Genomic DNA, 72,089 nt, shown 5'->3' with positions numbered 1-72,089 from the left:
TGTGTTGGGTGAAATGAGTGGATGTAGTGGTAGGTGAATGTGTTGGGTGGTTGTAATGAGTGGATGTGTTGAGTGAAATGAGTGGATGTAGTGGTAGGTGAATGTGTTGGGTGGTTGTAATTAGTGGATGTGTTGGGTGAAATGAGTGGATGTGTTGGGTGAAATGAGTGGATGTGGTAGGTGAATGGATGTGTTGGGTGAAATGAGTGGATGTAGTGGTAGGTGAATGTGTTGGGTGGTTGTAATGAGTGGATGTGTTGGGTGAAATGAGTGTGCTAAAATGGTTATTTATAGGGAGAGGATGATGCACAAACTTCAAATTTCGTCCATTCCTTTTGCTCCAAGCATATGCTATCCATTCCATGCCAAAAAATGCTCCAAAATGCACTTCTTTGCCACATTAACCCTTTGGACCTACAAACACACGAAAATAGATTAAAATACTAAAATAACTACTAACTAACAACATAAATGCCAAGAAACAAGCTAACTAAGTCGCATAAATATGCTCCTATCACGGTGCCTCTTCAATTTTTGAGAAAGCAATCCTGGTGAGAGTCTGGCTCTCGAGATTCAAGGTGTGGTGCCTTTTTGATTTTTGAGAAAGTAATCATATTGGGAGTGTTTTCTTGATGTGAGTATAGGTTGGGCATTTTTGCCAGTATACCTTGCCACGGAGCACGGAGGTTGACACACATAGAGACTTTCCAGTTATCAAGCAGTAGTGCTATTCATTTACCCTTGTGGGTAATAGTAGGGTAGCTGGACCTTCAAAATTTATGTGTCTAAACTTTGTTAGAGATCTTTGGCAAAGTTATCCGTGGTACCCGAGGAGGTGATGTTGCGTGTTGGGATTGTCGACATATTTTACTCAGGAAAATCTGCTTCTCGAAATCCGAAGAGTGGTGCCTCTTCGATTTTTGAACCAACAGCCCTGTTGCCCTTTCTTTTATAGGGGCACCAATTATGTGTAAGAAGTACGTTTAGAGAGTTATTGCTTGTAGGAATTTTCCCTTTATTTTTGTACTTCAGAGATTTATTGCACCTTATTTCTCCTTCATCATTTCTGAGAATGTCTGGCCCATCCGACCGTCGTTTTGACTTGAACTTTGGTGAAGAGGCAGCCATGCCTTCTCAAGACAACATATGGTGCCCATCCTTCTTATCCCCTACTGGTCATCTTACCGTTAGAGACTCTATGACAAAGAATGATATGACCGCTGCGATGGTGGCCATGAACCTTCTCACTCCTAAAGATAACAGACTACTTTCCAAACGGTCTGATGAGTTGGCTGTTAAGGATTCTCTGGCTCTCAGTGTTCAGTGTGCAGGTTCTGTGTCTAATATGGCCTAACGCCTATTTTCTCGAACCCGCCAAGTTGAATCATTGGCGGCTGAAGTGATAAGTCTCAAACATGAGATCAGAGGGCTCAAGCATGAGAATAAACTGTTGCACAGACTCGCACATGACTATGCTACAAACATGAAGAAGAAGCTCGACCAGCTGCAGGAATCTGATGGTCAGATTTTACTTGATTATCAGAGGTTTGTGGGGTTGTTCCAAAGGCATTTATTGCCTTTGTCTTCTAGGGCTGTACCGCGTAATGAAGCTCCAAATGATCAACCTTCGGTGCCTCTTCCTTCTGGGGTTCTGCCTAGTACTGAGGCTCCGAATAATCACCATTCGGTGCCTCCTCTTTCTGGGGCTCTGTCGACTGCTGAGACTTCTCCTGAGCAACCTTTGTGAAGGCTCCCTTTTGTTTGTTTATTTTGATTCATATATATGTACATATTTGTAACTTATCGAAGATATCAATAAACAAGCTTTGCTTCATTTCAACGTATTGTGTTAAATACACCAAGGCCTTCTTCATTAAGTTCTTTGAATATTTTCTTTTGTTGAAGCTTGTATGTTGAAGCTTTGTGAGTGAAGCATGTATGTTGAGGTAGTGCTCCCTTAATTTTCCGAGTGAGGAAAACTTCTCGGTTGAAGACTTGAAAAATCCAAGTCACTGAATAGTCGTGAGACTTCCGAGTATCAAGGTGCAGTAGCATATGGTAGGAGTCCCCCAAGTCTCCGGTCTAGGGAGTTGACGAATGAGGCATTTCCTTTCTAAGTGGTAGCCCAAAACTCCTCATTAATATATATATATATATATTATGAAAGTTGTTAGGCCCAAAGAAGAGGAGGCCTAGGCAATTTTTTTTTTCGATTTTTTTTTTTCTTTTTGAATTTTTGAATTTTTGAATTTTCAAATATATATATATATATATATATATATATATATTTAAGCTCTGTAGGTGAAACTTTGATGTTGAAGCTTTATAGGTTAAGCTTTGAGGTTGAAGCTTTGTTGGGTACCATGAATTGGATTTGCTTCACACTATATTGATCAAGATAGTGTGAAGCTTTTGTAGGTGAAGCTTTTGTGTTGAAGCTTTGTAGGTGAAGCTTTTGTAGGTGAAGCTTTTGTGGGTGAAGCTTTTGTGGTGGGTAAAGCTTTTGTTGGTGAAGCTTTTGTGGGTGAAGCTTTTGTGGGTGAAGCTTTTGTTGGTGAAGCTTTTATGGGTAAAGCTTTTGTAGGTGAAGCTTTTGTGGTGGGTGAAGCTTTTGTGGGTGAAGCTTTTGTTGTTGAAGCTTTTATGGGTGAAGCTTTTGTAGGTGAAGCTATTGTGGGTGAAACTTTTGTGTTGAAGCTTTGTAGGTGAAGCTATTGTGGGTGAAGCTTTTGTGTTGAAGCTTTGTAGTTGAAGCTTTGAAGTTGAAGCTTTGTAGGTGAAGCTTTTGTGTTGAAGCTTTGTAGGTGAAGCTTTGGAGTTGAAGCTTTGTAGGTGAAGCGTTGGAGTTGAAGCTTTTGTTGGGTACCATGAATTGATTTTGCTTCACACTATCTTGATCAAGATAGTGTGAAGCTTTTGAGAATTTGTAGTTGTCCTCCATTGATGAATCTTTTGTGGTGAAGCTTTGTTGGATACCATGAATTGATTTTGCTTCACACTATCTTGATCAAGATAGTGTGAAACTTTTGAGAATTTGTAGTTGTCCTCCATTGATGAAGCTTTGTTGAATTTCTTTTTTTTTTATTTTTTTTATTTTTAGGAAACTAGAAATTTGAAAATGTGGGAGAAACAATATATACAAATTTTGCTTCCACATTGTTGAGCAAGAGATTGTGATGCAAGCTACACCTTGTAGTAGTCGAAGGTTTGGATGAACCATATAAATTGAATTTCCTTCGAACAGTCTTGATTAAAAGTGTGTGAAGCTTTCTATGAGTTGTAGTTGCCCTTCATTGATGAAGCTTTTGTTGGCACCATAAATTAGTTTTGCTTCACACTGTCTTGATTAAGAGTGTGTGAAGCTTTTGAGAATTATGGTTGCCCTCCATTGATGAAGCTCTTGTTGGCACCATAAATTGGTTTTGCTTCACATTATCTTGGTCAAGAGTGTGTGAAGCTTTTGAGAATTTTGGTTGAACTCCTTTGATGAAGCTCTTGTTGGCACCATAAATTGGTTTTGCTTCACACTGTCTTGATCAAGAGTGTGTGAAGCTTTCTACGAGTTGTAGTGTTTGCATTGTTACAGAGGATAAATGTCTGAAGCAGATGCAAAAGGGCTGAATAGCTTGATCTTTGTATACCATGCACTGAAGTTGTTGTTGGCTTGCAATAAGACTTTGTTGGTGACTATAACTCTTGTTGGGCATAAGTGCTCCCCTAGTTGAGTTGTCAAGCTTGAGGGTTTTTGATTATTTGTGAATGTTAGGAGTTCACGCTTTTGAGTTTTTCAACTTCTGCCTTCATTGCTTCGTATCGTTCAATGTCATAAGATCTTCGCTTCTGTCTCACCGGCTTGGTCTTGGGGTCAATACTCAAGCGATGACATATGATATCGGGAGAGATGCTTGACATGTCCTCGTATGACCAGGCGAAGACCTCAATGTTCTCTTGCAAAAAAGAGATTAATGCCAACCGAATGGGTGGTGACAAGGTGGTGCCAATCTTCACCATGCGATATGGATAATCTTTTGATATAGAAACCTTCTCCAGCTCTTCAGTGGGTTGTACTTGCTGGGTGAAAGAGTCATCTCGAGGATCATCGGGTTGACTGTTGCCACCGTGAAGATCCAAGTTGGCTTCGTCAGGGCTAGTCTTTATGACTTGGTCATGTATAGAAAAGGTTTCCTTGGGCACAAACATGTGTTGTTGCTTGACCGAAGTGTTGTAACATGACCGTGCACTAAGTTGATCTCCTCTGATGTAACCATTGCCATAGGGGGTTGGAAATTTCATCAACAACATATGTGTAGATACCATGGCCTTGAGATCATTGATGCCTGTGCGTCCAAAGATGACATTATATGCCGTTAGGGAATCAACTACCAGGAAGTTAGTGGTAATGGTAGCTATTTAAGGGCCTGTACCAATGGTGAAAGGTAAGTGTATGCTTCCTATAGGTTGCACGATATCACCGGAGAAGCTTATCAGAGGAGAAATCGAGCGATCGAGCAAGTGTTCAGCTACATTAAGTGCCCTGAAAGCTTCAGCAAACATGATATTGACTGAATCCCCTGTGTTTACCAGGATTCGTCTTACTTCAAAGTTGGCTATGTGAGCCTCCATGATCAGTGGGTCGTTGTGAGGGTAGATGATACATCTTTCTTCCTCATGGTAGAAACATATTGGATCCCAGTTAGGCTTTTGATACTTGCCCCCCCTGATGTCTTCCACGTGAAACACTTGGTGGCCAGGCCTTAAAGCTCGTTCACTATTTTTCATGGCCATATTGGAAGATTCAGATATGGGTGTGCCGCCGCTTATGGAATATATCACATTCACTTGGTGTTGGTTACGGTTATCCCTTGAAGGGTGAATGAGGAATCGATCAATTTTTCGTTCAAGCGCCAAAGCTTCAATATGATCATGAAGGGTGATACACTTCTCGCTGTCATGGTCGTTATGTTCGTGATAGCAGCAAAACTTGCCCGTGTTCTTCGTGGGCTTATAACCCGACCGCCTCGGCATTGGCTTCGGTATCAGGTATGCTATGCTGGGGTAAATGGCCACGCATGTGGCGTTCAAAGGCGTGTATGTCTCATACATCGGGGTAGGGCCTGTCCTGACACGTGTTTGGCCCACTGTGTTGACTGTTTGGGGGCGGGCATTATCGTGGCGATACCCTTGGTTATCGCGATAGTGTCCCTTACTCCTTTTACTAAAATGGGACTGGTGAGGATGGAAATCTTTCCTTTTGCCCTGAGATTGATATGTCTGTTGACTTGACGAATTATTAAGTAAGGCGGGAGGAGGCATCGCAGCCGTTTAGAAGGTCGATGTCTTCTCATTTGGTTGGTTTTGTCTTCCACTCTCTACTTGCTGATAAGGGGTGGCTGTGGGGAGTTTCCCTTGATATGTCCTTGCCTCAGCGGAGGCATGGTTGTAAGCTTGTGCCATCACCTCAGAGTAAGTCTTCCAAGTGTTGGCATTGATCATGTACTTGAAGAAACAGTCACGTAGGCCTGCCGTGAAGGCTTTGAGAGCAGTCTTGTCGTCTGCCTTGGCACAACGGGAATACTCATGGCTGAAGCGGCTAACATACATACGTAATGACTCGTCTGGCTTCTGGCGAATAGTGTACAAGTCATCCGCAGAGTGTAAGCGATCGGTCTGGAAAATGTGTTGAGAAACAAACAGTTTCCTTAATTCCTCAAATGAGTCTACCGTCTCAAGTGGAAGACAACAATACAAGTTTAGAGCTCCGCCAGAGAGGGTGGAGGGGAAGAGAAGACATCGCTCTTTGTCGGTGTGCATTCGCTATGCCATGGTGGACTCAAAGAGGTTAAGGTGTTCAATCAGGTCATCTTTTCCAGTATAGAGTTGCAAGCCAAGCTTCTGTTTTGTCTTTGCTTGGAGAGGGGTGTCGAGGATCTTCCTTGTAAGAGGGCCAGACCTAGGTTGGTTCCAATCAGGTATCTCAGCTTGTCGTTCGACCTTCAACTACTTGTTTACTTCCTTAAAGAGCTGTAGGACAAGAGGGTCCTGAGTGGAGTCATATACCACTGGAGTTTTCTTTCGTAAATCTTCATCTCCTCTTGGAAGTAGGAAGGTTTGATCAAGAGCATGTGATTTTTCCCTGGACTCGCCGCACTGACTTCCAAGGTATGTCTGTCGGAAGATCTCTGAGTCCCCTATACCTTCGTGTTTCTCTAGGACTTGTTGCCCCTTCCCTAAATTAGTAGCCGGTCTGGGACATGGGAGGGGACCGAGTCTTTCAGAGACCCTTGGGTCATTGATCTTCGAGCTTACATGGATGAGATTGTCTCGACGTTGCTTTAGGAAGTCTCGACAGTCACGAAAGACGGCTTTCGATCCTTCCACTCCTTCTGTAAGGAGGTGCCTTCCTCCACTCCTCATGCTTCGGGTTGAAGCAGTTGGATTGAGAGAAGTCTTATATTGGTCGCCATTTCGATGAGTAGCTCGCTCCTCAACAGGAATACCTAGGTCGAGGGCAAATGACCTTCCGTGTTGGGGGCACCCAATTGATGGTTGACTTCCACATGGGTGATGAGCTCGTGTGCTTTAGTATATCTAGCCTCATGGAGCATCTCGAAGACCTTCTCATACTGCTCTTGGAGGATCTCATTCTTCATCGCTATCTTGTTGTTCTGAGCCTCCAGCTCATCGATTTTAACCTGAAGAGCAAACTTCTTTTGTTCCTTTTTTCGTTGCTTCGTACCAGGTGCAAAAGGGGTGTTATTCTGTGTGCTGTGGCTTCATTCGCTCCCCATGTTGGAGAGGGATGTCTGGTCAAAAGAGAGTGTACGAATGGTGGAAACCAGCTTAACAAAGCTGAAGAGAGTGGGAATAAGTGTTGTTCCCACAGACGGCGCCAAATGTTGATGCACAAAATCAGTGGGGACTTTGGTACAACAGAAAATGTTAAGTTTGTGACCTTCACTAGATTGCTCCGGTCACTAGTGTGGATAAGTATGTAAATGGATAGAGACAGAGAAGCAAACACAAGATGTACGTGATTCACCCAGATTGGCTACGTCAACGGAGTAGAGGAGTTCTCATTAATTGTGAAGGGTTTACACAAGTACATAGGTTCAAACTCTCCTTTAATGAGTACAAGTGAATGATTTAGTACAAATGACATTCGGAAATATTGTGGGAGAATGATCTCCTTTTATAGAAGAGAGTTTCTAGCTTTGTTTTGACATTGACACTTGTCGTGTTATGATTGACTTTTGATGTTGACATGTGTCGTGTTATGATTGGCTTCTGATGTCGACACGTGTCGCGCTGTGATTGGCCTCCTGGTTGGAGGGAAACTCTTCTAAGTCCTTGACGGTATAACGTTGACCGGTGTTCAGTAGTTTCGGGATTGGTCAAGTATGGTACAAACAAACAATATATCCCCCCGTGCCCTATCTTCCTCCCGATGTTTAGTACAAGGCAATCAGTTTGCCACGGTTAGTCATGTAACGGTCCTTTGGCAGTTAACAATTAATATAAAATACAAATCAATCAATTATTAAAAATCTGTTTACCATTTATTCAGTTGGATGCCTGTTATGTTTTTCATCTCTTAAATGGAAGTGTTCGTAGTATAATTGAAAAAATAGAACAATATATCAAACTGTTTATGGTTAGTTCGGTCACTTGGGTACGTATATGAAGCCGTTGTACTGAATAAGACTAACAAATACCTCGTTACACATAATTAATGAAAAAAAAAGAGAAATAAAACCGTATAGAAGAGAGGAGCGAGGATGACCAATGATGTTCAAAAAACGACCCAATAAAAACAACTATACTAGAAATGACTACGTAAATAGCCCAACAATTTTACAGCGTGCATTACGTACACCATAAACCACTTTATCAACCTTTAGTTTTCTTTGGGAGCCTTCCCTTTCCTCCATCCCTAGCCATTGCGACTTGCAAGAAAGTTTGTATTGTATATATATCACGGTTTCTCTCTGAGATGGGGACCTTAATTTCTCTTTAGGTAAAGGGCACAGGGATTAGAGAAGTAAATACTAAATGGCTTTTAAGTTGAATGGGACAATTGGTGGGGAAGATTTTGTAATAACCAGTAACACAAAAAATTTAATTGAGGTATGCTTCAATAAAACGATATCCCCAACAGGACTATGGCGAGCACACAACCCTTTCATGTCAGCTCTTTCAGTTCTTGTTATAAAACTGAGCATCGCGGTCTTCAGCACTCGTATTTTTATGCTTGTCTTCAAACCCTTGCACCAACCACGGATTATTGCTGAGATTCTTGTAAGTAGTACATCCTTCCTGATTCCTCTCTTGTTATTTTTTCCTTCACCTCGGTTGTTATTATTAAATTAAAACTTGCAAGTAGTGCATCCTTTTTACACATTTCTTTTTTTTTTCTTTTTTTTTTTGGAAAAGGGACTTTGACATATAAGCCCTTCATAAAATTTAACTCTCAAAACTTGTAGTCAACTTATACTTGCAAAATCCCAAAAAAAAAATGATGTATCAAAATAGTTTTAATATTAGGACTTGGTCAATCAACATTATATGAATTTAAGGATGAATCAAGGGAAATATTAGCAAGTGGTATTGATGTTGGTTGGAGAGCAAAATTGTTTTTATTAACTTAGTTGAAGAGGATAATTGTTGTTACTGATTCTTGTAATAATATAGTTGGTTAGAAACTTAAAAAAAAAATATTCAACCAATTATATTATGATACTTAGTGTACGGAGCAATTGTTCGTGGCTCCACACAGTGAGATGTGTATCAAAGAGTGGTCGATTTGTGTTATAAGGTTTAGAAATAAAATTCATTTTGCACGTCAAGAAGTGCCATTTCTCGCCTATATATGTTTTTATTTGGAGGCTTGCATGATGACTTTATCTTGGAGATCCAATAATACATGGGCTTCTTCTTTTTTATTGCAAAATAATTGTTATTAGCATTGTGCATTACAAATCGAAATTTTCAGGGTGGAATGTCGACGAGTACGAGTAATTGGGGTAAAGTTGTACCAGCCGTATTTCCTTATAGTACCGTGAAGATTATCGAGACCATGGGAAACTTGGCCCTCGTTTACCACATGTTCCTGGTGGGTTTAGAGCTTGATTTAAAACCAATATTACGAGCTGGGAAGAAGGCTATTAGCATTGCGCTCGCCGGCATTATCTTTTCCGTCCTTGTTGGCTGGGCCTTATGTCGATATGTACTCCTCAAAGATTTTGCCGAACAAACAAAAGGCAATGGAGGAAAACTTCCTACTAAGGATGGCCCGTGGTTTTGGGGCGTTGCTCTTGCCACCACTAACTTCCCAGACCTTGCCCGAATCCTCGCAGACCTCAAACTTCTCTACTCTGATGTCGGAGGACTTGCGTTATCTGCCTCTGTTATCTCCGACTTATGCTCCTGGTTTCTTCTTCTGCTCGTAATGGCCATAGTCAACAGCTTCCAGACAGTTGCGGTGGGACTTACCTTGCTTTTTATAGGACTATGCGTTTTTGTAGTACATCCTCTTCTGTCATGGATTGTTAACCGAGTTCGCGAAAGAGCACAAGAGGATGGCGACTACAGTCAATTTGAATGCTTTGTTCTAGCTGGGGTTGTGCTTTGTGGGTACATTACCGATGCATGTGGATCCCATTCCATCGTAGGGTCTTTTATGTTTGGAGCTATCATGCCTAGAGGAGAGGTTTCAAACAATCTTAAAAAGAAGGTGGGAAGTTTTGTGCCTGGGATTCTAATGCCTCTCTACTTCTGTATCAATGGGGGAAGACTCAACTACGTGGATATTCTCAGTTCCATTTATCCATCGGAGAAAAAAACTGGGACGGATATATATCGCGTAGGGGGGGTTGTCATATTAGCTTTTGCAGCTAAGACTGTGAGCACTTTGGTTGCCGGCTTACTCAACAAAATGTCATTTCGGGATAGTTTGGCTCTTGGAGTGCTCATGAACACCAAGGGCTTATTTACACTTATCATACTCAACACTGGTCGGGACGTAAAGGTAATATATATATGATTTTGGGTAATGCTAGGAAGACTAAATTTGTAGACAAAGTTTTGAAAACTAAAGGACATGGAAGTTGATGATTAGTTTATTACTTAAACGTTAATAAACGTCCTTATTTCTATTGGTGATACATCATTTAGTTTGCAATTTTTTTCTTCAAATTTAGTCTCTTAAGCATTACCTCATGTATGCATGTGTGGCTAGCTACGTTATGCAGATAAAACTATTGATTCATCTGTCCACTTTATCTTTTTATTTTTAATTTTATTTTTAAAAATTAACTATTAAATTTTAATTTTTTTTTTAAATTAAGAAGTGAAGTAGCGCTAAATAAAACATAAATTGCTGCATGTGAAATGTTAATAAGAAAAATTATTTTGGAGATGTAACTTAGGTATTGCCTACTTCAAATTATTCCCTAAATTATTCATACATGACATTGATTTTTAGTACAACACGCACGTACGTATTGTTTTTGAATAATTTATGAACGAATGACTATTTAATATGTGGTATTTGTATATATATGTACACGTCCAGGCGTTGAACAAACAAACCTTCGGAGTAATGGTGTGGGCAATTTTGGTAATGACATTTGCAGTTGGCCCGCTTTTAGTCTTTCTATACAAGTCCAATGCCAGGCCTTTTGTGCGATACAAACAGAGAAACGTAGCAAGCGTAGGATCAAACGACGAGCTTCGAATCCTTGCATGTGCTCACAACTCACGCAATGTGTCAGGCATTATCAATCTCCTTGAGGCTTCTAATCCAACCAAAAACTCCCCTCTTCATGTTCTTGCTGTCCACATTGTGGAACTAACCGGGCATGCTTCGGCGATGTTGGTAGTGCACGGTGCTTGTAAGACCAATGATGTACACTTTCCCTACAACTCGTCGTCCCCCTCAAGTGCCTTTGAAACATATGCCAAACATAGAGAAAATGTCACTGTGCAAACACTCACGGCAGTGTCTCAATACTCCACGATGCACCGGGACATATGCAACCTGGCCGAGGAGAACCGTGTTGCCATAATCATCATCCCGTTCCACAAGAAATCCACCATATTGGTTGGAGGAGTGACACCAGATCCAAACAACTCACATCTAAGGAGGCTCAACAACAACTTGATCGCAAATGCGCAGTGCTCTGTGGGTGTTCTTGTGGATCGAGGCCTTGGTGCATTCAACTACTCTTACCCTCAAGGCCGCTATTCCATGCTCTTCTTTGGAGGGGTAGATGACCGCGAGGCATTAGCGTATGTCGGTCGGATGGCTGGACATCCCAAGGTTAACCTAACAGTCATATCGTTTAATATTATGAGTGAAAATGAAGCAAAAGCGTGCTCTAATGATAATGATGATCGTACTGATGGGTTTCTGAAGGCACTGGCAAGCATTGGGAGGGAAAAAAAACTGGACGAGTTGTTCTTGGATGAGTTTAGGCTGAGGTCAATGAATGATGCCTCCATAAAATTTGTAGAGAATTGGGTGACGAGTTGGGAACAAATTCTCTCGCTAATACAATCCACGGAAGGTGAATATGATATGTTCATAGTGGGTAGAAGACATGGAGAAATGCAAGAGGCCATCAGCACAACGTTACTGGATGACGATGACTCTAATGACATTGGAGTTCTTGGAGATGCATTGGTATCTTCAACCTTCACAGCTAGTACATCCATTCTAATTGTGCAACAAGGTAGCCATTTGGATTATAAATGAGGGAGAAAATGGAATATCTTGGAATAGTTTGTGTTGGAGAATTAGGAAATAAAAAGGGGTACTTTGATCCAGATAAAAAAAAATTCTACTTTTCAACTTTAATTAAATTTCTTAATTTATCAATTTTTACTCAAATTTTTAATTTGAATATTTAAATGAAAAATTATAACCACTTTCATGGAAAATAGTTAAAAGGCACTTTTATGGAAAATAGTTAAAAGGAAATTTATATGTCATCATATATGATACATATACCATAGATTGATAAAATACATTTAACTTGTGATAAAGGTATCTACAAAATAAAAAGAAATTAATCTACCTATCATCCATGAAAATAGATCCAAGAAATTTCATCTTCCATACAATTATAATCAATATTAGTATATATGCTCATATATAGTACGTACAACAAACATTAGTTACCGCAGTTAACATGTGATGGAGGTGGACGAAAAATTGAGATACAAACTAGGAGTAGGAAAAAGGGGAACGATATTTAATCTTAAAATTGAGTAAAAGATGAACTATAAATAAGAGATGACATTTATCACAATGTAATAAAAAGATAAACAACAGTCACTCGGTACTAAGATTTAGTGGTATCTCTCCTCACTTATAAGTGAGAGGTTTTAGGTTCGATTCTCGTGAAAGATAAATTTAAACCACATTATTGCTAGCCGGTTTTGATGCTTAGCCCACTCCTCACCCCTTGAAGTAAAAAATAAGGATTGGTGTAGAAAAAAAGGGGGCAGCCGCGGTTGAACTCTAATTCTAGAAAAAAGTCGTGCCCCTTTTCCAAGTGATAATATTGTTTGTTAAAAAAAATTAATTTAAAAAGATGACAACAAAAAAGCTAACATGGATAATCAGTGAATGGACCTAACCCAACAAAGTGGACTAAACTCAATAATGACTCACAAAATTAGACTTATATTAAGTTTATTCAAATAAAAAAGTATTTGACATTGGTAAATTTGGGATCTTGTTTAAGAAATTAGGTTTACTTATCTAATTATACTTGTATTTTGTTATGCATAGCTTCCACTTCTGTTGTACCTTGAGAACAATTAATTGTAAAATAAAGTAATTAAATGTTTGATAAATTGTATTTTACAATTTACATGTATTGTCATACATGAACACACACACACACACACTTAGACCCTAAAATTTATGTTTAACATGCGAAATGTCATAAAAGATTTCATTTCCTTCTTCCTCGCATCATAGACTCATCGTTATTACCATCGAAGTACGGTCTATGAGGAATTGAGCCCACAATACAATTCATCTTAGTTGTCCCACATATCTCACTAATTACGTACTGTGACCTGGTGCCAATTGGAAGTTTTAGGATGAATATTAATTAATCTAAAGATGAGTGAATAGGCTATAACTTAAATGAATAAGCCAAATTAAAATTAACAATTAATTAAACATGGTTAAAATCCAACACATCACTAACAAACAGCAAATAAAAAAGTTCACACCAGATGTAGATTTGACGAGACAAAACGTCATCACTGAAGTAATCCTCGGACTACCAAATCAGAATATAAATTAAGAGAAATGAATACAAAATGAACTTACAAAACTTATCTTACTAAACTCACAACTAGGAGGCAGTTTAGAAGACCTGGATGGTAATATGAAGGAATTTCGAACCGTAGCCACAAAAGTCTTGAAGCGAAACACATCTGATTTTCATTTTATTGGGTATATTCATGAATAGCAGGAAAAATTATTGGTAAATAAAACATAATAGTGAAATCGCTAACGAAAGTAACAGGTGACATCCACATAGTATAATGAATTAGAGAAAATAGCAGAATATGAGTTCAGAAGTGGGACGACCATCGATCGTATGTTGGCGGTTGTCACCGTAGCTTTTGCAACTAAGATTGTTTTACTTTCGCCGTCGGGTTAATCAAGAAAGGTCACCTCGAGACAATCTGGCTCTTGGATTATTTGTTGAGAATGAATTCCGTGTTAATGGAAGGATGGATATTGCATAGACTTATAAGTAAGTTGGACTACTTATCATATTGCTTATTGGTTTTATGATGGAACCTCTCAACTTTTTTCATGGTATCAGAGCATGTTGCCCTATGTGAAGCCCAATTAATGAATATATGTGCTCTACGTCACTTGATTTATGTTGTCCCACTCACCTCACATGAGGGGGCGTGATCAGAATGAATCCCACTTTGTTGGATGAAGAGACTTTGCATAGGTTTCTAAGTAAGTTGAGCTACTCCTTATATTGTCAATTGATTTTTTGGTGGAACCTCAATTTTCTTAAGTATTCATGAACACCAAAAGCTTATTGGCACTCATTGTACGTACTCAGTTCTTTTCGAGCCCTAAAGGCTAAAGGTATGTATTTTGTGTTATGCATGCATCTTGTGAGGAAATATGTTATTTAATTTGAACTAGATATATAATTGAACACAATATTTTAGATAAATAATAAAAAACTCACTGCAGTCTCTGCCTATGCCACCATGCACGAGGACATATGCACCTTCGCGGAGAAGAATCAAGTCTCCCTGATGGAACCACAAAGTCCAACTCACTTAAGTTCTCTCTACAACAACTTGATCGCAAATGCTCAATGCTCTCTGTGGCGGGTGTCCTTGTGGATCATGAGCCCAGTAAATCCAACAATATCACCGAGTCCAATTAAGACATCGACAATAACAATGGCGATGGTAATCTTCGAGCAGCAATTATTAAGGGTAGTATTGTAAATCTCAGTTGATATTTTCTGTTAGTTTTCCTAACTGTAATTAGGAAGATTAGTTGTTATTTACTCAAATGATATTCTTTGGTATATATATCAGAATCACAATGTAATCTTATTCATTAAGAAACACAAAAATATATTTTCTCTATCATGGTTTTATCGCCATCTATGTAGCAACCTCCCGATCATAACCGCTTCTGCATCGCCTCTTTTCGGTGCCTATGCACTGTCTCTCTCCAACGTCTTTGTGTTCAAACCCTAACCCTCACCGTCATCAATGACAGCTTCTTCGTCTCCCTCTGCTGATGTCGCGTCCCCCGTCTCGTCTCTGTGCCTTAATGCTTCCAACTCTTCAACTTCCTCAATCACGATTCAGAATGTTTGTACCATATTTGACCAATCCCGAAACTACCGAGCATCGGTCAACGTTATACCGTTAAAGATCCAGAAGAGTTTCCCTCCAACCAGGAGGCCAATCACAGCGCGACACATGTTGACATCAGAAGCCAATCATAGCGCGACACGTGTCAACATCAGAAGCCAATCACAACACGACACATGTCAATGTCAAAACAAAGCTAGAAACTCTCTTATATAAAAGGAGATCATTTTCCCACAATATTTCCTAAAGTCATTTGTACTAAATCATTCACTAGTACTCACTAAAGGAGAGCTTGAACCTATGTACTTATGTAAACCCTTCACAATTAATGAGAACTCATCTACTCCTTGGACGTAGCTAATCTGGGTGAACCACATACATCTTGTGTTTGCTTCCGTGTCTCTATCCATTTACATAATTATCCACACTAGTGACTGGAGCAATCTAGTGAAGGTCACAAACTTGACACTTTCTGTTGTACCAAAGTCCTCACTGATTTTGTACATCAACACAGAACATTGGTTCTATGGTGCCGATCAAACTCACCACCACCAATTATCTTACATGGAGCGCTCTCTTTGCTCCGATCATCAGGGTATAATCTCACCGAAATAATCGATGACTCTCAGGCTACTCCGCCCAAGTATTTTTGTGTTACATCTGGAAATTCTTCTCTGAATCTGGCATTCATCGCTTGGTATAAGACAAATGAGAATATTCTCATCTAGATTAACTCTACTCTATCTGATTCTGTGATTCCTTACATTGTTGCTGTGAATTCTTCTCGAGAACTCTGGTCCAAACTTGAATCGAGACTTGCAACGGATTCACAGTCTCACATTCATGAACTCTGATCAAGACTTTGTTCTATAACTAAATGTGATTCATCTGCTGCTTCATATCTTCAAAGAATTGAAGAAATTGTTGATGCTTTGGCTAGCGCCAGTGCTCTGGTCGATGATTCTGAACTGATTTATGTAACTCTTCATGGTTTACCTCATGAGTTCGACTCCTTTGTTGATGCGATTCAATTTCGAATTGGATCCACTACTATTGATGAGCTCCATGGCCTCTTGCTAAACAAGGAAATCCAGATCGAAAATTGCAAGAAGACTACATTTGCACCAATTCAGGCATTCAATACCTTTGCTAGAATTCTGCCTCTACCTTCTAATCCTCCAATCTCTCAGGCCTACATTGCTCAGAGTTTCTCCAACTCCAATTCTCATCAAGGTCGTGGTTCTGATCAAAATTTCTCAAACCCTAGAAATTCTTCAAATCGAGGTAATTTCAGGAATAATACTCAGAGAAACAGTTTCAATCGATCTAACAATCAGAGGTATAATAACAATCATGGCTCCAGATTCAACAACTCTGGTAGAAGAATTACTTGTCAAATCTGCAAGCAATTTGATCATGAAGCTATTAAGTGCCCTCAGCGCCTGAATCCTAACTTTGGCACTTCTTCTCAAGCTGCATTCTGTGTCAATACTTCTGCTCCTCAGCACACATGGTTGCTTGATTCTGGTGCATCATCACACATGACAAATTCCTATGCAAAATTGAACAATCCAGAATCATACACTGGATTTAAGCAAGTCTACATTGGAGATGGCAAAGGTTTGCCTATACTTCATCTTGGTTCTTCTAGTGTACCTACTATTACTCATAGTTTTGATCTTAAGCATGTTTTACATGTCCCTGTATTAAAGCAAGATTTGCTATCTGCAAACAAGTTTATTCTTGATAATCAATGCTCAGTACATCTATATCCTTCCCACTTTATTGTGGAGGATATTTCTTCGGAGAAAGTGCTTTTTAAAGGACCTGTACAAGATGGCTTTTATCCATTTCACACCACACCTTCCATTGTTGGACAACAACATGCTTTTACAGCAGCTTCAAAAACATTTCAAGAGATATGGCATCAAAGACTTGGCCATCCCTTTTTCAAAATACTTATTAAAGTTGCATCTCATTTTTGTATTTCAATCTCTGGTGATATCCATAAGCCTCTGTGTTCTAGTTGTGCTATGGGTGAATGTTCGAAATTGCCATTTTTTGTAGTTTCTTGCTCTACAACAAAGCCATTAGAGCTTTTACATATAGATATATGAGGCCTTTCACCAACTGTTTATGTACAAGGTTTCATATATTATATCATCTTTGTTGATGATTTTACAAAGTATTGTTGGTTCTTTCCACTTAAATACAAATCTGAGGCTTTCTTTATTTTCATTCATTTCAAGTCTATGGTTGAGAACTTATTGTGCATTAAGATTGTTACATTAAGATCTGACTCTGGTGGAGAGTTTCTTAGCACTCAATTTTCAAATTTCTTAATGGATTATAGCATTATTCATCAACTCAGTTGCCCTCATACTCTAGAGCAAAATGGATGTGTTGAAAGAAAGCACAGACAATTGGTTGAAACAACAAGAACTTTACTTGCAGCTTCCAAGGTTCCATATGAGTTTTGGGTTGATGCCTTTGCCACATCTTTATATCTTATTAACAGGCTTTCTATTGCTAAAAAATGCTCTCATTGGGAATCTCTTTTTCACAAAATCCCAGATTACAACTCTTTCAGGGTATTTGGCTACAAGTGTTTCCCATGGCTAAAACCATATACAATCTCTAAGCTTGATCCCAAGAGTCAATCATGTGTTTTTCTGGGATACAGTTTACAACACAAAGGTTACAAGTGTATGGATCTTGTAACTATGAAGGTATACATTTCCAGGCGTGTGCTGTTTGATGAAACTCAATTTCCTTTTCATTATATTGTCAATTCTCCAGTTTTGCCCCAATCCTCTAGTTCTACCTTTAATCATATTCCTGCCTCATTAACCTTCACTACATCTCCTATATCATCTCCATCCCTTCTCCCACCACTTCATCATCTCACATCTCTCATCCTTCCACAACTTCACTCATATCTTCATCAACTATAATTTCTTCCTCTCTTAATAGTCAACAAATTAGCATTACTTCCCTTACATCTCTCCAAACCCAATTACCCATCAACACTCACCCTATGCAGACCAGGTCCAAATATGGCATTGTCAAACCTAAAGCTCTTAATGCCACAAAACATCCTCTTCCTTCTCACCTTGCTCTAGACTATATCTCAACTACCTATCTTCAAGCTTCTAAGCACCCTCACTGGAGACAAGCAATGCTAGAAGAATTTAATGCATTACTTAGCATTGGTACCTAGTCACTTGTTCCACCAAATTCCTCTCGAAATTTGGTGGGATGTAAATGGGTTTTCCGAATTAAGAGAAAACCAGATGGCACAATCGACAGGTTTAAAGCCCAGATTATTGCCAAAGGGTTTCACCAGCAACAAGGTTTAGACTACATTGAGACATTTAGTCCGGTAGCTAAACCTGTCACCGTTCGATTGCTTCTTACATTGACAGCTCACTTCAACTGGTTTCTCAATCAATTGGGTGTGAGCAATGCCTTTCTGCATGAAACCTTATCTGAATCTGTCTTTATGGTTCAGCCTTCAGGATTTGAAGATCCTACCAAGCTTAACTATGTTTGTCAACTGCACAATTCTCTATATGGACTCAAACAAGCCCCTAGGGCTTGGTATGAGAAGCTTCACATTGCTCTATTCTCTATGGGATTCACTGGTTCTTAGAATGACCATTCTCTATTTGTCAAAAATGATCCAGCTTTAGTATTCATCTTAGTGTATGTTGATGATATACTAGTCATAGGTCCAAATCCTCAAACTTGCAAGGATATTATTTCTCAACTTAGCACCCTCTTTCCTATCAAAGACTTGGGGCCTCTTCACTATTTTCTTGGCATTGAGGTCCAAAGGTCAGCATCAAGGATCTTTATTTCTCAAACCAAGTACATCATCGATTTGCTCGAGAATTCCAATATGCTTGGTGCAAAACCATGTGCCACCCCTCTTAGCACTTCTTCATTGGATCATCAGTCTTCATTATTATCAAATCCTTCATAGTATAGATCCTTGGTTGGAGGATTACAATACCTCACTTGGTTCAAGCCATACCTTTCATTTGCAGTTAATCTGGTATGTCAGTTTATGCATCAACGAAGGGAATCTCATCTTCAAGCTGTTAAAAGGATTTTGAGATACCTTAAAGGAACTTTGGATCTTGGTCTCTAGTTTCCTAAACATTCAAATTCCCTCAACATCAATGCTTTTTTAGATGCTGATTGGGCAGGCTGTCATATAGATAGAAGATCAACATGTGGTTTCTGCATATTTTTGGGTAACTCTCCTATCAGTTGGAGTGTTAAGAAGCAACCAACAGTGGCCCGATCTTCTACTGAAGCTGAATACAGGTCCTTGGCAAACACTGCAACAGAACTTACATGGATTTGCAAATTATTGGTTGATGGTGGTTTACAACTGCTCTGTCCTCCCAAACTTTGGTGTGACAACATCTTAGCTATTTCACTAGCTAAGAATCCCATTTTCACGCAAGAACAAAGCATGTCGAGATAGACTATCATTACATTCGGGAAAAAGTATTGTCCAAAGCTATTTCCGTTCATTTTATCTGCACTCAAGATCAAATTGCTGGTATTTGTACCAAGTCTCTCTTTAAGGCTCAATTTCAACTTCTCAAGGCCAAACTTTCACTTCAAGTTCCTCAGTTTAGTTTGAGGGGGGATATTAAGGGTAGTATTGTAAATCCAAGTTGATATTTTCTGTTAGTTTTCCTAACTGTAATTAGTTAGATTAGCTGTCATTTACTCAAAGGATATTCTTTGGTATATATATCAGAATCACAATGTAATCTTATTCATTAAGAAATACAGAAAGATATTTTCTCTATCAGCAACCACTACCATGCACTTTGCCATGGTCTTCATTGGAGGGACAGATGACTGCTAGGCATTAGCATATGCATGGAGGATGGCTGGACATCCTGACATTAGATTAACCATTATACGGATTAACCAACGCAAGAAGGAAGTGAAAACGTCCTCGGATGACAACGACGACAGCTATGACGAAGAAATTTTAAAGGCATTGGCAAACACTGGGATGGAAGAAAAACTCGACAGCTTACACTTGGATGACTTTAGGCTCAAGTCAATGAATGGTCCCTCTATTGAATTGGTAAAGAAGATGTTGACAAGCTGGGTAGAAACTCTCAAGCTAATAACACTATGGAAAATCAATATGATTTGTACATAGTTGGAAGAAGACATGGCAATATGTCATCATCGTCGAAGATATTCTATTTCAGCGACTCTGATGAACTGGGAATTGTCGGAGATGCAGTAGCATCTTCGAGCTTTATGGCGTGCACGTCCATTCTTGTAGTGCAACAGGGCCCCTTTAACTTGGACGAACAAGATGCCCAGGAGGAAATGAGGGATGTTGAAAACAGTTTAGAACAGGACATGGCAGCATTCGTTAAAACAAAAAACCCATTGATTTGGCCCTTAATTTGTAAAACAAGTCGATCCCTCACATTTTTGTAAGAATGTAATAAATTGTTGGGGGCTGAACAAAACTCGGCCGGCTTTGACATCACTGCTTCAACTAGCTAAAGAAAAAGCCTAAATGCAAGGTCATCCGAGAGCAATTTGAGGTCCGAGGCAAAAAAAAATGTCTCGGAACTCTAATTTTGTTTTAACAAAGTCTCTGTAAATAACTATATCAGTTGCACTTCATTTTTAGTTGAAAATGTTAAGTTTTGCTTAATTTTGTTTTAGTTGTTAAATTTCCAATTTTCCATCAAATTCATCAACCCATCTTACAAAGACAAAATTGCTTTCATTTCCGAAACAGAATCTCAACAAGATTGAAAGAAGGCTTGTGTTAATCCAATACTAATTGCAACTAATCCTCAGGGATTACAAGCACTGAATCTATATAATCAACTCGATATAATCCCAAAACTGCAGCATATCGAAAATCCAACGATCTTGCTCTTACCTTAACCTTTTACCTTCCTTCAAGCACCTGAGCTTCCCTAAAATCCATGCGTAACCCAGACATACATTTGAGACAGCAGAACCTTCTTATTTTCCATTTACGACCTGAGATTCGTGTGTATTACTATTTCTACGAGCCTACCGTTGAACCAGAATCTTCCTTTCTCTAAACATCAGTTGTATCATAACGATTTAGTATCTTGAGTGCAGCTGAACTATTGTGTGTCCCAATTTGGAATGTTAGCAGTAGCTTCATTCACCATCTTTACAAGGGTGACCTGCACACAAAGAGCACGTAAGTCAGAGAGCGAGAAGGGGGTGGCGGGGAGAGAAGATATTTAAAATAAATTTATTCACTAAATATGACAAACTATATGAAAACTTCGATTCTAAACAATCCGAATTTGGAAATGAATAGTAAACATATTTTGTTGGAGGTCACTACGACTATATGTATTTAGTCGGTCAGGCTAATCATCATCAACACAAGCCACGGCCTGACTGTCCTCAATGTGTCTGTGACAGACCCCAGCCCTCCCCTTCCCCCGTCTCCCGTTTACCTTACTGTGACTTTCTCACACAAATGTAGAAAAAACTTGCGAATTCCAGTAATTAGACTCCAACAACTAGACAACTATGATCTGGGAACAACAATCAAATAAACAGAACGCTACGAACTTTCTTACACAAATGAAGTGAACTAGTACAGACGAAATACCATAAAAAACAGAACATGCAATTGCAATAATAACAGCAATTCTAAGACATACCACACTCTCAGGAACCCCAGGAGGAGGTAAGGGGAGGTTTCTTGGTGGAGGTCCACGTAGATATGCTCTCTTGTCAAATCTCCATTCCCCAATTTTTCCATATGTTAGCTCACCCTAAACAGTCAGAAACCTCAGATAACTATGGAACTATAATGGGCAAAAGGGGGAGGAACATAACAGGACTACGCATAGAGGCGAAGGGCCATACATACCTTCAAGTTGTAGTCACATCCGTAAGTATAATGAATGATAAACTTTTTACGAAGTTCCATATCCCATGGCGGCTGAAAATTTAAAGACAATAGAACATTGTTAATCACAAAATATATACATCCTGTGTAGTTTACTGAACCTAACAAAGAAATCAAAATGCAAATCAATTTTGATATGAATAGCTTCCCTATGCAAGATTCCAAACCTGCACCATGAACTCCTTCCGAAGAATATGCGGCACACCATGCAAAGCAGATGCCACAGCATAAGCATACCTTATTTCATCAAAGAAAATAAGACACATAGATACGTCAAAGCTGGCATCTCTAATTGCCAGAACTCAACTTAGTCGAAAACTAACGTCACAGTCAAACTTACATTTCTAGCACCCATCCGAAAGCTTTATCCGTCTCCGTGTCTTCTTTCATCCTCAAAGAAACATTCATCCATGTAGGAGCAATCTTTTCCAGCAATTCCTGAATAATTACATTTACTCATTAAAGTTCTAGGGGTCATAAATGACAATGCGATATTATACAAGGAAACAATTACAGAAAACTAGAACACCAAAGTTTTCAGAACCCCACAATAAATTGGACATCAACGTATTAAATAGGGTGCTGCTATTAGCACTCCAAAAAAGTCCTTATGCACTCCAAACATATAAACACGAGAAAATACACTCGGGGGAATGCACGATAAATTTTCTGGAGTGACCATCACCAATGCAAGACAAAGCGAAAGAAATGACAGTTTACCACAAGCTATTACCTTCTTGATAATTACAGGAGAATTTCCAATTGGACCAATCTTTGTGACCGGACCATTCCCCTCAGGATAAAACTTTCTTATGATCTTCTCATGCTGAGAAGGTTTAATGTAGAAAAATGGGAAGGCTGCTGGATATCCTCCAAGTGCCAAATTAGGAAGAGGATTTATAAAAATGTGATCAGGCTCCGCCATCAAAATATATCTGCAACAACAGAATTCAAAGGATTTGATGTCAAGTAAAAGATAAAAAATAAGAAAACTCAAAGGTCATCAAATATGCAGAAGCTCACTCTTCCTCAATAGTAGCCTTTTCCAGCCATTGCACAAAAGCCCATGGTCTGTTTAAGACAATGTATCCCTGTATACAAAATTTGCAATCACGCTTAGAAAACAAAGATCGATAAAAAACATATAGTTTAAATTATCTGAAGGACAATAGTTACTCAAACTTCTTTATTGATTGTATAAAGGTTATCGAAAATCAATCTTCAACTATTGACTTGCAAGGGCTAAGCTTTACACATGAATCAACTTACAGTTAACCTCGAAAAGTGAAGAAAATATCCAAAACGTTAAAAAAAATTGACTTTTTCTGCAAAATTTCATCAGACTATGCAAAGGATCTAATAATTAGACTTAAAACTTAAATTAATTACTTTCACATGTCAATTGTCATCCAATGAGTAGAAAATCATTGAGAATAGTGATACAGTGGATCGGCATGGACCCTGAAACTCAACAAATTTTATTCTTCCCCAAGATCCATTGCTTCCCTTCCACTCAAAACCATTCTTAGTCAGCACAAAAACATGGAATCGTCCTTTGCTTTTTCTTTACTTACTTTCTTTTTGTTTGTGACTCTTTTCCTTTATTCTCTTTTATTTTCAGTAAAATCTCATATAACTCCCAACACATTTCTAATATTGCCAAGACCCCTTATTTTGACTTTAGATTAGAAATAAAATGGTGCAAATAGAAACCATCACATCCAAGATGATACAAATATAATAACAAAGGAATGACAGTGCTAGAAGCCTAACCCGATCAAGTCCTCCAGGAAGAGGATCAACCACAGTAGTTGGAATCTCATCCATCAAGTTGTCAGGTTTTCCTGAATGCAAAATTCGAGTAAATCCTCCCATCTCTGATGCAGGCAAGTCCTTCTTCTTCTTATACCAATAGTACATAATGCGACACTGCCATTTGCTGTAAGGAGTATCAGTGGCTGTTAAGGCAACATGGAATGGTGCCTTGGTATTCTTAAACTTCTTCGCATTCTCCGGCATCTCAATTATCGGGTCAGACAGTAATCCACTATTCGTGTTGTCACCTACCCATTTCCCAACCAATCTATAATGAATTACCATAGTTGACAAATTATAAGTAGCAAAGAAAAACCCAAGAGCCAAAAGGACCAGAGCTAACGGTGAAGCTCGTCCCATGTTCTTCCTCTCAATCATTGTTTATTACAAACGAAAACCAATCTCAGACTTCCCAAATGGAGAAATTCTCCTATTCCATCACAGCTTTCAAATTCAGGTGTCCAGAACATAATGTAATAACAGCATTAGACCCTTCTGTGATCTTATCCAACTTCCACATAACTTTTTCGAGATACCTACAATAAGCAATTCTACTTAAATTAGCAAAATAAAATGGAATTACCCTGTACTTTTCAATAAAACTAACCCAGACAATATTATGAACTGAAACAACTCATAATTTACAACCCCATCATAATTCATACTGCAAGGGGAGTTCTATTGACACCCACCCAAATGCTCTCTACACCCCCACTCAGCATTTGGGGGGTTTAAATAGAATTTCCCCAAAATTCAACACGTACAAAACTGCAATGGAGTGTCTGCAGACCAATGTGAATTGGTTACCAAAAAATCAAGAAAAAAAAAAAAGCAACTTCACAAATATCACAGATCAGCACTCTCAAGCTCCAAACTTTACATGATTTCATGTTTCAAAAAACCTTAATCACACTGTAATGAGTAAAAACAAGAACATAGGAATTCAGACATTCAATGTACATACATAGGATTGACAAAACCAACTACAAAGTTTATACCCTTGACAACAAAACAAAAAACCACAAATGAAAGATTGAACAAGTAAACAAACGTAAAAGTTGTCTCCCCAGTAATTAAAGTATAAAACTCCTACAATACAGATGTATAACATACATTTAGATATATATATATATATATATATATAAAGATAGAGAGAGAGAACTCCTACAATACAGATGTATAACATACATTTAGATATATATATATATATAAAGATAGAGAGAGAGAACTCCTACAATACAGATGTATAACATACATTTATATATATATATATATATAGAGAGAGAGAGAGAGAGAGAGAGACCTTGGCGTGGCGCAGGTGGAGGAGGGAGGAGAGTGATTGGAATTTCGGATCAAGGGGGAGAGAACAAAAAAAGTATGGGGATTTTATCGATATGACAAACTGGGTATTGAGGTTCCGACTCCTTCCTTTCTGTCTTTTTCCGTACAAGTGTGTGAGTGGCCTTTTATATTGTCTTTTTGTGTGTGTTTTTGGTCGGATATCCAATGTAATTACTAATTGATGCAAGATAATGAAATTCCACCTTTTAAAACCACCAACCTTTTTCACTGTTTTCCTTTTTCATTTTGTCTTATTGGCATTTCCACGTCTTCTTTTTTCTTTTCTTTTTTTTTTGTTTATTTTGATCTTCCTACAAATCAAATGTAGTTCAAACAAGTGGTTGCTTGTTGTACGTGGATTGAACGGTTATCTTCAACTCAATGCGTTTTAATTTTAAACATTTATTTATTATAGCTTAGAGCAATAATATCGAGAGTATTAAAATCGATCTACTAAATCAGTTTTAAATTTAGCTGATGAGATTGGATTGCACCCCTAAATTTTTCAAAACTGAAAAGATTGGATTCCATGAATGATTTTCTTGTGTGTGAGGATTCAATTCAGGTGAGCAATTTAAATCATTTGATGGAATCATGTTTAATATACTATAAACACTGAACCGGAAAAAAAAAACACCCAAACTAGAGAATCCACTCCATTAAAGGGTGCTTAGGTACATTGAATTGATAAGAAATTGATTAGATTGGAAATTGAAAAAAAAAATATCCGTATTCCGATATAGAACTAATACACTTATAGAGATCTTTAAAAAATGCAAGTGGTGGATTGCTTTGATCGATGATACATTTATCTTCAACGTTCAAACTCTCCGTCTCTCCTTAATGTAAATAAGTGTAAAATGTCGTTTGTACTCAAAATTCTTAAAAAATCATTCTCGGATTTCAAATGCATTATCATATCTTAAAACACAAAATTCTATTTTCTTTTTTCAAAGTAAATATTTCAAAAACATATTGTAAAATTTACTAGACATCCCATAGATTTACAGTCGTTACATGTTAAAGATATAGCATATCAAAATCGTTACATATGAACTCGTCGGCATATCAAAATCGTTACTAGACGACCCCTAGATTTACAATCGTTAAATATTTCACAATCGTTACATATGAACTCGACTTATGTCTTCCGGGCACTCTCCTTCACTACCGACCTAGTATGTTCTTCTTAGATGAAGCATACCAAAGTTGATATCCATTTTGTTTGTGATTGGGACATTCAAGGCCTTGTTCATGTCATGTCGCTGTCATTCCCTCTCTCACGGTCCTAGGTTGATGTCTCACAAAATCTTCCTCAAAATATGTAAATTAATTACCTTAGATGGTGGGATCTTAGCATCATGGGACCGTGAGAAAACAAGAGTAGAATAAAACTCCAAGTATTCCGGAATTGGAGAGAAAATGTTATTCAGAAATATTCTATATTGGAAATTGGAAACCTTATCGTCTGAAAATCAAAAAATGGTTTTTAGGATATTCCAAACACTTGTATTAATTTTGAATTAATGTGAAAAACTGAGCTGAAAATTTCATTCTAATTGTTGTGAAACTCTCACCCATAATGTGCACTAAATTGAAGTTCTACATTGAAAATTTGTGAGGAAGAACGGCTTATCCATACAGATAATTTCAAACATATCTCTAATTAGGATTTTAAAATAAACCAATTTATTTTTTTTTAAAAAATCTAAACTATTTTTTATTTCTTTAATTTTTTGAAATAAAAATTTGTTTTAAACAACAACTAGCAGAGAGCACGCACTTTGTGTGTATGTGAATAATTTCTCTTAATAAGTGCATATTTTTTTTTATATTACATAATTACTGTTTTGTTCTCCTTATATAAATATTGTGTATCAAAAGTGAAAGTAAAATTGGAAAAATATGATTGTCATTATCTAAAAAAAAAGGTAAAATAAGAAAAATAGGGATATGATTGTCATTTTGTCAAAATGTATAAAATTACTATTTTGCCATCCTCATGTCACCATTGTGTATCAAAAAGTAAGGGCAAAACTGGAAAAAAGAATAAAAATTATAAAGTGAGAAGGCTAAAAAGATGAAGCTTTCAAAATGCCTAAAATGCCCCTCTATTTTTTAATTTGTAAACAAAATGCATAAAAAGAGAAAAAACTGTAAAAATACAAAACAAAACAACGTCAGTACAGGAGTAGTTATTGACATATCTACTTTTATTTTCATTTTTTTCTTTTACACATGTAAATTTAATTTTTTAAACAATAAACTAAAATACAAAAGAGTAAATTGCCACACGCGTAACCATGTGTTAAGAGGCTAATTTTTTTCCTAATTCGGGTCATCACTGAAAGCCAAATTGAATATCTGACTGTAGTGATCTACAAAGTGAACATCAAGACCTCCTTTTATATTAGGGGCAAGCTTGTCGAAATCCCTCCTGTTTGATGCAGGAAGTATGATTGTCTTCACTTCGCTCCTCCTTGCTGCTATCGTTTTCTCCTTAACCTAAAGTGTTTACGAAAACGAAATTTAATAACACAAAACACTGAAAAAAAAAGAAGAAAATCCCGAAACTTGAATCATAAGAAAGAGTCGATTTACATACCCCGCCAATTGGGAGGATCCTCCCAGTTAGCGTTACTTCTCCTGTCATTGCCAAATCCCTCCTGATAGGTTTCTTCATGGCAACGGAGAGCATGGACGTGATCATGGTGCAACCAGCACTAGGACCATCCTTCGGCGTGGCCCCTGCAGGAACATGGAGATGAAGCTTGGAATTCGCAAAGAAAGTGCTATCAGGCTCTTTGTCGAGCAATATAGCTCTGGCAACAGTATGTGCAATTTGGGTACTTTCTTTCATAACACCTCCAAGTTGACCAGTGACATGAAGGGATCCCTTCCCCTCTGCTTCCTCAATCTGAGTGGTCTCTATATACAACGTACAACCACCCATGGCAGTCCAAGCAAGACCCATAACAACTCCAACCGGAGTCTGATCATAGATTCGTTCAGCATGGAAGACAGGTTTGCCAACAAAATGGTCCAAGTTCGATGAGTCAACCAAAACTTTCTCAACTGTTTTTGTTGTTTCACCCTCCTGAATTCTCTCAGTTTCTTTTGCATCCTGTAAATACAGCAATAATTATAGATGACATGAAATTATTGAACTGAAAGTATCTCCAGAGGAAAGAGATGAGCACCAAAAGGCAGTTTAAAAAGATTTCGTATTATGTAAAACTTGCACATCATCGGTAGTCTCTACGTATTATTCTTTAAATTAATCGTATAATTCTTTTCCAAACTCTCTCAGCTTCGTCATAGAGATTGCTAACTACCGCTAAATAAATAGCTAACTGCACAATAAGTTTATATCAGAGAAACAAACAGAAATCATATTCAACTGCATTCAAAACATTTCTTGTGCAGAGCAAGTCATTACCCAGAATTTATAACTTGTTACATACCTTTGAATCCAGGGGTTCATCAGTATCTGCAACCTGAACTTCTGCAACTGCAGGTTCATCTGGTAGATCCGTCTGAATCGCGACTCCTTCTCCAGAGGTTTCAGGACTATGCTCATGACTGTTACCCTTTACCATCTCAGCTGCAATCTGGTTCTTACTAGCAACCACGCTTTGATCCAACTTATCAACAGCTTCTCCTTGGGTTTCATCAGTATCTGCAATCTGAACATCAACACCTGCAGGCCCGTCTGGGGGAGATTGGATCTGACCAGAAACGACTGGTTCATCTGATGCTGCTTGTCTGACAAGTTGGAGAGCTATCTGCCACATTATAAAAGATAGCTTAACACGGTTTAAGTAATACCATTGGTCGAGGAATTATATGATGGCTCAACAACGTCATAAATTTGTTCTGTTCAGAATAAGCTCCATGAACCTAAGAGAACTATGGGGAAACATTTCAAACACGTAGATATTCATGGTTCATCGTATGATAAGATGCAAGTTTGCAATGATGATCAAGATATAGATAGTTTACAAACCTTGCGATAGATCTTTTCTATGTGCTTTTCAAGGTTCCTAACACCTGCTTCTCGGCAATAATTTTCAATAAGGGCAAGAAGAGCTGTATCTGTCACTTCAACCTGAGCATAATAATTTTAACATACATAAACGATGATTCAGATAAAATCTACAAACACATCGGAACACATATAGAGCCGATACAAGTACCTGTTCGGGTTGAATGCCACATGCGTCACGTGTGGTCTTCTCCAAATAGTCTCTAGCAATTTGCATTTTCTCATCTGTGATATATCCAGTTATGTAAATGACCTCCATTCTATCCAAGAGAGGATTTGGTATCATCTCTACAACATTGGCTGTACATACAAACAGAACCTACAGCAAAAACTTCAAAAATATGATTTCCCAAGTACCAAACATAATGCATAAACTCATCTAGCACTGAGTAGAGACAGTAAAAGAATTGGAAACCTAAAGCATCCTACATACTGTGAGGTTAAGCTTATACCAACTTTAACAATCGAAACACAGACACCAAATGCTTGAAATCGGTAATTTTATTACAGGAAATTGGTATTTTCTCTTAATTAATAAAAATATCTGTACTAACCTTTGATAGGTCGATTGGAACGTCAAGATAATGGTCTAGAAAATTAGCATTTTGCTCAGGATCAAGAAGCTCCAACAAAGCACTTGCCGGATCACCAACATGGTCCCTTCCCAACTGAAACAAAACAACGCAAATTCGAAGATTAAAACTTAAAAGTAGTATGAAACTCAGAATTAATAATAAATAAGAAATTTAAATAACTACTCACTATGAACTACAAGGGGAAAGAGACCTAGAAATAGGATTTGTCTAACATACGATATGAAGCAAGCTGACCAATCATTTATTACCTTGTCAATCTCATCTATCAAAACTAAAGGGTTAGCTGTTCCCACATTTTTAAGGCATTGTACCATCTTTCCTGGCATACCACCAACGTAGGTTCGACGATGCCCCTGGATGTACATGTCAAATTTTAATGTCATAAGATTAGTTGCATGACGCACATCTCTTTATCAATATTTCACACTGAGGAGCTCTTCCCAAATACCTTAATTTCAGCAACATCAGATAACCCTCCCACAGAAAACCGAAAGAAGTTGCGGTTCAGGGCACGTGCAATTGAACGACCAATGCTGGTTTTGCCCACTCCAGGTGGGCCAGAGAGACAGATGATTTTTCCTGCGATATTTACGCAAAATATCAGTAATCCTCATGTAATGAGAACTAGTACAGTTTGCAGCATTGGTTAAAACCATAGAATAACATATGTAAAATAAGAGCCAAGATCAGTGTCTGAGAAACAGGGGAACTCCATGATGTGTGGCAATGCCAACAAATCAAGATAGACAATTACAAAACTTGAAAACTATACTAACCTTGAGAGGTTCCTCTGAGTTTTCCAACGGCAATAAATTCTAAAATCCTTTCCTTTACATCAGTTAGTCCATAATGATCTTCATCGAGAATTTTTTGTGCCCGAAGAACATCAAAGTTCTCATCACTGCACTAGGAATAGACGTAGGTGTTCAATATATTTGAATCCCAAATATTGCCCCAATAAGGTTTTAAGTAGTGCAAAACCTGTATTTTCCCCAGGGAATTGAAGTCAACCAATCTAGGTAATTACGTGCCAAATTAAATGCACTTGAACCGGCCTCCAACTGGTGCAGTTTTGTAAGTTCTTCCTCTATAACTTGCAAAACATGAGGTGGGCAGTTTTCCCTGTTTGGTTCAAGCATCTCCCTAAACTTATCTGCAATCAAAAGATCAGAAAAGTGATGCAACAATTACCTTTGCTTACATGAAAAATCAGTACTTAGTTAGAATACCTAAAGTTTCCACAGAAATGCTTAGCGTCATACTCAGATAAGAACTAATGAGCAGAAAACGCACAGGTCGTAGTCATGATGTGTACAGATTGAAAAGTTGAAAATAAAAGATAAGAAACCAACCGGTAAGTGTTGTTTTATCATCTGTCTCTAAACCCAGTTCCTGCATTATGTCAAACAAAATAAATTACATAAAGGCCCAGGGTTGGGATAAAGAAACTGATACAAGATCCACCACAAAGTGAAAACTTATCCATTAACTTATAGTCAGTGGAGAATCCGTACTGAAAGTGCACGAAAAACTTAGAAAATGGTGGAGGAAAATATCTCATAATGGTGGAGAAAAATACCCTTTTGATGTCTTTAAGCTGCTCACTCAACAAGTTATTCTCTTTGATTGCTTTTTTTATGGCTTTAAGATGCTCATCCAACGAGTTGTTCTCTTCAATTGCTTCTTCAATAGACTCCTAAGAATAACCCCATAAATGAAAGTACAAAACCCAATCAAACTATGACGGATAATAGAGTTCGTAAAACAAGAAATGGAAAATCAGCATTCCATACCTGAATCTTGCTGTTTTCTATGTCTTTCTTCACCAGTTCTAAAGTGAGCTTTAAACGTTTATGCACCTGAGCGATAACAGAAGTGTTATATAGCCTTTCGGAATATAAGCAACTTGCACGAAAAGGCTGGACGTGAAGATTTACATTTTCCACAACACTTGATCGTTGAAATGAATTATTTTTAAAAATAAGCAACGTAAAGAATGAGCTCTCTAATTACTATCCATCATACCGTATTTAAATTAAGTGATACTCACATCTAGCTCTTCAAGCACTTCTTGACTTTGCAATTTGTTTGCACCAGATATTGCAGCTCCAAAATCTGCAAACCTTGGAATATTATTAAGATCACGTATATCCTGAAAAATTCCAATAAAAAAATTAACATGAACAAATTCTAAATCCAAATGATTGTAAGACATCAACACACAAAGATATTTAGGTAAACCACTTTTTCTCACTAAGTCAATCATTTCCATAAACGACAAATTAATTTCTTCATCAACTCATTTATGAATAAGGGGAAAACCAAGAAGAAGGTCCAACAAATTCTTCAGAAGTTGCAGAAAAAAAAAATGGTAACGAAGCAAATAAGCGCACAAGAAGAAAAACCTTTGACAAATCCAAACATTATAAAAACGAAAGAAACAAACCTGAGTGTATGTCTTAACATGATCTAACCAATCTGAACAAGTCTTGACATGATCTATAAAACATGATGTAAGCTCAAACGATGTTGCATCTATGACATGATCATCTTTGTTATATGGTTTATCCTGAAATATATAGCGCAGTCAGAAAAAGAAAGAAGGAAAAAAGAAACAAAATCTATCATATATGTGGAACCTCCTACAATTAATATATGATACGTGATTAAATAAAATAAACATGCCTTCAGATGGTCAACTTTTACAGTCAGGGGTTCTTCATCAACCTGTACGGAAACCGTAACATTCCTTTTAACAATATTTATCTCAAAAATAAAATAAAATACGATACTACTTTGGAATTATGTGTTATTGTACAAAAATTTTGAGGCATCCACTCACCATCTCTGTAATTCGAAGCCGGCTATGGCCAATAAGGACTACTTGATCTCCTTGGATGCTTGAAATCTGATGTACGAAGATACAAGCAACTACAACATCAAAAACTGAAAGGAAGTTCTAATCGATCAATATCTGTGCATCGGATACCTGTGCAAGCGTCCCGACTTCATGTAGTCGACTAAACAACTCCTTCCCTTTGAATTCATGTATGTTTGTATCTGTCTCGGAACCTGATACCAAATTGGGATCAGTCCCCGGCTCAAGCTTGAGAAGGAAAGCGCCGGCATATGGAGCTCGCCGCTTTCGGTTTTCTTGTAATGCTGCTAACAATTTGGGATCCTACATTAAAAACAACACGTTGTTTACTAAAGTGTGGACCGAAATGAAATTTGATTTGCATAGTAATCAATAATCTCATGTACCTTCACATAAATTGGCATGTTAAACCCCGGAAACAGCGGTCTATGCGGCAATGGCAAAGCTAGAACCTGCCTCACAAATTTATAAGAAAAACAAGTTCGAACATTTTCTCACACAATTCAACATTTTCTCGGAATCCAAACAGAACAAGTAAAACGAAAGTCTCAGAGCTCACTAACCGTAAGATAATCTTTGGGCCGGGGATTCGTGGACACAATGGCGGAGGAGGACTTGGAGTCGGCCTCGTTCCCTGCCGCCTTGAACTCAACTTCCCTCACTTGGTCAGACACGTCGCCGGAGTTCGAACAAAAAAAAGCTCGGCGAGCCGAGGCAGGGCAGTTCTGCCGAGTCAATCCGGCGAGCGAGCCGAGAACTTGGAGAACCGGCGACGCCAACTCGGAGGCCGGCCCGGGGCGGAGGCTGTGGACTCGGCCCTGAAGGCATGGCGAGGAAGAGGACAAAAGCTTCAGCATTTGATTGGTGCAGCGATCGGAACATCTTTTAGGAAATAATTTTATTAATTATTGATGTTTAATTATCTGCAAATAAGTAGTGGAACTCCTATTCTTAGGAAGCAGTTTGGATTGCCTACAAATTAGGATTATCTCGTTTATTTTAGAGTCCGTTGATCGCTGCTACTTTGTATTTGTGTTTGGTTGCTCAGAAAATCTAGATTTTATTTTCTTAAATTTTGCTACTTAATTTTGCGGTTTACGATTATTTAGCTGCAAATACCTGAACGAGAAAATTTAGCTTTTGCAGATGGACGGATTGCCGTTTAATAAGGTAGGGAGTGAGCGGCACAGCTCCAGCTCCAGAAGTGGAATTGGAGGAGGAGGGATGTTTGAGTATTTTGGGTGGGTGTATCATCTGAGTATGAATAAGATAGGGCATGAATATTGTCATCTCCTGTTTCTTTTTCTCCGGGGAAAGTACGTCGAGATGTATAAGCGGGATCCTCATGAGAACCCCGGCATTAGACCCGTTCGGAGGGTTGCTGTTGGGCCTACTCTGATGGTGTAGGAGCTGGGGCGTCGAAAGGTTAATCATGGGGGGGGTAAGGGTGGGGATATCTATGTTCTAAGGTTTACAATGATTTGGATGAAGCCAAAAAGGGAGAACTTGCTTGTGCGACAGGCGGGAGAAGCACAGAAATGGATGGAGGCATTTGACCAAGCCAAGCAACACGCTGAGTATAAGCCTTGAAGAGGGGCTAGCGCAAGAAACAAACTGAACACGGAAGAGGAGATAGATCTTGAAGGTCATCGACCTAGAGTAGGCACTATGCACGTGGATTGAAAAGGCTTATAAAAATTGTGCAAGGCCCAGAGACGCTCTTGCGTCAATCCTCCTGATTGGGTGCAGATGCTAGCACTGAGGGGTACTTTCAAACAGGTTTTGAAGATGCAGTTGAGGCGTATGTATGGAAATGTGTGTGAACAGTCAATGGTGTTCGAATATTTCAAGATGTTGCTAACGCAGATGGGAAAAGGCGTTATTGTCAACTCTGTTGGCGTTATTGAAGCAAGTGCAGATACTGCTTTTGAAGTGATTTTAAACCTCGACCGACATCAGAGATATGAGTGGGATATGCTGACGTCTAACTTAGAGCTGTTAGATTCTAATGATGGATACCATGATGTTGTCCATGCGACTTTTGATCCTATGTATCTTTCTCGGTGGCATTCCAAGAATGATTTTCTCTTCTCTAGGCGATGGTTCCCCTGACAAGATGGAACGTACACCATCTTGCAATTTCCGGCCGTCCATAAGAAAAAGCCTCAGAAATCTGGATATCATCATACAAAAATAAATCCATCTAGTTGGGAGATTAGATATCTGAAAACATCCATGGGTTCAAATACTCCACGATGTCTTGTGACACAAACGGTGGAGATGCGTTCTGTGGGCTGGTGGAAATGGGAGAAAAATCACTTCTCGAAGTTCGAAAAGTGTACCTTATGCATTGTTATGCAACTTCTGCAGGCTCTTTATCTTTTGATGAAGAGAGTGACAGTGATGAACTTGATAATAATGAAGCAAAGGTGAGACTGAGGAATGTTGCGTGGGCCATCACTAGCTTAGCTTTGAAGCGAGCTCAAGCTGCAGATGCTAATAAAAAATTGGATTCCGAAGTGGCTGCAATCATTATTGATCCAAGCTAGTTCCATGGTTCCTTGACCAAAGGGAAAGATGATGCCGTAACGAACTGTTGGACATCTCTCCAAGTGGTAAGGGAGTTATGATCAGAGGAAGAACTACCTCGAGGACAATTCTAAGGTAATGAGAGGAGATTCCCTTCGCAAAGCTCCTAGTGTTGTGCTAGGATAGCACCAAACCAATTGGAACCAACTCAAGCTAACCCACAAGAAATATATTAAGATGAAATGCAAGAACAAAATATAAAAGACACCAAGATTTTAACGAGGTTCCTCAACAGTCAGTGTAACTGAAGTACGTCATTGGAGCAGTAGGAGCTCACCCAATAATCCACTATCAACCAAATGAGAGTTTACAAAGTGTTGGCAATCTCACAACTCAAAAACCCAATACACCCAATAGCTCTCTCACACCAAAGAAATAAATAGAGAGAAATATAATGAATAATTTCTTCTCTATACAAAGCTCAAAGCTATTACAATAAATAACACTTTGATGGAGTGAGAACTAAACAATAAGAGGGCACACTTCTTCTTCTCTCCAAAATGGAGCTACCGAAAAAACCAATATGTGCTCTCTATTTTTCTGCTACTATGTAGTTGCCTTGCTCTCTCAAAGATGGGCTACTAAAACAAATGGTGCCCTCCTCCTTCTCTCACATTCTGCTGCACACATTCATCCATCATAAAGCACCCAAAAACAAAACCAATAATAAGGGTACTTGCTAGCCTTTATCTTTTTTTCTACAAACATCATCATGACCCTTTTTATCTTTTCAACAAACATAATGATGTTGTCTACCTCCTTTTGTTTATTTTATTTAGCCAAAAGTTGTTTTGTCATTTGGCAATAATTCAACAATCTCCACATTGGCCAAATTCTGAAAGCGCCATGACAAGCCAAACCAACATAATCAACAATCAACACAAACCATTCCCAAAAGTAGCAAGAGAATAACTCAAGTCGAGCCAAAATGCTCCAAAACTCCTACTGCTCAACGCCTTTTTTATATAGGCAAAATGTGAGCCAAGTTCAAGCAATGAACAAACTTGGCTACACCAACAACCTTAGTCGACATATCAGCGGGGTTGTCTTTAGTTGGAATCTTCTGGAGAATGATATCCCCTTCACCAACAACTTCATGAACAAAGTGATAACGTACATCTTTGTGCTTGGTCCTCGCATGATGAACCTGATACTTAGCCAAATAAATGGCATTCTGACTATCACAATGCAACTTCACCTGCTTCTGATCAACCCCCAAATCTCTAATCAATCCATGTATCCAAATGACCTCCTTTATAGCTTCGGCAACAGCCATATATTCAGCTTCTGTAGTGAAAAAGGCAACAGAAGACTGCAAAATGGACCTCCAACAAACTGGCCTTTTAGCCATAGTAAACATATAGCATGTAGTAGACTTCCTTCCATCCAAATCACTTGCATAATCTGAATCAACATAACCAGCTGCAAAATGACCAATATCAGAGTTATTTATCTCAAAGCATAAACCATCATCTCGAGTACCATGAAGATACCTCAATATCCACTTAACTGCATGCCAATGCTCTTTACCAAGATTATGCATATATCGACTCACCATACCAACTGCATGAGCAATATCCGGTCTAGAGCATACCATTGCGTACATCAAACTACCAACCAAATTTGCATATGGTATATTTTTCATTTGTAGCTTTTCTTGATCAGTTTTATGACATTGTAGAGAACTCAATTTAAAATGAGGAGCCAAAGGGGTACTAACCGGTTTGGTTGAATCATGAACTCCAAACTTCCGAATCAACTTCTCAAGGTATTGTCTTTGATTCAAACTGACCAAACCATTCTCTTTATCTTTAGTGATATTCATGCCAAGGATCTTCTTCGCTTCCCCAAGATCCTTCATCTCAAACTCATTCTTCATTTGCTTCTTCAATTTCTCAATTTGTTCAACATTCTTTGAGGCAATCAACATATCATCAACATATATAAACAAATAAATGAAAGACCCATCTTGCAACTTCTTGAAGTACACACAATGATCATATTGACTTCTAGAATAATTTTGGCCTCTCATAAAATTATCAAACCTCAAATACCATTGCCTTGGAGATTGCTTCAAGCCATAAAGTGATTTCTTCAATTTGCAAAACAAATTCTCTTTCCCTTTCACTGTATACCCATCTGGTTGACACATATAGATCTCTTCATTCAAATCACCATGTAGGAAAGCCGTCTTCACATCAAGTTGCACAAGCTCAAGATCATATTGTGCAACAAGAGCTAACATAATGCCAATTGAGGAGTGCTTCACAACCGGAGAAAAGATTTCATTGCAGTCAATGCCCTCCTTTTGCGCATACCTTTTAGCAACTAATCTTGCTTTGAATCTCATATTGCTTTTCTCATCAACACCTTCCTTTTTGGCATACACCCATTTGCAACCGATAGCTTTCTTACCCTTAGGCAATTTAGCTAACTCTCAAGTCTTGTTCTTCAATAGAGAATTCATCTCATCACCCATGGCATTGCACCACTTCTCATTTTCTTCACTCTCAATAGCTTCCTCAAAATTGGATGGAATCTCATCAGTGATAATAGGGAAAGCAAAAGAAACATAATCACTATACCAAGTTGGCTTGGTAATATTTCTCTTTCCTCTGTTCTTGGCAATAGACTCTTAAGGTGAAACTTGCTCTTCATCTAGAATTGAATCTTCAAGTTCAACTTCTTCAACATCCTCTTGGTCTCCCTCTTCTTCACTTGTAGTGGCTTCGACATCAGTGAAAATAGGATTTGAAGTACTAGAGGAAAATTTCTCAAGCTCCACCTGTTGGACATCTTTCACATTCTTATTAGAGTCTTTGAACATGCTTTCTTCATCAAATGTCACATCTCTGCTAATTACAAGTTTCTTCATATCTGGGCACACCACAATCTATAACCTTTGACACCATTACTAAAACCAAGAAAGATAGCCTTTTTGGCTTTAGGATCAAGTTTATTTTCAGTCACATGAAAATAAGTAGGTGAACCAAATATATGGATATAGCCATAATCAGAAGAAGGTTTTCCAGTCCATACCTCCATTGGTGTCTTGCCCTGAACAGCGGCTGAGGGTAACCGATTGATGATGTAACATGCATAAGTAATTGCCTCTACCACCCAAAATGACTTGCTCAAACTCGACTGAGACAACATGCATCTAACCTTCTCAAGCAAGGTTCGATTCAATCTTTCTGCAACTTCATTTTGTTGTGGAGTTCCCCAAACACTGAAATGTCTCACAATTCCTTCCTCTTTGCAAACTTTAAAGAAAGGGTCGGATGTGTATTCACCACCATTATCCGATCTCAAAATCTTAATCTTTCTTCCAGTCTGGTTCTCAACCATTTTCTTCCAACTCAAGAAAATGCTTAACATCTCACTCTTGTGCTTCATAGTGTAGACCCAAGACCTTCTAGAATAATCATCAACAAAGGTCATGGACCAATGTTTACCACTCAAAGAGGGAGTCTTTGTAGGACCCCAAACATCCGAATGCACACAATCAAGAATGCCTTTTGTCTGATGTACTGCAGTACCAAACTTCACTCTAGTTTGCTTCCCCAAGACACAATGCTCACAGAAATCAAGCTTACAAGTCGTGGAACCTTTTAGAAGACCTTGTTTCACAAGCCCTTGTAAAGCTTTCTTACTGGCATGGCCTAATCTCATATGCCACAGTCTAGTAGCATCTGAATTGGATGTGCCCATATTTTCTGAGACTACAAACGCTTCACCTGTCATGGTGCTTCCTTGCAATAGATACAAATGACCACATCGAGGAGCTTTCATCACAACAAGTGCACCATAAGTAACTTTCAATGTCTGCCCATCTGAATAAAACCTTAAGCCCTTGGATTCTAAAGTGCCCAAAGAAATAAGATTTTTCTTCAACTTTGGTACATACTGAACATCTGTCAACTCTTTAACCATACCATCATGCAACTTCAAACGAACTAAACCAATCCCTTTTGTTGTACAAGGATTGTCATCTCCCATGAACACAACACCACCATCAAACTCTTTCAAGCTTGAAAACCAATCCTTGTGAGGAGTCATATAATGAGTATAACCCGTATCCAACACCCACTTAATAGCACAGTCAAATGATGAGGAAGTGGTTAAAGAAAAATCAGAAAAATCCATTTCAACCTCAGCAACATTAGCTTCAGAACTTTCTTTTCCTTTGGTCTTCAACTTAGGACAATCTTTCTTCCAATGGCCCTTATTATGACAAAAAGCACATTCATCCATTTCCAAGGGTTTTCTACCTTCTTTGTATTGGAAGCGGTAGAGCTTTTTCTTCAAGTGTAGCTGGTTCTCTGCACTCTTCGTCATATACTTGTCTTCCAATTTTTGCCACAACACACTTGCCAATTTCTCTTGCATCACAAAATACTTCTGAGTTTTTCCAAGGCACAACCAAATTGAAGAGCAAGCCCACAAATTTAATTTCTCCCATTCCGGCTTCGACATAGCTTCCGACTTCTCTCCCAAAGCGGCAAGTAGGTCTTGTTGAGCCAACACATCTTTGACCTCACATTGCCACATCCCAAAGTTGTTTGTGCCATCAAACTTTTCCACTTCGAACTTTGCATTTTGCATTGTAGTTCTTGCAAACCCGGAGCTGCTTCCAAAAGGATTCTCATCTTGCCCGTCTGACATCTTTGGCAACTAGACAATACCTAAGAGCAACCAGTGCTCTAATACCTATTGTTGTGCTAGGATAGCACCAAACCAATTGGAACCAACTCAAGCTAACCCACATGAAATATATCAAGATGAAATGCAAGAACAAAATATAAAAGACACCAAGATTTTAACGAGGTTCCTCAACAGTCAGTATAACTGGAGTACGTCCTCGGAGTAGTAGGAGCTCACCCAATAATCCACTATCAACCAAATGGGAGTTTACAAAGTGTTGGCAATCTCACAACCCAAAAACCCAATACACCCAATAGCTCTCTCACATCAAAGAAACAAATAGAGAGAAATATAATGAATAATTTCTTCTCTATACAAAGCTCAAAGCTATTACAACAAATAACACTTCGATGGAGTGAGAACTAGACAATGAGAGGGCACACTTTCTTCTTCTCTCCAAAATGGAGCTATTGAAAAAACCAATATGTGCTCTCTATTTTTCTGCTACTATGTAGCTGCCTTGCTCTCTCAAATATGGGCTACTAAAACAAATGGTGCTGTCCTCCTTCTCTCACATTCAGCTGCACACCTTTATTCATCATAAAGCACCAAAAAACAAAACCAATAATAAGGCTACTTGCTAGCCTTTACCTTTTTTTCTACAAACATGACCCTTTTTATCTTTTCAACAAACATAATAATGTTGTCTACCTCATTCTGTTTATTTTATTTAGCCAAAAGTTGTTTTGTCATTTGGCCATAATTCAACACATAGCCGTAGATTGGTTCGAAGTTAATAAAAGCATAGATAGATTCGCACTGTATCCCAGGTGCCTTGTCCGGCCACAAGGCGGAAAGAAGCTTCCATTTGTACTAGTCTTTAATCTCCAGGTTCCATCTAAACCAAATTATAGTTTGGTATTTTACTATGCCGCTGACAGACCACCGAATCCAAATTCTGTTTTTTTTTTTTAAGTTTGTGGATGGGAGTTTAAAGTTAATTCCAAGTATTGCTGAAGGATATTGGATGGTCAAGCTTGGAACAAAAGGTTGCTTACTGGGGGAAGCTGTATCCTGCAAATATCTCAGGCAAGACAATTTCCTAGAGATTGATGTAGATATTGGATCATCATCCGTGGCGAGTTTCATTGGACTTGTTCTCGGATACGTCATGAGCATAGTGGTTAACCTTGCAATTTTGATAGAGGCAAGGAGCAAGCAGAGTTGCCTGAGTACATTATAGGGAATGTTCGACTAAATCATTTGAAACGTGACTCTGCTGTTCTTTTCGAGGTTTAAGGTTGTGTCAACATTCGTTAATTAGTATTTCCACCTTTGTCGGAGCTATTGGTTCAACATGATTTTTGTTTTCCAGTTTACAGTATACTAAAATAAAATGTGTAACTGAGTAATCTGACATGCAATTGAAAGTAATAGAAAGATGGAAAGCCATTTGTTTTTCTTCCACTTGACTCTATATTCAAAATACCGTACCCTCACTGTATTGCATAACACATTAGTATCGAACCATGAATTGGTAGTTGTTTTGTTTGCTGAAAGGACCTGCAGCTATCTTTCTAGTGGAGTTGGTTTTAGCTTCCAAAGATTTCGTTCATCCTATTATAGTTAGAAGAGACGAAGCGCGTAGATAAATGAGGGAAGATTTGGCTTTAGGGAATACTAGCAAAGAAGCCCGCACTCCTCTAGGGTTTCAAACCGTAACCAAAATTTAACACACTCATTTCTAAATTATTCAAAAATAAATGAAAGCAACTGAATCACATGATATTTTATCATCCATGAAGGAATGAAAAAGTTTTTGTCTGATTTTTCAAATTGTGAGATGTATCAGGTATCAATTGTTGTTTGTGTCTTTGTGCTTCTCATTGTGAGTTCTTTTTGCATATTACTTTGAATTTTCGTAGTTCAAAATTTGCAATGATCAACAAAAATGGGATATGCCTATGTGATTTGGTATGAACTAATGAATGGTTTGCAATTAATTAATTTCATTCTGATGTATAATCATTTGTATTAGTTTCATAATTTGGAATCAGGAATAACAGTTAAACTGGGCCTTGAATTACATCATCAGCCAATACTTTTTCCTTTTGCTTTCTGTGAATTTTTTGGTTGCTTGTTGCAAATGAATGGATTTGGAACTTTGAACTAACAAATTAAGCAATTCAAGCAGATTATATATACCCTTAAAAGGTTTAAGAGTAGATATAAAATTACTTAATATTAAATCAAAATAAATAGATGTAGCTATGTATATTTTCAGCAATTTCAGACCTTCACTCCCATCATAGGACTTAAATCACATTTAAAAATAAAAAGTACAAAATGACAGTTGTACTTTTAGCTTCGTTTACAAAAAACTCCGTATACAACTATGTATTTCACAAAAATTTGTGTAAAAGGACTTGCCTCGGGGATGAAGTACTCCGTCCTCTTACACACACCTATGCCAAAATCTCTCTCAGGTAACTTTTTCAACCTGTAGAAGCCAATATATGAAGGAAATCATTCAATGCAATTGTATTAACCTTATTTGAAGGATATGAAAATGAATTTTTTTCACTAATAATACAATATGTACAACCATAACCCAATTCCAGAATCCATTTCAACTCCCAAAATTACACAAAGTTTACTAAAATTTCAAGCAAAGATAACGAACCAGGATTCACAATTCACTTCAATTCTCAAACATGCTCACAGATTAATGAAACAACAAAGAACCAGTGAAATTTTGTGTAACTTAGAGGAAAATTCTCATCTTGACGACGAGCATTTGGCCTCTGAACATCAAAACAACACCCATTTGGTGGAGAATTCTGAAGGTGTCACGAACGGGAGCCACGTGAAAGAACAGGATGCTCAGAGCAATTTTTATCCGGAGAACAGTTCAACATTTTTATCCGTTCGTTCTTTTGAGTTTTTGGCATCAATTTGTAGCAGAGCGAGAAGTGGTGGAGAGGAGGCAACGAAATGACGCGAAAAGAAGAGGTATGTGTGGATCAAAGGGTGTGGCAGCATCCAGACTTGGGAACAGTAAAGCATGTGGATGAAAGGGTGTAAAAAAAGGAGTAGGATTCTCTCCTCTTTTTTTTTCCTCCTCTTCTCTCCCCTCCTATTTGAACGGTCATGGTTAAACCACGTCAACATCTTATATTAATTTTTTTTATAGAAAGAGAAATACAAAATAGAGAATGTGAGAGAAGGGGATGGAAAGAGGATGGAAAGAGGAGGGAAGAGAATCCTAGTCTGTAAAAAAAGCACCCCAACGTGTGGATGAAGAGACAGGGGTATTATCGGAATTTTACTATCTTGTCAAATTAAGTGGGCAATAAGAGCTACAAAAAAAGGAGCATGTCCATCTTTACACTGTGCTTATGAACAATGTTTTTTTGCCATAGCGCTTTAGTATATATATTTTTAATAGATGGCAGATACCTAGTTTCTGTAGGGATGATTTAACAACTAATAATTTAATTGCACATTTATTTCTTGTTAGATGGACAAATATATAGGTTTTATAGTACTATGCCTCTGTTCTGGGTCAACACATGATGTCAGAAAGTACATGTTTCCCTATTATGCCTCGCTTTTGAAACATACCAAAAACAGACCAACGGTTCAATAGTATAGTAGTTTTTTTCATTTTATTTTATGACTGCATCTAATCTTTAGGTTAGGTTAGACTGCTTCCGTATCCTACGACGAGATCAAGCCATTGAACTAGGCAAATGAATAGACAAATACCTAGTCAAGTTTGATGTAGCTATTTAGGGATTCAAACCACTACATATGAGAATTGTCTATTCATGATCGTCTATCGGATGGAAAGACAGAACGAGGGCCACGTCACAGCGTTGTGTACATCGTTTTCCCGATGCTATTGTAACTTTGTGAAACTGTATGTAGTAAATAGGTGAATGATTTTGTATATGCCGCCTGGCAGAGGGAATCCCGTCTCGCTTTTGGATGCTTTTGGATGCTGCCCTGTGTAGTGTCTTCTCTAATGGGAAGTCCAGCTTAAATTTCTGGGTTCCGAAATGAGGTAGAAGAAGATAGTCACCACTCAGTGGGTAATACTATGTTGGAAAATACTAGAGATTTTAATTTGTGGTGGATATACATTTTCAGTCAATCAACAACAACTGTGTATGGAAGTCTATGGCAACTGGATCTTGGACAAAGTGTATGGGTTGAGATATAAGGGCTTGATGGACTTGGGTTTAGTGTTCTTTCATGATCCCACTTTGCTTGAACTTGTATCCCTATTAATGCATCAACCTTTTATAGGAATTGGAAACGTGGGTTTAAGTGAGAAGTCAACTTCTGTGGATGGTGAGTTTTTTTTTTTTTTGACCTTACGCCGTGATTTCAAGGGTAACACTCATCTCGGCCATTGTGGTACAGGATCACTTGCATGTGGATGGTGAGTTTGATATTAATTTTTTATGAATGTTACCACAATGGATTGAAACTGCCATTATAAGCGGGATGAATGAAACCGCCATTTCAATTCATAAAAAATTAATATCAAACTCACCATCCACAGGCAAGTGATCCTGTACCACAATGGCCGAGATGAGTGTTACTCTTGAAACCACGGCGTGAGGTCAAAAAAAAAAAAAAAAAAAAAAAAACTCACCATCCACACAAGTTGACTTCTCACTTAGGAAACCCACGTTTCCAATTCCTATATAAGGTTGATGCATTAATAGGGATACAAGTTCATGCAAAGTGGGATCATGAAAGAACACTATAAACCCAAGTCCATCAAGCCCTTATATCTCAACCCATACACTTTGTCCAAGATCCAGTTGCCATAGACTTCCAGACACAGTTGTTGATGATTGACTGAAAATGTATATCCACCACAAATTAAAATCTCTAGTATTTTCCAACATAGTATTACCCACTGAGTGGTGACTATCTTCTTCTACCTCATTTCGGAACCCAGAAATTTAAGCTGGACTTCCCATTAGAGAAGACACTACACAGGGCAGCATCCAAAAGCGAGACGGGATTCCCTCTGCCTGGCGGCATATACAAAATCACCATCCACTGGCTTTATTATAAGATGGATGGTGAGTTTGATATTAATTTTTTATGAATTGAATTGAGTGATTTAAAGGATTGAAATGGCGGTTTCATTTCTTGGGCTTTTGAGTTTGTTAACGGTGAGGTTCACCAGTGTGCAACAGCACATCCCGCTTATAATAAAGCCATACTTTCATTATAACCTTTTATGAAAACTTCTCCCTCATAAGACTAAAGAGCAAGTTCACCCATAGTTCTTTGCCATGGCTAGATCCCAAATCCAATCCAACATTCACCTACACCCGTTTCTTCAAGCCATGGCTCATGGAGTCTTGGCGGTAGCCATGCCGATTCTAGACCCAAGTCTTGATCCATGGAAGTTCCTATTCACGATGGATGGAGAGTAGCATAACGATAACAACCTAGCTATTCTAAATTAATCTCATCCGTTAAATAATTAGTGAATAATAACTGTCATAGCAGTTACTCTTAACAATGGGTGAAAAGTGTTGAAAGAAAAGCCAAAATAATTTACTATGTAAGTAAATAGTAACTTCCACAAGTCCACTACTAGACTCAAATTCACCAAAAAAGTGAAAATGCTTTCGGAGATGGGGCAAACAGGTAAGACTTTGCCCCTTGCCTAACTGCATTGTTTGCATTATTTTGAATCAGCAACAGGAAAGGAAGGGCCATGCTGTATAGGTGTAAGCTCCCGTGACAATGTGACATGTTCAATAGGAAAGTAGAAAAAGGAAGGCAGGCCTGCAATTCCTGCACAAGCTGTTGGTAATTTCATTTTCATTTTGTTTTTACCTTTGCACAGCTAATTAATGTCTTTTTTTTAAGGAGAAATTCTCTCTTCCAACTAATACACAGCACTAATAGTGTCATCAGTCTAATGAATGTATACCACATGTTCAAAATTACACTAACAATTCAATAGATGTTCAACATGTGGGGCCATCGCGTCACTAGTAATATAAGGGTATCTCACCCTATAAATAGAACTAACTAAACTATTCAGTGTGGCGTCAGTAATACATGTATTTTAGCGGTTAAATTTAGTTTTTTTTTATAATTGTTTAAATTTTTTTTTATTCAATCTCGGTTATTCATAAACTCTAAGAAAATAAATTCTCTCTGTTTGGTTTGATTTTTAGGTAATTCTCTCTGAAACCCTAAAAACTAAACCCCAAACGGATTTTTCTATGGACTTTTGTCCATCTTGTTTTGGCACTTGTGAGTCTAGTCAAATATCAATGAAACCTCAACAGCTCACCACTGAAAGGTGAAAACATTTAGGAGAGAAGAAACAGGAAAACAGAAGAATCAAACAAAACCAGGTAGGGTTTGAAATCATGGAAATGACAAAAACTCCCGTCGCAGACAAACACATGCCATAAAGGTTTCTGCTTTCCACAGTTCTTTTTCTATTTGCAACTTTTCTCGATTTTTATAATTTGAGTATCAGATCGATTTTTTTTAATTGATGAGAACCAACTATCTAGTACCAAACATATTAACAAAGAAAAAACATAATTAATATATATCTGTTGCAGTCCTATTAGATTAAAAATATGGTTGTGTAAATTCTAGTGTATCTATGAGTATTTTGTATATATTCCCTTTAGTTGTTTAATTCCTATAGAGTTGTAATCCTAATAGGATAAGTATTTAACCTTCCCTACTACTATAAATAAAGGCATAAGGTTGTGATACAATACACACCTCAGAATTACATCTCTCTCTTTTCTCTCTGTTGCCGCCAGCCTCTCTCCCTTTCTGTCCTTTATACAGTTCGGTCAAATAGACCTACAACAAGTTATCAGCATGCTCTTGCTAGAAGCTAAGGAACTGAAAGATCGTGGAGGAGGCTTACTTCTACAACATCAAAGGCTTTTAATTATTTTCTACCAATCAGGTTCTTCTAAAATAAATTAAGATATTTAAAAAAAACCTTGAAGCATGAAAACATTCCCCATGATGCATGAACCCCCTATATTTATATTTTCCTTCCAATTATATATATTGTATATGTTCATATATTTTGTCAATATATATACTTGTTCATGCGTTACGCATTTATGCCATGTGGAATTTGTGAGTCAAAGTATTGAAATTAATTTAGAAGCAATTAGGGTTTTTAACCCTAGAATTATAAAAAAAAAGAAAAAAAAGAAGGGATTATGCAGCACTGCTGCCGCACCACCGTTGCACCATCGTGGCACCACTGCGCTGGCCTGCAGCCTAACCGCGTGGGGAACGATGTCGTTTTCGACACCCTGGACCAAGCACAGCAGTCATTTGGGCTTGCTACCATTAACCCACAACTAGGCTTTGGCCTGGGTTGAATTGCATACGAGCCTAAAGCCCCAGTCTATAACCAAGCCCAATCAAGAATAACCCGAAGCTATGATGGGCTTGTCCTTAATCGGGCTTGAAGCCTCGGCCCACTCCAGTATGCCAAAAGCTTGTTGGGCTTTGCCTTTGCCACGGCTCGCGACTCCATAAGCTAGCTCATACAGCTGGGCTTGTCCTTACGGCCCAATGACCTAAAACCCAACTTCGGCTAGGCTTCCTTGCACCACCCGCAAGCCAACCTTGCCCCGTGCACTAGTCTTGGCCCACATCGCCAGCAACTTTGCTGCTGGGCTTCCCAGACACTTTGCCTGCAACCATGTTTGGGCTGCTCCACAGACACTTGAGGCCCATATGCCCTTTTAGGGCTTTGCCTTACTCACGACACCCATACCCATCGCAATTGGGCTATGGATTTTCAAATCTAATGCTATCTTTTGGCATTCTTTATAATTTAAACTCGAATGTTATAATTATTTTTGCTTCTACGATCGACCCATAATGGTCCCGATCTATTAAATTAATTAAAGTGGCCAGTAGTCCACTAATCTAACAATTAATCCGAAATTATTGGCCTGAAGCTCACTTTTTGGCAATTAACGATTCAATAAATTATTTCATTTCTTTGAACCGTTGACTTTCTTTCGTAGTCCCGAAGTACTCACACTTAGGTTCCTGAAACAATCCACAAATCCACTACACTTTATTGTATATTGTATTTTGTGTTCTTGTAGGTACCTTTATATATGAACTGAATGTTCATAACTAAATCGAACCTGTAGTTTCAAATTTAGTGCCTTTGAAACCTGAAGTTTTAATTCAAAACTTACCATATAAAACCCATAGCTTTCATGCTTAAATTAAACCAATACATGTCTATAGAACCTGAATGTTCTATGATGTATGTCTATGGCTTTCCATATGACTCACCATGTTTTGTTGTATCCTTTGTTTTAGGGACATGTCGAACTTGAACAAGCTTGATTTCATCGCTCTGGAAGTCTCTGGAAGAAACTACCTAAAGTGGGTTCACGATGTGCTCCATCTTACTGCAAAGAGTCTTAGAGCTACTATCGAGGAACCAATCGACGATGCACCCGTCGATGAAGCTCAGAAAGCTAATGCTATGATTTTCATCTGCAGACACATCCATGATGCATTGCAGACTGAGTACTTCACAGATGAGGATCCACGTACCTTCTAGCTCGCTCTGGCCGATCGCTTTGATCACTAGAAAGACATTTACTTGCCTGAAGTAAGACACGACTAGCAGTATCTATACTTGCAAGGCTTTAAGTCTATGAATGAATACAACTCTGAAATTTGTAGAATCTGAGCACTACTTAAGTCCTGGAGAAGACCTACTTGACTTTCAATGCCACCAATATTGTTCTGCAACAATAATCTAGGGCACAGAAGTTCACCAAATTTTCAGATTTGATAGCTATTTTACTTATCACTGAAAAGCAGAACCAACTTTTGATAAAGAATCATTAAGCTCGACCTACTGGTTCGAACGCTGCGTCTAAAGCCCATGCGACCAATTCTAACAGCCACAATCGACGAAAATCCCGTCGTGGCAGTGGAAAATGGCGGCAAGGCCCACCATGGGCCCAAGGTCAACAAAAAAGAGGCCATCTAAGGGAGGAAATTTGACCCAGAAGTGCCAACCCCTTGCCCTTAAGGCCTCAAACTTCAAAAACAAGGGAAAGGCTACCATTCAATCGGCTTCCACTGAACTAGACATGTGTTATCGCTGTGGATCAAAGAATCATTGGTCACACATATGCCGAGCTAGCCCGAGACTATTGCCAAGTATCATTCCCGTCATAAGTTTAACTTTACGCTTGTAGAACTTCCTGAAGATATTACTACAACTCTGAAGGTTTCAGATTTTCAGGAGGCATTTGCTCCTATGGAAGAATAAAGTTTTATTTTTCTAAGACATGTTAGGGTGTTTTATACCCTTAGTGGCCGAACCCACTAGGAGTGGCCGAACCCCCCCCTAAATTTTTAGGTTTATGGTTTAATTTTCGAACAATTTTTCTAAGTCCTTGGAATTATTTGTTTGGTTTTGGTTTGTTTTGAATTATGGATAATTATTTAATGGAAAATATTTCTTGAATTGATTAATTAAATGAATGGAATTATATTTATGCTTGTAACCGATTCAATTAATTTATTTCTAGGTATGACTAGTGGGGAATTTAGTTGTCTGGCTGATAGTGCCACCACGCTCGCCATATTGTGAGAAACACTATTTTACTAACTTCGTACCTAAAAATGCACTTCTGACAACCCTCTCAGACCCATCCAACCTGATAGAAGGATATGGGAAGGCTCATATAATGTTGTCCAATGGTACTAAATTAACCATTAAAGAGGCAATCTATTTTCCACATCCCGGAAGAACGTTACTAATTTTTAGAGATATTCGAGATAATCAATATCATGTTGAAACCATTGAATAGAATGGTTCTGAATTTCTTTGTATCACTTCTTACGAATATGGCCAGAAGCGTATTCACGAGAAGCTGGAACATCTCCCGAGTGGGTTGTACATAACAACCATTCGCGCTATTAAGACCCATTACGCAGCTGGCCCTATGGTCGAATTCTGGACCACTTTGCTGCTTTGGCATGATCGAATGGGATACCCCAGACGAGATATGATGCGCCGTATCCTCAAAGCATCATATGGGCATCACTTGAAATCTTAGCTCGACCATCCGCTTTGCAAAGCATGTTCCCTGAGGAAGTTGAACATTCAACCCTCACTTACAAAGATTATTCACGACCCCCTTAAGTTTCTTCAGAGGATTCAAGGGGATATTTGTGGACCTATCCAACTAACATGTGGACCATTTAGATACTTAATGGTGTTGGTTGATGCATCGACGCGATGGTCACATGTCAGTTTATTGTCCATACGCAATGTTGCATTTGTGAAACTCCTAGGACAAATTATTAAGCTTAGGGCTCACTATCCAGATTATCCGATCAAGTTAATTCGTCTGGATAATACTGGAGAGTTTACATCACAAACCTTTGACGATTATTGCATGTCTGGTAGGATTGAAGTTGAACATCCTATACCCCATGTTCACACCCAAAACGGCCTAGTAGAAGCTTCATAAAGCGTTTTCAAACGATAGCTTGAACTTTGGTTATGCGAACCAATTTGCTGGTATCTTCCTGGGGTCGTGCAAAATTGTACGTAGCTATAGGTCCCCTAAGGCCCACAATTACCCAACCTTATGTACCATTACAGTTGGTTATTGGATATGAGCCTAACATCTCACATTTATATGTGTTTGGGTGTGCAGCCTATGTGCCAATAGCGTCGCCATTACGTACCAAAATAGGTCATTAGAGAAAAATGATAATCTATGTGGGTTATGATTAGCCATCCATTATTCGCTACTTAGAGCCCTTGACAGGAGATCTCTTTACCGCATGTTTTGCAGATTGTCACTTCGATGAGAAAGTCTTCCTGTTGTTAGGGGGAGATAACATCACTAATGTTCATGTAGAACATCGTGAATTGTCATGGAATACTCCCACTATGTCTCATTTAGATCCCCACACCCTTCAACTTAAAATTGAAGTGTGACATATTCTAGATCTTCAAAGCATGCTTGATGCTTTTACTTAACGTATGCCGTAACACTGTTGTGGAAGGCTAGACCATCTAGGGTGGGGCGACTGTACCTCCCACACCACAAGGTACACTAGCGACTAGCCAATCACCTGCTCCAACCCTGAAGCGTGGCAGGCCTCTTGGTTCAAGGGATTCACGACCCCAGAATAGGAAAACGGCACAAACTAGTGACCCTAGTCTGAATCTGACCATTTCTTACTCATTTTTTCCAACACATGAGGTTATTTTAGATTACGGTGATATTTTACATGAGACATACCGCCCTTATGAAAATCACGAGATTTCGGTCCATTACGCAGTATTGGATGAGGTTTAGAATCAGAATAAGATGATTGTCGATGATACATTCGCATATACCATTGCTTCCGACATTATGCTTAGAGATGATATTGAACCACGTTTCGTTGATGAATGTCAACGTAGAATGGATTGGTTAAACTGGAAACAAGCAATCCAGGTCGAACTTGATTTGTTAGCCAAATGTAAAGTGTTTAGGCCTATAGCTTCTACTCCAACACATGTGAAGCCTGTGAACTATAAGTGGGCTTTCGTGAGGAAACGTAATGAGAAGAATGAAATAATAAGATACGAAGCATGCCTCGTAGTGCAATGTTTCTCTCAACACCCTGGGATTGATTACGATGAGACATATTCCTCAGTATGGACGCCATAACATTTTGCAACCTTATAAGTTTGGTAGTTTCCAAAAAACTGAATATGCAGCTTATGGAAGTGGTAACCCCGTATCTAAATCAAGATCTAGATACGGAAATGTACATGAAAGTTTCAAAAGGACTTCCATTGACTGGTTCAAATAGTTCTAGACCACAGAACACTCTCTCGATTAGATTGAGGAGATCGCTCTACGAATTGAAACAATCCGGGCGGATGTGGTATAATCGTCTGAGTGAATATTTGACAAGTCAGGGTTATGTGAACAACAAACTATGCCTATGCGTGTTCATTAAGAAGTCACATTTCAGATTTGCAATCGTTGCAATTTATGTCGATGACATGAAACTCATCAGAACTCCCGCAAAGTTTGAGGAAATTGCCGTTCACTGAAAATCGGAATTTGAGATGAAATATCTTGTGAAAACTCGATATCATCTCGGCCTGGAGATCGAGCATTGTTCAGATAGAATTCTAGTACATTAATCGAACTACACCCAAAATGTGTTGTGACGTTTTAATGAGGATAAAGCGAAGCCTTCGAGTACTTTTATAGTTATTCAGACTCTAGATGTTAAACAAGATCCCTTCCGTCCAAAAGAGGATGAGGAAGAGATTTTGGAGCTTGAAGTTCCATACCTAAGTGCAATTGGTGCTTTATTGTACTAGGCTCAATGCACTAGACCTAACATCTCCTTTGCTGTTAATCTTTTAGCTAGATATAGCAATGCGCCTACGCGCAGACATTGGAATGGTGTTAAAGACATTTTCCGTTACCTCAAGGTGTGACATATTTGGGCTTGTTCTACACCTATGAATCCTCGAGAGGTGTCACCGTCCTCTTTGGTCCTTGGGTTGATTCTCACCTCGTTGGTTATGCAGATGCTAGTTATATGTCTAAGCCACATAGGGCATGTTCTCAAGCAGGCTATTTCTTTACTGTTGGAGACACCGCTATATCTTGAAGGTTTACCAAGCAAACACTAGTTGTGACTTCTTCGAACCATGTTGAGATTCTTATTCTACATGAAGCATTGGGTGAGTGTTTTTGGTTGAGAGCAGTCATGGAACATATTCGAAGAACTAGTGGTCTTTCTTCCGTCGTTGACCTTCCTACAACGATCTTTGAAGACAATGCAGCATGTATCGAGCAGTTAAAGAATGGATACATCAAGCGAAACAACACCAAGCACATTGCACTGAAGTTCTTTTATTCTCACCAGCAACAACAACATCAGAACATTGAAGTCAAGCAAATCCGTTCCCAAGACAACCTAGCTGATCTTTTCACCAAGTCATTGCCTAAGTCTACTTTTTAGAAGCTCATCCAAAGAATCAATATGCGTAAATTATCTGAGTTGAATCGCTTGTAGTTATTTTATTTGGCAATTACGTTTAACTCAGGAAGAGTATTCATAAGCATACTCACTTGATCTTAATGTACTATTTTTCTTACGATTAAGAGCATTTTTTTCTACTGAGTTTTTGCTACCTAATAAGGTTTTAACGAGGCACCCATCCTAGGATGATCATATTCCGTTGAGTTAACTACTTTCGCCCTGTTTGACGTAGAGATGGGCAAATGGGTATAGGACCCGCGGGTAGGGATGGGTAATTCAGGTTCGGGGCAGGTAAAGGGTGGTTCCAATTTTTTGAGATTAGAAATGGGGCGGGGCGGGGCTGGTCGATAGTATTTAAGGGGTGGGCCAAGTCTTAGGATTTGGAATAACGGGGCCCCAGAATGCATGTTTCTTCGAAATCCCAATCCTTCATTTGCATCCAAAGCGTCGTCAAACAACCCACAATTTGCAAAGTGAAACCTTCTCATCGGAGGGCTAGGAATATACGGCGGATCAAAGATGAGTGAAATCACTAGGAATTTTTGCAAATCGATAACAGTACGAGCAAGGAATTGTTGTTTCTTCCTTTTTCGTTTTCCTTGTTGCACCGAGCTACAAATATTGGGTGCTTTGAGCAAACCTTCAATGCACAAATTAGGTCGGTGGAGGCTAGCGCTTAGTTGTCTTATTCCAAGACATATAAGCCACTCCACTTCAGTTGGTCATCTTAAAATCAAATGGGCATCCTTGCTGAAGTCACAACAAGCACCACCACTCTATAAATAACAATCGCCATCGTCGAGGTGAAAGTATTTCTTCTCAAGTGATAATGGAGAACACAAGTGGAGTCGGCAGTTGGTTGAGCATCACTACACCTCGTATCTTGGCATCCTTGCTGCTCGTTCCTCCTTATTTTCTGAAGTATCAGCTTAGGCGACCAAACGTTAAGAAAATTAGAAATTGTATGTCTATGGCTTCGGCCCGCGTGACTCATTCAACGGGTTGAAGTGTTGAGTTTGGGAAAAAATCATGCCGAGTGATCTCCTTGAATTTGTTCCTGACCATGTCGAAAAGCTCCATGTGGTGATGACGTGACGGGTGCGAATACGTGGAGACTTGGCGGAGTGACTCGCTGAACTATCACAGACTTGGTAAAGCCCAGACCTTCACTCGGTAAAACCAACTCAGCCAGCCACTGTGCTCAACCACCTTGACTCGCCTGGCCCTTTCTCTAATGAAAACTCATAGATATCCTTACTCAAGTCCTCGACCTCGCCTTGTCAGCATAAAATCCTATGGAAGCGTCACAATAGATCATCTTTCTCAACAGATCATTCGCCATAGCAAGGTGCCAATGATTGTGGGATTCGGCCGAATGCAATCCATCTAAATGCTCAATGACCACCAATAATCAAGGACTGAAACAATAAGACTTGGTCGTATGCGAGATTCGGTCGAGCTATATGGCCAAGGACAATAAAATCGAAAAATCACTGAAGATATTAACCACCAAATGCCATTCACCCCATGGAAATATTAAAGCCACAAGGCCTACCATCTCATAAGGGTGACCTTTTCTATTTGATTCCATCTACTGGAGTATATCGCTTGTTACCCCCTATTTTCTTAAGTATCAGCTTAAAGGCCGAATGGTTAAGAAAATATTTTATTCATCTATTTTTTTTAACAAAAGAAAATAAAAACGGCTGAATCATAATCATGAAAAGACCAACGATGCTTTATTCCAAACCGAGATCTTTTTACATCAAAGTTTTCACTTTGAGTTTTTCCAAAGTCGAATAAAAGTTCATCTTCAGATATGTTTAGCTTGACGAAAGATTTTTTACCATCGGCCGCCGAATGTGTTGGAAAATTATTATGCCCCCTAGGCATAATTACTTCGTTAATTTCGGCTTTTAACTCAAATAACTTCGCCGAACAAGATTGCTCCATAACGGCTTTATCGCCGATAACCATATCGACTATCGGTTTCAGCGTCCAAGACCATATCTTCGCCCTGCTTGTAATTGGAGTACTCCTCTCACGAATCATATTCTAAGTCGATTTTTTGCTCAGAAACCAGAACTTTTTCTTTTAGGCCTACCACACTTTCTATCTCAACTCAAAAAAACAAGTGGCCTAGGTTCTTCTTCGACCGTCTCGACAATTTTCTTAGGCTGAATTTTGATTGTGGCAGAGTGAAGAATTGCTCCCAGGCCTTTTTCCTTTCTTTTTCAAGAATTCTACTCATATCACAAAATGTTCTATATAATTTCTCATAGAGTTTTTGTTGCTTCTCGACATTTTCCTTTAATAGGCGCCAAACCTCACCCTCACTGAGATCTTGATATATCATGTGAACTTTGTAGTTTTAGCACTGGGTCCTACCGGGCGTGCCAAAATGTTAACCCTAAAAACTACCAAGCCTACGTGGCGCGCATGCCGATTAACTAATAAGCTAACTACATCTTTCGATTATGTGCGGGGCGTGCCAACTAGACGGCCGAGCTCGGCCGGTGAGTAAAATGTGTGGATGCGGCGTTGGGTGCGTTGCTGACTTCTTGATCTTGCGACTGCGGCCGAGGAAGGAACACGTCTCGGCCTTCAGGTTCTCGAGCTTGAAGACAAGGCTGCTCGTTCTGCGAAGTTCACAAATCGTCGGCACCAGATTCGGTCATGGTGATTATATTTGTAAGAGTATAAGCATTCCGAATCGATACCAGACTATATGGACACAAGTATTCAAAGCAGATGTACATCTTAATCGTAAATGTGGTTCCGCCGTCAGAATGCCGAACTCTAAATCCAACTTGTAAGTATCCAATCATAAAATAACTTGGCGTTTAATGCGTCGAATCTAGTGATTCGTAACACCTCACTTCGCCGAGAAGGCTCATGAGATGACCTCTGCCAATAAGGATTTGAAAATCCTTCTCGACCGAGACTTGGATAGATAACCAGTCGGCCTTGTCACAGTGTTGTTTATCCAAACTGAAGGTGCTTCGCAGTCGGCTGATTCTACCGCAACAGTGTTGTGAAGATGTTTGTCGGTTGCCTTCACAGTGCTGTTTATCCAAACTGAAGATGTGTCGGCAAAAAAGAAAACAGAAACCTCAAGGTTGTTGAGAGGTTTCGCGTAGATCGAGGGTTTACGCAGGGCAGTTTGTGTGTTGAATTGGAGGGGTTTTTTAGTTGTCTGCTGCTTGGTATTTATAGAAATTTGCATGCCTAAGTCACATAAACCAATCCTAATTGCAATGTGACTCTGAATCTTTATTTGTTTCTATCCTCACGTCTTATCGCATCAATCAAAACTTGTTGTTACCCTGCAACCTGATGCAATCTTGAAGAGCTAGATTATTGGCATCCTACCAAGGATATTCAGTGATACTTTTATTCCACCATCAGAACCTTTATCTATGCATGTACAATAACCTTCCGCCAAATATTGCATGCATGCATGATGATTCCTTCATCAACTTAAACTCTAAAAGGTAATTCATATAATCACCATACCCCTAGATGAAGCCTACGTGCACCAATCCCATCCATGAATTAATTAGAAGGTCACACACGGCAATTTACTTCCCAAAATAATCCCATCTGCAAGTTACCAATGCATGCATGAAGACCATGTATCCCTACAATTCTGATCAGATTATGTTGCCACCTTATCATCATTTTTACTTCACACTTATCATATACATGCATATCTGTCCAAAAACTGATCCAAACCACACATCCACAAGCCAAACATCCAACTCAGCTCGAATCGTGCTGCCATGTTTCCAGTTGGAGATATATTTTCATCTTTCATATGAAAATGTCAAGATAAATCACTATTAAAAGATAATTATGATAAAAACCATAATATTATCCTTTAATAATAACACAATTATCTTCATTTTTTATCCAACGGTTGGGAGCTATGTCCATTCAACGACCTTGATTACACAGGCCGATGATGTAATTTTGGGTCCAAACACTAATTTATAGTTTGAGAGAGAGAGAGAGAGAGAGAGAGAGAGAGGAGTTGATGCTTTCTGGATCAATTACAGTCCAAAAGAAAAATGGCATCCCATGTTAAAAAGTCTAAGTTTGAAATGATAATATGGTCGTGCAAATTAATTATCTTATCTTAATGACCTTTGTCACCAGTATTAACTTTATTTAGCACTACATAGCTCAAAGCTGAGGGATCTTGATATGGTTTACTTTGGTCATTACAGTAATCACTCATTACGAAAATAGAGTGTCTCAGTCCACACTCAGCACTCAGCAAAGTAATCAGTCAACACTCGGGACTAGATTCCTAGTGGAAACCTTAATATTATTATTGAGAAGGACCCTTCGATTTGTACCGATGTTATTATATACACATGTGATAGCGATCTTGATTCACAATACTTAGCTAGTTCGTTGTGCACCACAAAACGTGCAAACATCACCAGTATTTGCTATTTGTTCAATTAGCAACTACAATTATATATATATTATTCAAATTCAATCACAGTCCACGCGGTTACTTTGGCTCGAGCGAATCGAATCAAGTCAGGAAATACTTTTAACTGGTTATGTTACAAACCCCTTAAATTATATTTTCTTATTAATCACCAGTTCAAGAACATAGAAACCCAAAAACTAATCTTAGTACTGATTTGATACTGAGATGCTTTTATAAAAAATGGCTATAAAAAAAAGCTAAGCTCAAAAAGGTGTTTGGTAAACACTTAAAAATTGCTTATTTTCACAGTTTTGGGTGAAAAAAAAATCTGAAAACGTGAAACAGTAAAAATGAGCTTATTCTTACCGCATAGCAGAAATAGTTTTTTTTCAAAACACAGCAATACCAAATCAGCCTTAAAAATTTGCCCATTCTGAGAAGCATATTATATTGTGTGCCAGTATGTAAAGGGAATGTCCAGATTTGCGTGCTCATTCTTCAAACCATGGAACCACGTGATGTCGTATGAGACAACATGTAATGCTATTATTCATGACAAACTTGTACTGGCAAACATTATACAATGAGAAGAAAATTTCCTAAAATTACAGACTAATTCTTTTTTACTATGTCGGTGTATGGTTTTTTCCTTTCTACTGCTTAATAAAGCATGTCCCAAATTATAATGTTAATTATTCTCTAACAAAAGTTGTATGCATACACATATATTGTATACATTTATAATTTTATAGCAGTGCGTTTCTCTTACAGTTGAAGGGTCTCTCAAATACCCCCATTTGATCTGTTTCTTGCTGTTACCATTCATCAGAATTGGTCAACTTTACAAATCTTAATTCAAGAATTATAAATGACCTGGAATTTGATACATCTTTTAAAATTGTGAAGAAAAAATTATTAAAGAAAATAAAAACTAGTAAATTTTGGGTTGTCTTTTAATAGTTTGGAACTATTAAGTAGTCCGAAAAATAAACCGCGAAGATTGAAGAAAACTTTTTAATGTCAATCTTCACCGTTCATTTTTTTAGAATACTCAACAATATAACTGAACTATTGAAGAAAGGTTTTAAAAGTTTAACATTTCAAATTCTTTTATAATAACGGAATAGTATGCCTGTACAATTTATCGAAAAGAAAAATACATCTTTAGCGGAAGCATGAAGACAAGTCTAGTCAAATATCCAGGAAACCTTAACAGCTCATGACTGGAAGGTGAAAACATCTAGGAGAGAAAAAACAGGAAAACGGAAGTATGAAACAAAACCAGGTAGGGTTTGAAATCATGGAATTTAACCCGAACGGGGAAGATGAAATCATGGAAATGACAAAAACTCCTGTCACAGACAAAATGCCAAAAAGCTTTCTGCTTTCCACATTTCCCCTTCTATCTGCAACTTTTCTCTATTTTTAAAATTTGAGTATCAGATCGATTTTATTTTAATTGACAATAAACCATCTAGTAGCCGACATAAGTAACATCTTCTTTTTAGTAACTGTGAGGGATTCAAATTCAAATCATGTGTCAACAATACGTTGGACAAAATATCACTAGGTTAAGTATTATTACTTTGTTGTTTACGTAACACATTTCATATAGTGTAAGTGGTAGAGATTTTGATCACTACATATAAATTTTATGTCGGCCGTGTGCAAATCTCCCTCTGCGTAGATATATATTCATATACCCACTGGCGGAACTACACTACGATTTCCATGAACTATAGCCCAGGTAGCCTTTTTGAAAAGTAATTAACTTCTACATATGTCTATTCACCCCAAATATCATATTAGCCTCCCTAAATTTAACTCAGTAATTCATTCTCCAATAAAATTTATAGCCAGTATGCATCCTAGATTAATTTTTACTCAATTAATAAACACAATCCCTTGGTAAACAGTCATGTTTTTAACTCTTAACCTAAACTCTCCATATTCTCATTTTTAAGCAGTATTCTCTCTCCTTCAAATTCTCCTTCTCTCCAATCCTTTTCTATTTGAACATTCACAATTAAGTCACATCAACATCTTTACATTTATTTGTAAAGAAAAAAAGACAAAGAGGAAAGTGAGAGGAGATGAGGAGAATTTAAAAGGAAGATAATCCTACTTTTCTCATTTTTGGTTGATTTGTCTTCAAGATTCTTGTTAGTGGCCATCGTATCACCCTACAAAAAGTAGCCAGCGCACCTTTTACAAAATTTCTAGTTCCGCCATTGGATATACCATTAAACAATTAAACAACTTTGGTGTATTGCTTATTATAGTTTGAGAGACTGCACAGAGAGAGAGAGAGAGAGAGAGAGAGAGAGATAGAGAGAGGTTGATGCTTTCTGGACCAATTGCAGTCCAAAAGAAAAATTGCATCCCATGTTAAAAAATCTAGGTTTGAAATGATAAGATGGTCGTGCGAACTAATTTATCTTATCTTAATTGACCTTTGTCACCAGTAATAACTTTTTAGCATTACATGGCTCAAAGCTGAGTGATCATGATATGGTTTAATTTGGTCATTACAGTAATCATTCATTATGAAAATAGGTATGTTAGTCGGCAATCAGCGTAGTCAGTCGACACACAGGACCAGATTCATAAAAGAAGTTATTATTGAGAAGGACCCTCTGATCTGCACCAATGTTATACGCATGCATGGTAGCGACCTTGATTCAGAATATCTAGCTAGTTCGTTGTGCACCACAAAACGTGCAAACATCACAAGGATTCGCTATTTGTTTCCACAAAGCCTTATGGTCAATTAGCAACTATAACTATATAAGTACATATATTACTCAAATTCAATCACAGTGCCCGTGATTACTTTGTTTGAGCGAATCGAATCAAGTTATTCTTAACCGGTTATGCTACAAACCCGTTAAATTATACTTTCTAACAGAAACCCAAAAACTAATCTTAATTTGCCTTTTTTGAGAAGGATATTATATTGTGGATATAAATTTCTTCCTCCTTATTATTGGACAAAATTGCACCTACAAAACAAATAACACCTTAGGTCAAGGTTAAGAGCCCAAGATGAATTGGGGGGGGGCTTTGGCTGAAGAACCTCCGATGCCAAAGTTATAATTTTGAAAGAAAAGTGTTTAGAGAATTTAGAGAATTTTGCAAGACTGTAGAACTTAGGTTTTGGAGAAAATGAGGGTGTTTATATAAGGGTGTGGCCGGCCCCTTTGGGAGGAGATGGACTGGCCACTTGGATGGTTTTTTTGGGTGAGATTCATAATTTGTTAGCTAATTAATAAATAAATAAATTAGCTAATTAATAAATTAATTAATTAGCTAATTAATATAATGAGAAGGGAATGATTTAGGAGTTACCTTGTGGAGAAGATTTGATTAGGATGGATGAAATAGGTTTTGAATAAATACCTATTTTGGGCACTTTTGACTTGATTGATGAATGATTGTCCACTGCGTTCCGGTATTCCTCGAGGATAATTTTGTCCTTTTAACCCTAGAATTCACATGTCACCTTCACATTCTTCCTGATTATTTTTGGCTCCACAATATTGTGTGCCAGAATGTAAAGAGAATGTCCACATTTGCGTGCTCATTCTTAAAACCACGGAACCACGTGATGTTGTTGTATGAGACAACATGTAATGCTGTTAAACATGACAAATTTGTTCTCACAAGTCCCAAACATTATACTATGAGGAATTTTTTTCCATTAAACTAATTCTTTTTTTTATTATGTCGGTGTTTGGTATTTTTCTTTCTACTTCTTAATGGCAAATAAAGCATGTCCCAAATCATAATGTTAAGGGTTTTCAGCCAAAATAGTCACTAAGATAGGTATAACTCTTTATTTTGGTCATTGAGATTTGAAATCGATAAAAATGATCTCTGAGTTTGTTCACCATCAACCATTTTGTTCATTCTCTAAAAAATTTCTGTTAAATAAGGATAAAATGACGAAAATATGCTCAATTTTGTCAAATCTTTTTTGTCAATTGTTTACTAAATTGAGGGTATTTTGTCATTTTGGTCGTTATTTAATAGATTTTTTCATGGAAATATCAAAATGATTGATGCTAGACAGACTGAACGACCACTTTTATTGATTTTAAATCTTAGAAACCAAAGTAAGGAGTTATGTCAATCTTAAAGATTATTTTAACTAAAAACCTAATGTTAATTATTCTCACAAAAGTTGTATATATGCATACACTCATATATATTACATACATTTATAGTTTAATTTAGGGAACTTTAACGAAAAGCTTTTGGTACTGTTCATTTTAACAAAAAACCATATTTTTACACTAAAAAGTCAATCCTGATAATATTCACTTTACTATTTATTTTGTCCTTATTGTTAAAACTCAAAGTTTTCAAATCATTTTCATTAGTTTTCCTTTTAATTTATAGCAGTGCGTATCTCTGGAAGTTGAAGGGTCTCTCAAATACCACCATTTGATCTGTTTCGTGTTGTTGTCCATCCATCAGAATTGCAACTTGGCAAATCTTAATTCAAGAATTATACCTGAACTGCAATTTGATACATCTTTTAACATTGTGAAGAAAAAATTATTTAAAAAAAATAAAAACTAGTAACCGTTGGGGTTTTTGTCTTAATAGTCCGGATCTATTAAGTAGACAGAAAAATAAACGGTGAAGATTTAAAAAAAAAAATTAGTATGAATCTTCACCGTTCATCCAGACTATACTCACTAATATTACTGAACTATTGAAGAAAATTTCGAAAAAAATTAACAATTCAAGTTCTTTTATAATAAAGAGGAGTATGCTCGTACAACTTATCAAAAATAAAATCTCTAGAGTGGAAAAATAAAATCTCTAGAGTGGAAGCAAATTTTGTACGGCTGAATGATGAAATTCCACTTACGAGAGAACAATGATGAAATTCCACCGTTAACCTAATTGGCGAATATCTAGAATAAGGGGGGCAGATGTCCTCCAAAGAGTCTATGATGTCTAAATCAGAAACAGTTTGAGAGAAAAGAGAACTAGAGAAAGTTCTGAGAAATAAGTAGCAATTAGGTTTTCCTTGTTTGATTTTGCTATTTATATAGATCTGAACGCTAACAGGCAACTAGGAGGGAAGGTTGCTGGTCATACTAGGCAGACCTTAACGTTTTGCTAGTGATGGTGCAAACCAGCCTTCGCAGTCCTGCTAACTGATAGTCCTGAAGGTCCTTGTTGGTAAGAGTGTAGACATGCCAGACGCCCAAAGGAATACACGTGTTGGCCGACACCCGAGGATGACGAAGCCATTTGAAACATGCATACAAATAAAATACGTGATTAGAAAGAAATATACCAAACCAGAACTGTGTTTAGAGCATACAACTAGTCAAGAATGATGTGAAAGGATTAATATAAATGTTATGAATAAAGGAGAGAATACTTTTATGAAAAGACTCGAAGATATCTATGCGAAGGTGCCCCAACGCCCAGATCATGTGCCTCAATTCTAACTCCTGAGGGGGCGAAAAAACAGAAAAGGTGAGTAGACCATATTTTATATTAATACTAATAATACGAAAACCGATTTCTTTCTGAACATACTAACCCCCTATTTTGAAAACACAAATAGTACTACATATAGTAAGTTTTCTGAAAACTCTAGCATGCCATGAAAACATTTGTAAAACATTTGCGTGTAAAACAATGCTCCATAATGAAGTTATTGCTGCCCAAAGGCAAATCCATAAAACATCTATGAAAAACCTTAATGAGGTACTCAACTAGGGGTATCATAGTCACCCGAAGGCAGTACATATCCATCACCCAAAGGTGAAGCTGTATAAAATAGAATAACATACACACGGACACTAGCCGTGGCTAGTGTAGCTGTCCGACACTGGTTTGGCCAGTGAAGCTGGAGGTATATCATAAATATCATCAACCATGTCCTGTAACGCCCCGCCCCGAAATATTTATTTTCGGAAAATAATTTCGATGATAGGCCCAGATTAAACTGTTGTTTATTTAATTACCATTTATCACAATTCTCTATTCAAAATTTTCATAAAGCCTCACAAATTCTATAACCATATTTTTCACACCAAACATACTATTAAATTCTCAATTTACCACAATTTCCTTCTCTTAAATCAAATTCTCAACTACAGGGTAATTCTCAATTATTTAAGGCTGCATCTAACCTTATTAGATTGCCTACGTACCCTTGAGCGGGATCAAACCTTTCGTAGTTCACAACTTCTTTTTAAGCCACTTTCCAACAATAACCACTTAACGGAAATATCCAAAATTAGCGTCAATAATCGAATCACATCAATGAATATCAAATACATATTTAGAATATCGAATTTCACATAAAAACACGATGTCGGCTCACTGGCCATGTGACATTGCACGCGCCGTTGCGGGTGGCGGTCGGCCGCCCCGACTTGTTGGGAAATTTCACTATTTCTAAAAATTCTCAAATTTCACAGAAATGTAGAGAAAACCAAGTGGAACAACTTTTATACCTGTGCCAAACTCCAATTCGGCCAAAAAACACCTGAAATTGGCCACGAACTGCCAGAACCCTAGAATTTAAGTGGTCTCGATCCGCCACCTCCAATGCTCTACCGCCCCAACCAATATTTGGGCTTTGTTCCTGAGGTTGAGAGAAGTCTATTGGTGGTGGTGGTGGTCAAAGTTCCCTTCTAATTTGGTTATCGCTACCATGAACCCCCTGTACCCACCGTGCAGGATTTCGTATTTTCAAAGCCAATTTCACTGGATTTTTGGGTTGTAATTGGTAGAGGGAGGGTTGTGGAGTATTTCTTAGGAAGTGTCATGATGTAGTTCGTCGGAATTTGGCCGGAGGAAGCCCCGGAAATCAACGTTTCCATCGGGTTAGGTCGTTAAAAGAAGAACGGGTCGAGGAGGACCTGGGTTCCCTCCTCCTTTCCTCTTTCCTTTCCCTCATTTCCTCCCCCCTGATTGGCTTGAGTCTCTCCCTTTTCTTTCCTTCCCTTTCCATCACAACCACCCATGTGGCACTCCCATTGCTACAGATTTTCTGGAGCCCTCCAACTTAATGCCAAAATGATTGTTTTTCCCTCAAGTTCTATCGTTAATAACTTCTTTGTTATAACTCCGTTTCACGAACGGTTTTCGCTTACGCGCTCATAAGGTCGTCCTCTATCCAAATATGTCAAGAAATCTGATAAAATATATAAGGATAAAATACGTCCTCGTATAATTACGTTAAGCCATCTAGGGCAATATTTGTCTTTTCTTTTTAGCGATAAATTTTTATGACATAATTTATAATAATTTCCGGAAGCAAAACTTTAAAAATTTTCAATTCAATTTTTCATACCCATAAATTGATTTATTTTCATTTTTCACCACATATTCTTATATTTAATTTTTCATGGTATTACATTCACCCCCCGTTAAAATAAATCTCGTCCCTGAGATTTCAACCAATCGAGTTACGAAAAGAAATTAGAACTATTCCCACCATTCCTTTTATACTGCATAAAATCATATGATTTTATTCAAACTTCAAAATAAATAGAATAATGAAGAATCATCATGATTCACACACATTTTCTCAGATTTCCAACCACATTCATTGGTAAAAAGAATGCCAGAACTTCTACCCACACACATGGCAAAATAAATATCAAACAACAAGCCGCAATTTTCATTGTCTAAATAATACCAAATATTAAACCCCATCTACCATTGGCTAGTTAAATACTAGCATAATAATCATAATCACTGATGGACTATTTACCATCACTGGCTATACATAGCTGTTACCACAATTCTTCTTCAAAATTTCTAGCCACAACCATTGGTGATACCAAGCATCATAAAATTTTTGCCATACTCAATATTGGCAAACACAATTATCATAAATTCCAGCCATAACTATTTTCGGCCAAATAAATATCATAATTTCTAGCCATAATCATCAGTGGCTCAGTAAATATAAAAATTTCAAGCCAAACCTTTATAATTGGCAAATCAAATATCAAAAATTCCAACCAAATCATTGGAATTCCCAATCACACTCATTGGTTAAAGGAAAGAAATTTAAAACCAAATCCGCAATACCGTTAACATTGAACGAAATCAAAATCTCATTCTATGATTTCATTCATATCCACAATTAAACTAAATTACCCATAGTAAATTTAAAAGCCCTTTAAATCTTTGTTTCAATTGTTTCTCTTTTAAATTGCTTCAAAGTGCAGCCACATATCAAATACATTAGTGACTCACACTTCCAGAGAACTATTCACATTCCATTAACCAAAGAAGAAAATTTATATATATCATGACTCTATCGGCTAACGAAAGTAAACCCTATTAATCACATAGCCAATAGAATATGGGTGCTTCATTAGTTCTGTTCGCAATATCGAATCCAACAATGCCAACTTATACGTATGGCAACCAAACCAATCAAATTTTTAATTACAAGCTTTCCCCACCAATTCTTTTCATCAAACGAAAAAATAATGTTACACGTGTTTCACAACTGGGAAATTGTTTATATTAAACGAACTAAAATCCCATTCCATAATTTTATTCATGTCCACCAATAATAAAAGAAGAAAATTTCACAGTCTTTCCACCATTTCAATTATAATGAACAAAACATATCCTCAGTTTTTAATTTCCTTCCCGTTTATAAAATCATAGTGACTTTCATAAATACTAAAATTTCCAACCATAATTATCATTGGCCAAAAGATTTTTTTTTTTTATTTCTAGCCATAATTATCATTGACAAAACAGTGATTTCACCACCCTTTTTCTTGTTATCCCAATCAATGACTAATAGACTGGAAAAGATTGTAATATACCTGGCCAGTATACACCACACATTTTTATCACTTTAATAATTCATTCTCACAGCCTACACATGGTGCTTCTTCCCAGAAACATTGGGTCTTTGTGCCCACTCATCCATTCCTTCACATTTCACGAGTCATTCCGCACAATTCATCGTTCACGGGCCATTTTGCTCAATCACACATCCTCGGGCCTTTTTGCCTAAATCAACATCCACGGGCTCTTTTTGCCAAACCAAACATTCCTCCCATTCCACGGGCTATCACGCCCAAATCGACATCCACTAGTCTTTTTCGCCCAATTCAACATCCACAAGCTCTTAGTGCAACCTTTTCATCTACTTGTCGCAATTTCACAATCATCTTATGACACACCCTGATCCTAGAATTAAGGCGTGCTGGCCGTCACGTGGGCGTGATGTAACCAAAAGTGCGATGCGGAAGCAAAAGGTAAAAGAAATACGAAGGAATAAAAACCAACTACTAGCAATAATATCCAACTAACATGGTAGAATGAGTTTAAGTGTGAACACACATATTCAGAGCAAAAGTACCAGGTGCAGTCAAGTAGGAACATTACTAAATTACAACACCCGAAGGTGAGTCCTACATTTAAGGTGAGCCACCAACACTGCTAACTAGAACCTGGAGGGGCACAAAACAAGATTGAGTGGGTTAGTAAAACAAAGTTTTTCGAAAAATATTTCATTTAACAACACTTCTAACCCCTCACTGTAAAACCTGTATACTTTCCCAGAAAAATAGTATATCTATAACAGCAAATAACCCAAATCACAAGTCTTTACACTTTTCAAGAAATATGCCATGCATACATATCATATGAAATATATGAATTAGTACTTGATGCATATATGTGAAATGGTGATGTGGACGCACATGTGAGTATCAGGTGAGTTTTATGTTGTTCATGTGATTTATTGATGATGTAAATTGTGTTGAGAGCTCATAACCTACACCCCTGGTGTTAGTGCTTATATTATTCACCCCGCACCACACGCTCACCTTGGATCCAAGTAGGTGCATGTCGTATAGACCATAAGAGGTGGTTCCGACATGTCGTACAGACCATTAGAGGTGGTTCCGACTTGTAGGTGACTTTAGATTATTATACAGCTGTTAATGAGAGAAGCACTAGAGCTGTACACATCACAGTGGTGACTCCGGTTGGGTTGGATATTGAGCTATAGAATTAACCGTACATGACAACTGCAAAGTCTCTGATTGATTCCTTATTTCACCTATTATATTGATGCATCCTTATTATGTTTGAAGCATTGCATGGCATATTTCTTGAAAAGTGTAAAGACTTGTGATTTGGGTTATTTGCTGTTATATATGGTTATATATATACTATTTTTCTGGGAAAGTATACAGGTTTTACAGTGAGAGGTTAGAAGTGTTGTTAAATGAAATATTTTTCGAAAAGCTTTGTTTTACTGACCCACTCAATCTTGTTTTGCGCCCTTCTAGGTTCTAGTTAGTAGTGTTGGTGGCTCACGAGGATTCTCACGGCGTTCTGACAGACTACTTAAATGTAGGACTCACCTTCGGGTGTTGTAATTTAGTAATGTTCCTACTTGACTGCACCGGGTACTTATGCTCTGAATATGTGTGTTTCACACTTAAACTCACTATACCATGTTAGTTGGATATTATTGCTAGTAGTTGGTTTTTATTCCTTCGTATTTCTTTTACCTTTTGCTTCCGCATCGCACTTTTGGTTACGTCACGCCCACGTGACGGCCAGCACGCCTTGATTCTAGGATCGGGGTGTGTCATCTTATCATTCAAAATTTTCATAATGCATAATTTCGTCCACTGTGCAGGATTTCGTATTTTCAAAACCAATTTCACCGATGTAATACCTTGAAAAATTAAATATATAAATATGTGGAGAAAAAATCGAAAATAAATCAATTTATGGGTATGAAAAATTGAATTGAAATTTTTTTAAGTTTTGCTTCCGGAAATTATTATAAATCATGTCATAAAAATTTATCGTTAAGTGGAAAAGAAGAAAATGGCCCTAGTTGGCTTAACGTAATTATATGAGGTCCTATTTTATCCTCATATATTTTATCAAATTTCTTGACATATTTGGATGGAGGACAACCCTACGAGCGTGTAGGCGAAAACCGTTCGTGAAACAGAGTTATAATGAAGAAGTTATTAACGATAGAATTTGATGGCAAAATAGTCATTTTGACATTAAGTTGGAGGGCTCCAGAAAATCTGGAGCAATAGGAGTGCCACGTGGGTGGTTGTGATGGAAAGGGAAGGAGAGAAAATGGAGAGACTCGGACCAATCAGGGGGGAGGAAATGAGGGAAAGGAGAGAGGATAGGAGAAGGGAACCCAGGTCCCCCTCAACTCGTTCCTCTTTTGGTGACTCAACCTGACACCATGACACCTCATATGAAATACTCCACAACCCACCCTCTACCAATTACAACCCAAAAATCCAGTGAAATTGGCTTTGAAAATACGAACTCCTGCATGGTGGGTGTGGCGGGTTCGTGGTGGCGATACACCAAATTAGAAGGTAACTTCGACCACCACCACCACCACCAATAGACTCCCCTCAACCTCAGGAAGAAAGCAAAAACATTGGTTGGGGCAGCAGAGCACCGGAGTTGGCAGATCGAGACCACCCAAATTTTAGGGTTCCAATGGTTCGTGGCCAATTTCATGTGTTTTCCGGCCGAATTGGACTTTGGCCCAGGTATAAAAGTTGTTCCCCTTGGTTTGCCTTACATTTCTATAAAATTTAAGAATTTTTAGAAATAGTGAAATTTTTCGGCGAGTCGGGGCAGCCGAACGCCACCCATGACGGCGCGTGCGGTGTCGCATGGCTAGTGAGCCGACATCGCGTTTTTATGCTAAATTAGATATTCTAAATATATATTTGATGTTTATTGATGTGTTTCGATTATTGACGCTAATTTTGGATATTTTCGTTAAATGGTTATTATTGGAAAGTGGCTTAAAAAGAAGTTGTGAACCATGAAAGGCTTGATCCTGCTCAAGAGTACGTAGGCAGTCTAACATGATTAGATGCAGCCTTAAATAATTGAGAATTATCCTTTAGTTGAGAATTTGATTTAAGAGAAGGAAATGGTGGTAAATTGAGAATTTAATAGTATGTTTGGTGTGAAAATTATGGTTATAGAATTTGTGAGGCTTTATGAAAAAATTGAATAGAGAATTATAATAAATGGTAATTAAATAAACAAGAGTTTAATTTGGGCCTATCATCGAAATTATTTCCCGAAAATAAATATTTCGGGGCGAGATGTTGCATGTCCTATATGGCCATAGACTGCATATCTCAAAGCTCATTTACGAAAAGCTAAATACCTCATTTCATAAACCATAATAAATCATATTCATAAATACATAAAACTTCATATATGAAAATTCAATAATTCATAACCTTTGGAGAAACGTAAATTCGATAAATCATAAATAATGCATAAAACGTTAAATCATGAAATTATTCTTTTCATGAATGCAAGCCTAATATTTTATAAAAACATGCAAGTTAAGAAGAGGTCCACTCACATGTTCAGCTATTGGAGAGCCACTCGAACAAGGGAGGATGGTGTCATCTTCCACCGACGTACCTAAACACAATTAGAGACTTTTAATAAAAATCTACTAAAACAATCGAATTTCAGAAAACAGACAATGAATTCGGATTCGGCCCATCGAAAAACCTAAGGAGGGATCTCAGGTTCCTCTACACGCTGCTGTATGCACCGAGATGGGTCACTAAAAAAGTCGCCTGTCATGACATGAGCGCACGCACCAACCCACGCGCAGACCATGGTGTTGGGATGGGGTTCGGGTCGGGTCGAATCTGGGCTTGGGTTGCTATGTTGGATCTAGGTTAGGGCTAATTGGTTGGGCCTAGGTTAATGGGATGGGCTGGTTTTGGGTTGCGGGTTGAGTTTGACCCCATTTAAGATCGTGGATCGGCCGAACTCCACGAGGAAGAAAGCATGAGCTTCCCAAGCTCTGATCATCCCCAAAACCTAACTAAAGCTAATCATGTAATATACCAAAACGAAGCCCAAGGAACAAGGAATAGAAATGTACCTTCGGTTTCCTCGGCCGTGGCCGAAGTTCCCCCGAGGTATTTCTGTGCTATTTTGTTCGTTCAAAACATGTACACAGGATCAATATAAGGTTTTTACGATTTCCGAAGGCTTACCTCTAGTCGGAAATGCAAGAGACTCGCCAGAAAACATGGCTCCCTTGGTAGTTCGGTTTAATTTGTAGAGGAAAGGGACAAGAGAGACAAATGAGCTTAAAGCTTTATCTTTTGATTTTGTCGTACAATTAGGTAGTGAAATGAGCCAGGTGGAGATGGTGAGTCTATTTACAGAGAATGAGAGGGAGAGATATATGAGAAATAAGGGATGAGAGCTGATGGAGAAGAGAAAAGTCATAGGAAAGCAAGGAGGGGAAAAGAGTTCCAGAAGATTAGTGGAAGGGGACACATGGCAGAAGGAGAAGTAAGATATGGGCCCCACGTGCCAGAAATTGTTAAAATAATAAAAATATCTAATCCTAATATCTAGAATAGTGAAATTACTATTTTACCCCTCAACTTCGTTATTCTGTAAAGTTCTTATCATAGCTCCAATTTTGATTCCACTTGTGCCTATACATTTGTAATGATGAGTAATACAAAGATACGCCAAGAAAATAGATCTTACATGACACAACAAAGTGGTACACAAAAGTCAATGTTTTTGCCTCAAAGGGCATTTTCGTAAATTCACGTATCAAAATTATAAAATCATAATAATTGGGGACGAATTGTTACAAAACCCATAGTCTAAGGAAAAATGCGTGAGAAATGAAAAGTCAAATGAAACATCAACGGGACGTCATCAGGGATATAATCAGCCTAAGATGGGTGCCTCGTCAAAACCTTGTTAGGTAGTAAAAACCAGATGGGAAAAATGCTCCTAATCGTAGGGAAAAAGAGTACATTAAGATCAAGCAATTATACTTCAAGATACTCCCCCTAGGGTTGACACAATTCCAAAGAGAACTAGTAATGTTACAACTCAAAAAGTTTACGTATACCAATTCCTTAAACAAGCTTCTGAAACGTCATCTTTAGTAGTAATTTGGTGAAAAGGTTGGCCAGATTGTCTTGTGAACGGATTTGCATGACTTCAATTTTCTGATGCTCTTGATGTTGATGTGAGAAGAAGAACTTTGGAGCAATATCCTTGGTGTTGTCTAATTTGATGTAACCCTTATTGAGTTTTTCGATGCATGCTGTGTTATCTTCATAGCACATCGTTGGGGCATCATTATGGGGTATAGATCACAGGAGCTTCGAATATGGCCCACAACTGCTCTCAACGAAAAACATTCCTGAGTAGCTTCGTGTAAGGCTAGAATTTCTGCATGGTTAGACGAAGTGGCAACTAAGGTTTGTTTAGTTGACCTCTAAGAGATTGTCATGCCTCTAATGGTAAAGACATAACCCGTTTGAAAGTGCGCCTTATGCGGATTAGACAAGTATCCTACGTTGAACCAATAAGGTGAGAATCGACTCGAGATAAGGGGGTATGACATCACTCGAGGATCCGTAAGGATAGAACAAGCCTAACTCCTTTAAGGTAATATAAGATGTCTTTAACATTAGTCCAGTGTTTGCATGTTGGTGCATTACTGTATCTTGCCAAAAATTTAACAGCGAATGAGATGTCGGGTTTAGTGTATTAAGCTAAGTACAATAAAGCACCTATCGTACTTAGATAAGGAGCTTGAGGTTCCAAAATCTCTTTATCATCCTCATTCTGACAGAAAGGATCTCGTTTTGCATCTAGCGATCGAACGACCATAGAAGTACTTGAAGGCTTCGCTTTATCCTCGTTAAAGCGACGCAACACCTTCTGGGTGTAGTTCGATTAATGTACTAAGATTCCATCCGAATGGTGCT

At 38.1% G+C, this 72,089-nt stretch overlaps 2 protein-coding genes, 1 long non-coding RNA gene and 1 pseudogene across 7 annotated transcripts; 1 reads left to right on the top strand and 3 right to left on the bottom strand.

Moving 5' to 3' along the window:
* Positions 1-20,644: 20,644 nt before the first annotated feature.
* LOC126628196 (hydroxyproline O-arabinosyltransferase RDN2-like) lies at positions 20,645-25,354 on the bottom strand. 5 transcript variants are annotated; one of them, XM_050297786.1, is made up of 10 exons: positions 24,963-25,352; positions 24,003-24,195; positions 23,618-23,907; positions 22,868-22,935; positions 22,578-22,779; positions 22,185-22,282; positions 22,012-22,081; positions 21,806-21,877; positions 21,594-21,707; positions 20,645-21,101 (listed from the first exon to the last, which is right to left on the bottom strand). In XM_050297786.1, the coding sequence occupies exons 3-10, from the start codon at positions 23,861-23,863 to the stop codon at positions 21,039-21,041; spliced, it is 933 nt and encodes a 310-aa protein (XP_050153743.1). In that variant the 5' UTR covers positions 23,864-23,907; positions 24,003-24,195; positions 24,963-25,352; the 3' UTR covers positions 20,645-21,038. The 5 variants fall into 5 exon arrangements, with proteins under 5 accessions (XP_050153743.1, XP_050153739.1, XP_050153741.1 ...); XM_050297782.1 differs by having other exon boundaries at positions 23,618-24,195; positions 24,963-25,354; XM_050297784.1 differs by lacking the exon at positions 24,963-25,352 and adding an exon at positions 24,848-24,870 and having other exon boundaries at positions 23,618-24,195.
* A 1,809-nt stretch (positions 25,355-27,163) lies between these two features.
* Positions 27,164-35,417, bottom strand: LOC126628195 (lon protease homolog 1, mitochondrial-like). The gene is made up of 21 exons (XM_050297781.1): positions 33,639-35,417; positions 33,083-33,337; positions 32,906-32,971; positions 32,631-32,822; positions 32,484-32,549; positions 32,327-32,368; positions 32,088-32,210; positions 31,692-31,793; positions 31,435-31,500; positions 31,221-31,337; positions 30,994-31,033; positions 30,623-30,794; positions 30,418-30,542; positions 30,090-30,220; positions 29,890-29,994; positions 29,600-29,713; positions 29,197-29,364; positions 29,007-29,108; positions 28,465-28,785; positions 27,606-28,124; positions 27,164-27,505 (listed from the first exon to the last, which is right to left on the bottom strand). Exons 1-21 carry the CDS (start codon positions 33,951-33,953, stop codon positions 27,329-27,331), a joined length of 3,318 nt encoding a protein of 1,105 aa, XP_050153738.1. The 5' UTR covers positions 33,954-35,417; the 3' UTR covers positions 27,164-27,328.
* On the top strand, positions 34,775-41,141 carry LOC126629035 (protein ENHANCED DISEASE RESISTANCE 2-like; annotated as a pseudogene).
* Positions 41,142-42,011: 870 nt separating this feature from the next.
* On the bottom strand, positions 42,012-42,792 carry LOC126628194 (uncharacterized). Its single transcript, XR_007625313.1, has 2 exons — positions 42,436-42,792; positions 42,012-42,252 (listed from the first exon to the last, which is right to left on the bottom strand). It is a non-coding gene; the product is annotated as an uncharacterized LOC126628194 (long non-coding RNA).
* Positions 42,793-72,089: the final 29,297 nt, after the last annotated feature.

The sequence above is a fragment of the Malus sylvestris genome, chromosome 7 (genome assembly GCF_916048215.2).
Source record: "Malus sylvestris chromosome 7, drMalSylv7.2, whole genome shotgun sequence".
In the NCBI taxonomy this organism is placed as follows: domain Eukaryota; kingdom Viridiplantae; phylum Streptophyta; class Magnoliopsida; order Rosales; family Rosaceae; genus Malus; species Malus sylvestris.
This window is presented reverse-complemented; position numbering and strand designations above follow the sequence as displayed.

Excerpts from the sequence above, each read along its gene's own strand:
- LOC126628196 (XM_050297782.1), bottom strand. The coding sequence starts at position 24,037 with ATGATTGAGAGGAAGAACATGGGACGAGCTTCACCGTTAGCTCTGGTC. Across the intron at positions 22,780-22,867 it reads AAGGCTACTATTGAGGAAGA|ATATATTTTGATGGCGGAGC; the intron begins GTGAGCTTCTGC and ends CTGTTGTTGCAG. Across the intron at positions 21,102-21,593 it reads CTGGGGTTCCTGAGAGTGTG|GTCACCCTTGTAAAGATGGT; the intron begins GTATGTCTTAGA and ends CTTTGTGTGCAG.
- LOC126628195 (XM_050297781.1), bottom strand. The coding sequence starts at position 33,953 with ATGATTAACCTTTCGACGCCCCAGCTCCTACACCATCAGAGTAGGCCC. Across the intron at positions 32,972-33,082 it reads GGCCCAAAGATTATCTTACG|GTTCTAGCTTTGCCATTGCC; the intron begins GTTAGTGAGCTC and ends TTTGTGAGGCAG. Across the intron at positions 29,714-29,889 it reads TGATAGATGAGATTGACAAG|TTGGGAAGGGACCATGTTGG; the intron begins GTAATAAATGAT and ends GTTTTGTTTCAG.